The 72,089-nt window shown below is 41.5% G+C and overlaps 1 pseudogene; it reads right to left on the bottom strand.

The window, feature by feature from the left end:
- Window positions 1-61,299: 61,299 nt before the first annotated feature.
- Window positions 61,300-62,204, bottom strand: LOC114500727 (annotated as a pseudogene).
- Window positions 62,205-72,089: the final 9,885 nt, after the last annotated feature.

Below are 72,089 nucleotides of genomic sequence, written 5' to 3'. Positions count from 1 at the left end.
GTGGCTGAGCTTCTCCTCAGAAGGAATGACCCATCAGTACCTTGTGTCCATATTTCTTGAAATTTTGTAAAGTTTTTCTCTCTGCACTTTACCTTCCCACTATTGACATCCCCCAGTACAGCTGAGTGTCTTCAATTTAGAGATAAGGTCACTGAAGCCCAGCGAGAGTGAGTGAGCTGCCTGGTCACACAGCCAGGTGTGAGAAACTGGGGAGTCAGTTTCAGGTCACCTGCCCCAAACCTCGCTCACACAGTGGTTCTCAGTCCCGCACGTTAAAATCATCTGGGGACGGAGCTGTTAAAAATTATTGATACTCAGGCTCTATACCCAGAGATTTGATTTATTCTCTCTGAGATAGGACACAGGCATTGGTATTTTTTAAAGATATCTTGGGAGGTTTAGTTTTTAGAATTACTTTTTTTTCTTAATTTTTTTAACTTTTCATTTTGAAATGATTTCAGACTTACAAAAAAGCTGCAAAATAGTACAAAATAATACTGTATGTCCTTCCCCAGCTTTCCCAAATGTTAACATCTTATATAATCACCATGTAATTGTCAAAGCCAGGGTATACACACACACACATCTTTTAAAGATATTTATTGATTTTAGAGAGAGAGAAACAAAGATGTGAGAGAGAAACATCGATTGGTTACCTCCCATATGTGCCCTGACCAGAGATCGAACCTGCAACCTAGGTATGTGTCCTTACCGGGAATCAAATCTCCAACTTTCGGTGTACGGGACAATGCTCTGACCAACTGAACCACCCAGTCGGCCAGGGAAAAACCAGGATATTAATATTGATACAATACTATTCACTAATCCACAAACATTATTCAAATTTCATCCATTATAAGTTGGGGTAATTTTAGTTGCCCCATCTCCTTGGTGCCCTTTAATGTTTTCCCAGTGATTTCGAGGTGCATTGGGGTAGGAGGTGCTGGGTGCACGCTAGATGCAGATTTAAGTGGCTATGCAGTGCATCTCCCCCGTTCTTTGACATAAAAGTTGCTCTCAAAAGCCAGTGTGTTTCTAAGCTATTGTTATGCTGCAGCTGGAATGAATCAGTTGAAGATTTCTGACTATTTTTTATGAAGTGTCAGTTGTTATATCTGCCAGGAGGAGAAATGAGGCTAGTTATATTCATAGCAAAGTTACTGGCACCCGGGTGAGAATGGAAAATGGTACATTAGGGAAGGAAGAGTTAAGGGGCTTTCAGATATCAACTTACAATTCAGTCGTCTCAGCCTTTGTTGAACAGAATGGCATTCTTTGGATGTGAATGTCTTGAATGCAATTTAGATTTTAATCAGAGACGTGCTGGACCTTAATGTGGAAGTATTTATATGGAGAGGCCAAAGATACTAAACTGAAACCCTTGCATTTTCACAGATGGTGTATTAAATTAAAAAGTGTCTCATTCTCTAGGTGTGACCCTGCCACTGCAAAGATGAGTCATTGTTTCAGTCTGCCCGTCAGTGTCAGTCCCTGTGAGTGATGGGCTCAGGGCTCCAGCTCCGCGTGTCGCCCTGCAACCCGTTGAGCCCGGGGAATTCACAAGGGCTTTTTAAAAATTTTTCTCCTTCAGCCAAACTGCCTTTATCCATTGGAATTTTCATCCTCATCTATTTATTATCTAATGCTCTGAATAAAAGCAAACTTGTGTGTCTCTGCTGTGTGTAAATTAGCCTGGCTCTGATGGCCCCAGTTCATAACAGAAACCCATCCACCAATAAGTAAAAATGTTATTATGTCTGAAAGCTCATCCCCATCACTAGCACTGGATTCCTTTAAGCCACAGATGTTCACTGTCTGCAGGGCACCAGCTTAGAAGCTTTGACTCTAATAGCATTACATGTGTGTTTGTATCAGAAAGCATATGCACAGATACATCAGTGGCTTCCAGCTTCACGGAGCAACGAGCTGGCTTCGATGGTGTTAGGCAGCTGCCAGGGCTCGTGGCCATGTAGATCCCCTGCACAGCAGACTCTTGTTGCCCTGGGGTTTAAATATGGTGCTCCCTCTGCCTAGAATGTCCTTTTCCCCCACCAGTCCTCACCCCTTCTTTTCCTGGCTCACTGCTGCCACCTCCTCTCTGAAGCTTTCCTTGATTTCCTCCCCCAACCTGAGTTAGAAGTCCTCTTTGTGTATTTGCAGAGCACCAAGTGCTTACATGTGCTGCAGTATAAGTAATTGTTTGTGATTATTTATATCCTAGCACCTAGACCAGTGCTACATAGTAAGTGCCTAAGACAGGGTCACATGTTGGAATGGATGAATGATAAATAAGTGCTACTTACTCAGCCTGTGTGCTGTGCACTCTGCCAAGCCACTTGCATACATTATCTCCTTTAATCCAGGCAGCAATTCTGAGAGGAGTAGACTGTTTTTCCCATTCTACAGATAAGGAAATTGGCCAAGAGGTTAAGTGACTGCCTTCCACATCACACAGAGCCAAAATTTGAACAGGCCTATCAAGTTCCAAAGCCGGGCGTCTTCACAACCGTGCTGCCGTGCCTCAGCCGAATGTTGGCATGACCGGCTGAGCAGCCGATTGCCTTCCTGCACTGGGAGCGGGAGGGCCCACACAGGGCATTGAGCTGTGGGACTCCCAGGGCTAGGTCTGGGTCTTGGTTTACCTCGCAAGGATTAATGCTGGATGGGCAGTGCTGCTGGCCCTGTGCGCACAGTGCTCTCCTTGCCAATGACAGAGACCATAACTCATTTTGCGCTACTTGGTAGGAGGATGGACTGGGGTGTCCACAGTACCAGACAGCCACCTGGCCCTGGGCCTTCCACCTGAGAGCTGTTTGCCGCAGCTTGGCCTCATTAACGATGTGCCGAGGCCTGGAGCTGACAATCTGACTTCTCAGGCAGGACTTTGAGGCACAATTTCTGACTGATTCCTTAAGCTTTGCAGCCAGTTCATTCTTTCAGAAGTCCTGGTAAGTAAGGTAAGTGCAAGTGCAGGCTGCCTCAGTCCGGCCGTGGGGAGGGAGGGCGGCTGACCCTCTGGCAGAGAATGTACCAAAGGGAAGAGGGAGAGGAGGACTGGGTTTCAGGCTGCCTCCCCAAGAGCAGGCACTCCTGTGAGGTGTCCTGGGGGGGTGAAAGCCCTGACGTCAGCTGCCCACGCACCTCACCAACCAGCTCTCCAGGTGAGTCATGTCTGATCACCCTCCTCCCAGGCACACACCTCCAGATGTTCTGGAAGGCAGCACAGGAGACAGGTGAGAGGAGGGACCCCTTTGTGTCTGGAGATTCCCAGTAGGGAGCCTGCTCTTGCTGTCTGGCTTTTCATATGAATAGGTAATTCACTGTGGAAATAGTCTGAACCTTGAAGTTTTCAAAGACTCGAGATTGGAGTTTCTTACTGGGGGAGGCTCTTGTTTCCTTAAAACCCTTTTCCTTCTCCACCTTCTCTTTTTCTGCCTCCTACACCTGACAACCAGAACCTGTGTGGGATGGTTCAGGCTTCAGCATGGCTGTCTGGGTTATTCAAATTTCCTTTCCTCTCTTCCCTTTTAGAAGATTAATCCATACGTGGAGGGCTTCCTGGCACCACAAGCACCATCCTCACAGAGCCCTCTAATGAGAGACACGTCCACTTCCATGTATGTGGAAGGTTTGGCCATGCAGGGACGTCCGCTCCCTCCTACTTACTGACCCCAGCTGACCAGACCAAGGGCGAGGTCTGGCCTCAGGCCAGCAAAACCCTGACGTGGCTGATGTGAGAGAGAAAATCAGTGAGCTGGGTCACCACAGTGTCTTTCAGGGGAATTTAAATTAGGAGCCACAGACTGTGGCAGTGGAACTGGGAGTGGTGGCCGAAGCCAGAAGTCTGTGATGTGGAGTGGGGCAGCCACAGCAGGCCACGTCGGGCTGGGGCTGTGAGGAGCCACCCAAACACTCAGCCCAGGAGGAGACACATGACAACTGGGTGCCTTTCTCCTACAAGATCGAATCTTGTCTGAAGTCCCACACTGTAAGAATCAAATTTTCCCTTTCAGTTTTTTCTTCTAATCTAAAAATATTTAAGTTGCTCTCCCCCAGGATAACGTCTGTGTGCCTCCGAGGCCTGTGGCAATGTCTGGGTCTTACCAACAAGCTCATCTCTTCTCATGTATTCCCCCAGCTGAATGAAGTGAATGCTTTTCAACATTATGGAGGCAGCTCCGAAGATCTGCTGGAAATGACTCTCTCATTCGAGATTTGCTGTAGTGCTTATATTTGTGGTATACCCGTGGGTACACAAGACAGAGGCTCAGGGGGCCTAGGAAATGAGCCAGTGCGGGAGCATATTCCATGCTGTTGGCATATTGTGGCCCTTCTGAGTAGCCCCCAAACAACGGCCACCACAGACCTGAAGAACGGCTTCCGTAGAGGAAGTAAGAAGAATCTATGGGCCTACCATTAAAAGAGGGTTAGGAAAAGAAGGATGAGCCAGTTCCAAGAGTAAAATTTTTTTTGAAACAATTTTTTAAAAATCTTTTTTCTTGAAACATTTAATTAAAAAAATCTCCAACAGTAAACTTAATATTCAAAACTGTGATCTCTGGGCTTCAGAATGATTGCAAAGATCAAATGCAAACAAAAAATCTTCACTATTGTGTCTTAAGTGAGGAGACCCATTAACATTCATTATAGAATGCTAGATAGTGTTTTTTATTCAACTTTGTAACTACGTGAGCAACTTTGTGGGGCGGGGGGGGGGAAGCCAAGGAACACTATCACAGGGGGCCTCCTCTGTGCATTTGGAGAGGCAATTGTTTCATTGCTTCGTGGGAGGAAAATGCGTGTGTGGTGGGTGGTTAAGCTGTTGAAGTAGTTTCAGATCTTGCTTCTGCTGTGCAGTTATTTCTCTGCAGAGATCTGAAGAGACCCCCTCAGGAATTTGTATTTTGGTTTGATTTTTGTTCTCTACGTTGGAGAGGGTTACTGAGTTCTCAGAAAATGGAAATTAGTCCTGTTTAGAGATTCTTGAGAAGCTGCCTTTAAGATGTAACAGGACTTAGGGTTTTTTTCCTGCTTTCCCAATTTTTATACCAGGATGACCAGCTGCATTAGTGGGATTGCTGCCTGGGCACCTGGAATGGGATGCTCAGCACCTGCCCAAGGATGTGTTATAGCTTAAACTGTGGTGAGGGATGTGTGGGGCTGGGGATTATTTTATGTACACAGTACCATATAGTATAGCAGTAATTGGAAAACCAACCTCCCTTAAATTCATTTGCTATTTCTAGAGGACAAGTTGGCAATATATAGCAAAATCTCTGAAGTGTGTGTTTCTTTTACCCAACAGTTGCTCTTTCAGCCATTTACGCCAAGGAAATAATGAAGCACATGGAAGGATCTTCATTTCAGCTTTGTTCCTGCCACCCCCAATCCATTACCCACTCCACAGCCAGAGTCCTTCTAAAACACCGCTTTCCAGTATTCTTAACATAAGGCTAAAACTTTTGTCTTAATTCACAATGTGGCCTTTGCTCCTTACTGTTCTCCAGCCACACTGCTTGTATCAACTTCTGAGTATAAAGAACCTTTCTCCCCCACCCCAGGGCCTTTGCACCTGCTGTTCTCTCTGCTTAGAGCACTCTTCTTCTCACTCTTCTTGACAGCTCCTTCTCATCCTTCAAGTACTTTGGGTGAATCTCACTTTCTCACAGGGACTTTCCTGTCTCCCCAGATCAGTTAACACACTCATAATCATTCTCGTACCCCTATGCACACTCAACCCTCCTATAAAACATGTAACTACTTATGTAATAATAGTTTCCTTACCCAACAAAGTGAACCTCAAGGACAAGGTTCAGACCAGTCTGTCTTGTTAGACTTCATGTTAAATGGGGTGAATCAATAAAGCATTTGGATCCTTTGGTCATGGTGTAGTCGTTTCTAATGAAGCAATTCAGAACCCGGGTGAGTTGCCTTGGGGAAAGGCCATCAGCCTAAGGAGAAAGGTATCCATTCCATGAAGAATGTTAAAGGGTGAGCAAAGCATTCACTGACCTTGAGGGAGAAACCTGAGTTCAGATATTAAAGAAGATGAAATAAGTATGAATCAGATATTTTAGAAGATGCAAAAAATAAATGTGTCTGACCTTGTCTTCAGGACATTCCTGGCCTCTGGGATGTGTTTGTATGCAGCTGTCCTTTCCTATTTATAAATCAGCAGGACAGGTTGTGGGCAGGCAGGTGGACTGAAGGACAATGGTGAGTCTATGTGGGGTTGAGAGAGAAAAAAGAATGAAAAAAAAACTGTTTACCATTCAGTATTTTGTACATCCACTTAACAAATAGTTTTTGGCGACTTGCCAATGTGCCAGGTACAGTGCTGGAAACTTTCAGAGATGGGAGGAGCAGGTCCTAGGGAGACAGGGGATTGAAAGCTCAAGGTCTATAGGAACACAGAGGAGAAGACAATAATTTGTCAAAGCCAGGTGACAAGGTGTCACCACCAAGAGGGTGAATTTGAGCTGGGCTTTGAAGAAAAATTGGAATTTTCCTGTCAAAAAAGAGGAAAGAGGATAGGCAAATGGGAATAACATGAGCTTGAAAAATCCCAGAGTGTTTGGGCAATAGTGAGAAAATAGAGTGCAGTACGCATTAGCAACCCGGGCTGGAAAGCAGTGATAATAATGATATTAACAGTCTACATTTAGCAGACCCCTCTTTTGTGCCAGACACTGACTGCTTAAGTGGGTTACCCACATCACCTCAGCTTGTCAGTGGCAGAGCCAAGGTTTTGAGACAAGACTATCTGACCTCCAGAGCCCATGCTTGTAAGCACAGGGCTGTTCCACATTGTCAAGGAGACTGAATGCCATGCTACTCCGGAGATGGGATGAAGGCTGTTTGGGAAAGACTATCAGTTGGAAATGACCCATTCAGACTGCTTCAGGAAGTCTGTTCTCATGTGCAAGCTGTTGTGAGAGGCAGAAAACGAGATACTGCCCCGTCATCAGGGCATGTGGAGTCTCCTTAACAAGCAAAATTCATGAGTCGATCAATGAAATGTTAGAGCTATTGCTGGGATGGAAACACCAGTGAGTTCAGTTCTAGAAGAGTTTAGTGACCGTAGAGCTAACCTGGTTGAACAAATGCATCTGTTTTAACCTGATAGGTTTAGCTAATGTGTCCAAATCTAGATTTTCCTGGCCTTTTTGCAATGATATAATCCTGTTTTTGTCCCCAGATATACTGCTTTGTGTTCCCATAAATATGCTAACCACAGAGTGTGACCTTATTTGGGAATGAAGTCTTACAGATGTACTTAGTTAAGATGAGACCATTCTGCAGTCCAGTGGGCCATAAATGCAATATGACTGGAATCCTTATAATAAGAGGAAAATTAACACAAGACACATGAACAGAGGACACAGAAACATGGGAAGAAGACCCTATGAAGGTAGTGGCAAAGATTGGAGTGAGGCATCTATAAGCCAAAGAATGCAGAGGATTGCTGATAACCACCAGAAACAGAAAGAGGCAAGGAAAGCTTCTTTCCTATGAGCTTCAGAGGGAAGTTCCTGCCTGCCAATACCTTGATTTAGGACTTTCAGCCTCCAGATCTGTTAGAGAATACATTTCTATCATCTTAAGCCACCCAATTTGTGGTAATTTTTATGGCAGCCCTGAGAAACCCATATACCAAGGAAGCTAAGAAACCAGAAGCCAAGGTCCTCTCCACTTACCTGATTTTATGGCCAGAGTCCTCAGCCATGTGTTGAGGTTAACCAGGCTGAAGAGAGGTCCCAGACTCTGGATTTTAAGTCCCCTCTCCACTTCTTACTCACTGGGCAACCTTAGGCAAGTCACTCAATTGCCATGTGCCTTAGATTACTCACCTGTGAGATGTGGTTAATACTAGTCCCTATTGTATAGGGTTGTTTGAATGATAAATTGAGTTACTGCACATTAGCATTTAGAGCAGTGGTTGCCATTACCGTTGTTGTCACTGAAGGCATCATTCCCTTGGGTTTGAGATGGGGAACCAGATGCCCTAGCCCTCCACTGCTTATACCCCTGCTCTAACTGCGCATGCCACACTTCTGTGCCCTGCATACTCAGTGCTCTACTTCTATGCTGCCATGCACATGACCTTGGTGATGAGGGCTATTTGGGGGAGGGGGCTTCAAGCACAGATAAACCAAGCCTCAGGCTGATTAAATACTTGTGTGCACCTCAGATTCAGGTTTGCATTCACCACTGCAGGGCTCAGCTGTCTGAGAGCCATCTGTGATTTAGATGGTGTGGTGTCCCAAGGGCCTGCACGCCAGGCCTATTGCCAGGTTGTTTGCTTCAGAAAAGGTGGTGCAAGTTGCCAAGCAATGCAGCAGGGGCTGCAGCTGCTGTATCCCAGGGTTTACACCTCCTTGATCCCACAAGGCCCGTTTCAAACGTAAGAGTCTGGGAAGAGCTCCAAAAGCATCATCTGGAGCCTCTCTTTCCCAGGTCTGGCTTATCTCACAGGTCGCAGGAAGGCAACTGCTGAGCATACCAATGCTGAGTTTCAAGTGGGCAGCAGAAAAGAGTTGAGAAGACGTAAAAGTGTTCTCTGGGCTCCTCACCCTCTTAACCTGCCCTGGTTGCCTAGGACTCTTGGCTTCTAATTCCAGGTTCCTCTAGGTCTAGGGAGGCAATCATCCATTTGACTCTTCAGGGTTCTGGCTCATAGAATATAAACACAAAGAATCAAGCCAAGTGGGATCCACATGTTGCCTTTATTTCTCAAAGTAAGAGCTCCCCAGTAGACTGTGTAGGCTTGAGGTCAAAAACAGGAATTTTTGCCTTTCCCCCCACCTTAAATTTGATCTCCCCATTGTGGTAGATAAAGACAGCTGCAAATCCTTTGACCCTCCTCTCATTGCAAGTAGGATCTATTGCCCCTATTCTTAAATTTGGTTAGAATCTTTGATCAATAGAATATGGGCAGAAGTGACACTCTGCCAGTTTCTGAGGCACTCTTGTCTGGGTCTTGTGGACCACTCACTCTTAGAGCCCTGAGTGGCATGTGAGATGACCAACTGCTCTTTCGGAGAGAGTAGCAAGGCCCTAAGACTCCATGGAAAAGAAGTATTAGTTGAGCCCAGCCTTCCAGCCTCCCTGCTTTGGTGCCAGGCATATGAGTGAAGCTGTCTGGGAACCCCCAAGACAGCCAATGCACCAACCAAATGCAATGAAGTAACTCCCGCCTGGGCCAGGTAGAGCAGAATTGCCCAAATTCCTGGTCAGCAAAATTGTGATATACAACAGCTGTTGTTTTAAGCCAATACACTTTGGAATAGTTTGTTACTCAGCAATAGCTCATTAGAATATTCACCCATTCCCAGATGGAGATGCTGAGACACTGAGAGCAGACATCGGGCTTGGCGGGACAGGCAGGCACTTTCCGATTGCACTGACAAAGAAAGCTGGGAGCCCAAGGAGAGCCCAGGGTGCATGATCCAGGGGCCAGCTGAGCAATGAGCCCATGACCCTCTATAGCACACAGACCTGCCCCTGGGACACAGGCCCAGCAGTGGCAGCTTCCTCACTACATTCAATAATCAGATAAACCTCTCTCTGCATGACTTCTTGAGATGGAGGAAGTGTGTGCAGAAGTTTCTTCTTTTGTAAAAACATGGGGGTAGAAGAGTAAATATCATCCCAACTGAGAAAACCAGAAATGGATTCTCTGATTTGACTTTGCAAGGCAAAGACATACTTGAACTGGTAAGCTAGAAACTGGCAAAAGATTAGATTTTCCTTTCTCAACTTGTCTGTAATCCACAGCAGACCAGGTCCCATTATATACTCTATCGGCATTTTTTAAAAATTTCTCCCATAGAGCCCTTTCCACAATTATACCTACTTGTTCATACCTAACACCTGTGCATTCCTGCCATGAAAACTCCACGATGACAGGGAGTCTTTCTTCACTGAGTCCTCAGAGCCAGCTGAGCCCTGCTCTTCACAGATGCCCAGTGGGTGCTTACTGAGTGGATACATAGACAGACAAGACGTCCCTAACATTGGATTTGTGGAGCCTGATCTCACCTACAGCTCAGGTCTCATCCTATGAGGCAGCACCTCAGCCCTGCCAGTCATCACCTCCACGTGGGGGCCTTTCAGCTGGGGCCCCACTCTTGGCCTTGCTGTGGGGCATCAGCTTCTCTTCAGTTTGCACTCGGTTGAGCTGTGTCAGCATGAGGAGAGAACTTGAAGCACTAGGAAGCAGACTTTCCCATCCCACCTTCTCCTGCCAAGCTGGGTGTGTGACCCTAAGCAAGCCCCCTAACAGATTGGACCCAGTTTTCTGTAAATAAGCATAATCTTCTTTGCTGTGCCAACCTCATGTGGTAGTTGGGGGAATTCAGTCACAAAATGAGGCCAAGACATTTTGTAAAGCTCCTCTCCAGACCATTAGTGGTGTTGTGAGTACATTCATAGAACAAAAATTATACACAACTTGGTCATGGCTCAGAATTAAAAAAAAAAAAAAGCTTTATTGACATATAGTACAGGTACCATACAATTCATCATTTTAAAGTTATAATTCAGTGATTTTTAGTATGTTTACAGAGTTGTGTAACCATTATCACAATCTGTTTTTGAATTGTTTCATTTCCCCAAAAAGAAACCGCATACCCTAACTTTCCCAGCCCTAGGGAACCACTAATCAATCTACTTTCTGTCTCTATAACTTTGCCTGTTCTGCACACTTTATATAAATGGAATTGTACAATATGTGACCTTTTGTGTGTGACTTCTTTTACTTAGCACAGTGTCTTCAAGGTTGATCTGCATTGTGGCATGTGTCTGTACTCCATTTGGTTTCATTACCCAACAAGATTCCGCGGTACAAATATGTGACATTTGGTTTATCCACTAGTCATTTGTTGGAAATTTGAGTTGTGGCCACCTTTCGGCTGTTATGAATAATGTTGCTATGAACATTCATTAATCTACAAGTGTTGGTGTGGACATATGTTTTTATTTCTTTTGAGGACGGACCTAGGAGTGAAAATGCTGGGTCATGTTTAACATCATGGTTGGGGAATTTGCTGCTTTAAGAATAGAAAAGTGAAGCTGTTCCAAGTGGCAGATATGTATGTACACATTTGTGTGTGTGTGTGTGTGTGTGTTACACACAGATGTGTACAGGAGCAGTGCTACTGAGGGAGGAGCCACTTTGGAATACCAGTTTGCATTCAAAATGATACTGGGCCAATCGATCCCTGAGGTTTCTTCCTGTCTGCTCCTTTGTCCGAATACCCTCCCTGTGGGGCCATGATCCTCAAATAGTAACTCCATCAGTTAGAGGACTTTGGCAAAAATCCACAGGAAGCACTTAGTTATATGACATTTACAGTAAAGGGCATTGTAAATGTTATTATTAGTTGTCACTACTATGTTATTATTATTATTAATTTTTATTTTTTTATTATTGTTCAAGTACAGTTGTCTCCATTTTCCTGCCACCATTCTTCCACCACCCAGCCACCCCCAACTCCCACCCTCAATCCTACCCCTCTTTGGCTTTGTTCATGTGTCCTTTATACATGTTCCTTGACAACTCTTCTCCCTGTTCTCCCTTTTATCCCTTTGGTTACTGTCAGTTTGTTCTTAATTTCATTGTCTCTGGTTATATTTTGCTTGCTTGTGTGTTTTGTTGATTAGGTTCCACTTATAGGTGAGATCATATGTTATTAGTTGTCACTTGTATGTTATTATTAGTTGTCATTTGTATGTTATGTACCTTTTAGATCCACAAGATTTATAATCAGTGTGTGGACATATACATGTGCACACACTTTTGTTACCAAAGAGCTATTGTTAATTGAACATGCACCAGTGTACACAGCCAGTAAGTATCTGAGGCGAGGCTTTGGCAGAGGGTGGGGACAGAGAGGGGAGGTGTGTTTTTAAACTTTCAGGAGAAGGTCAGGTAATTACCTGCCAGTTACAGACTGTAATCCTTTCAGACCTGTGTGTGCCCTGCCCCTCTGTAGCAATCCCTGACACCCCGTTTTAGGGCTTGCTGATTTTGCACTTGAATTTGCCCCAATAACTCTGTATCCTGTTCCCTCTTAAGAGAGCTCCAGTTAAGTCACCTCCTGCTTATACTCTGGCCTGAGTGCAGGAGAGGGAAGGCCTGATTTCCTGTCCTGGAACCCCGAGGCCTCGTCCTGCAAGGTGTCCATGACAAACACATGTCAGGATGGACCCAGGGTGCTTCTCTGTTGGTAAACTTGGCCCTTTGGGGAAAAGTGATCTCTGGACAGACATCTGAAGGAGACTAGAGTTCCCACACTGCATGGCACAGGGTTTCCTTGAGTTGCCTTTTATAACGGGAGCAGAAGCCAAAAGTCTGCTGGCATCCCTGGAATCAGCTGTTGTTAGGTCTGGAGTAGGTGCCTCCTGACTTGAGGAATGTTAGTTCCCAATTGATAACAGTCTCTGAAAATCCTCTTAGCATTTTCTTCCCAAGCCATTTTCCTAGTCTGATTCAGCACTACGTGACCTGGTGGGGTTTTTTGTTTTTTGTTTGTTAGGTTGGTTGGTTGGTTGGTGTGTTTTTTGTTTTTTTGTAAGGAAGGGCTGAGACCTCCATTCACCTATTTATTTTTCATTTAAACAAGTGTGCTCATGGAGGGGCTCTGGTGCAATGGTATTTCTGCCTGGCCTAGCCGGGCCTCTGGCTCCCTGGTAGGTATGCTCTTCTCTGTCCTTGCCTGCCACCTACCTCCAAGACATACCTGTCAGCCAGCCACCTACCCAACCCAGAGGGAGTTATGGCCTTTGGTCTGAAAGACCACAGGGGACCAGAGTGTTGAGCAAGGTGTGGGTAGGGGAGAGAAGCCACGTGTTTTCTCTCTGATCCCAGTGTGTTAGGCCAGAGTTGCTCAAGAAACCAGATGGACACAGTGAGCTAAGGAGAAGGGTTTATTATCAGGGAATAAGAGGGAAAGTGCAGCCAACCAAGGGAGGCTGGGACTTGGAAAGTGGAGAAAGTGGAGCCAATCAAGGGAGGTTAAAACTCACTTGGTTGCTCTTAGGGCAGGGTTTTTAAGCTCAAAAACCTGTGAAGGGTAACTGGTTTGGGTGTCAGTGTGACTGGCTAGAGCTGGTTGCTAGGTGCCATTCTGCTGACCATTGTTTTTGATACATCTCATCAAGCTCAAGTTAAAGCTGCATCCTGTTATGCTGGATAGGCTGACCCCAGACCCCAATCTTAGCCTGGCATCTGTTTGTCCTGGGTAGGGTCGGCAGGCAGTTTCCCAGGCAGGCATTTTCCCAGGCTACAGTTTCCCACAGTACAGTTTTCCCACCTGGTGATTTTCCATTCCTCCTAGGCCTACCTAGGTCTGTCACCCAGGCTTGATAGTGAATGCTCATTCTGCCTCCAGCTTCCCAGAGCTTTCACAGCACTGTGTGGGATCACTGGATTCCTGGAAGAATAAAGGCCTCTTGAGATGGGGATTGCTTTCTAGTCTATGTCCTCTATGGCACCACAGGTGGGTCTGGTGTCGAAATGTCTAATCCATGGAGACTGAAGTCTCACAGGGGCAGTTTTGAGAGTGAGAACCCTACTACTAAAGGTATAAAGATTTCTGCAGAACCAGTAAGTTTCACCTAATGATTAGTGCCATTTTTGAAAATTGGCATATTGATTCCTTTGTCAGGGAAGTAAATGGGTCAGGTGCTCACATCATGCCATTGGATCAGTTTTGCTGCACCCGAGGGCATTCATCGGACAGTGTGTTAAAACCCTAATTCATATATTTTTAATTGCTTTGGGGATAACAATTTATTTTTTATTGTCAAAAGGATATATGGTATTTCCCAAAAGTGATGAGAATTGAGACACATGTGAGGTCAACTGGGAAATACCTTCAAAAGAAACAACCCCTGATCAGTGTTGTTCCTGTGCAGCTCACATGGGAGTAAGCATCTCACAGGCACATGGGGAAGGCCCAGCAAATATGAGGTACTCATAGGTTATAACTATGATTGGTTTATTACTGTTGAGTTACAATGACTTAGACTCTGGTCCAGTTTCCTATGTACAGTTACCAAACACTGAATCACCCCTTTCTCTGGCTAATTTGCTTACCCAGTGTCACTGGGGAAACTTGGAGCTTTCTAGGATGCTGGAAACTAGGGCAGACCCATTTCCCCTGGAGGCTCATCTCCAAACAGTACAAGCAGTACTCACCCTGCCCCAGAAGTGAAATGTAAGGCTGGCTTGACTTAACCTCTCTCCCAGCCCTTCGTGCTGATGCCACTCAAACCTTGACTAAATATTTGCAGGCACATTCCAATCCTGAATAAATCATTGCCCACAGAGTTAAATTGTTTGTAGAGTTTAATATTCTGTGCTGCTAGCTTCTCTTACAGATTTTACGATTTTTTAGCACAGCCAGCTGCAAGCACATTTAGGAGGGTGCCCACAGCAGAGAAGCAGCATGAGTGTGAGTAGAACTTTTGGTCTGTTCCAGCCCCACCCTCCTCCTCTCCACCCCAGCACCTGAGGTGATTATTCCATGCTAAAAATAGGATTGTTACCAGAGCCCTTCTGCAGATGGAAGCTTTGTAGAAAGAGATTGCCTTTGTTTTTTCCGCCTCCCTTCCAGATGGGTAACGGGTGCAGGGTGAGCTGGGGAGGTGTGAGCAGCACCCCGCTTGCACCTGCAGTCGGAGGCCAGGCCAGGTGGAAGGGCTTCCGTACCTGTCCCACTCCCATGATCTTCTCAAACGGCAGGATTAAAATCAGCACTTGTGTGTAAAAAAATGATCTTAGAAAACTGCTGAATTTTGGTTCTTTGATTGCCATACTTAAGATTATACTTAGGAAAAAAAGAGGATTAGGAAATATTAGACATGAATGTGAGAAGAATAAATTCTTAAATATTTATTCAATCCCTACTCAGTACAAAGCAAGAAAGGTTTCCCCAGCTATGACTACTGGAGCCACCTCATAATGAGGCATTTTTGGTGACATCAAGGAGTTTACAGTTGAGTCCAGGAGTCAAAGTATAAATATAAAGGGTACAGTAACATAAGTAGCATGCAATAACAACTATTTAGCATATATAAGATTTTCTTTTATTTTTTTCTGGAATAACTCTCTTAGTTATGCTGGCACATACTGGAATAACTCAGGGAAGTAGCTGGCAGTTATGCAAATATACCCAACTCACCCAATAGCCCCTGTTCTGGGAAGAATGGATGATGAGAGAGAGGGGGTGGGGGAGTTGGGTAAGGAAGGGAGATACAGGGCAGTTGGATTTTCCAGGAAGCAAAAAAGTAAGCTTTAACAACTCTACCCCTGTACTCCACCCAGGTGCTGCAGTGAAGAATGCACTGGGAACACCTGGAAGCAAGCACTGTAGAGAGCTACTGGGGGGATTTAGCCCCAGCATACTGTCATTTGTCCTCACTACACAGCCACAGGCTTGATGACATACCTGTGCTGGAGGGGATACGTCTGTGCCTAAAACAATGTCAGGCCCTAGGCTTAAGGTAGGCTAAATTGCTGTAACTAACAAATAAATGCCCCACATCAACTCACATAACAGTCCAAAGTCCCTCCCTTCCACGTAGTCATTCAGGAGCCTAGACTGGTGGCTGACTCCACAAGGGTGGGAGTCTTAGCTTGGGTTTTTCTGTTGGAAAGCAGAGGCCGAGACAAGGGCTTGGTGTGGGGGCTTTATTTGGGGACATAATTTTGGGATCCAAGGGACTATGAGAACGTTGCAGAAAAAACTGAAATAGGGATTGGGGTGAGTGTGATGCCAGAGAAGTCTATTGAGCTTGTCCCACTGGGGGAAATGAGGTGCCATCTCAGTGGGACATTTGGAGGTAAATGCACGTTTCCTAGAGCGGGTACACGAAACACCGTAAATGGGTGGCTTAAATAACAAATGTATTGTCTCACATTTCTGAAGGCTGCAGTCTGAGATCAAGGTGTCAACAGGGTTGGTTTTTTCTGACAGCTGTGAGCAAGAATTGATTCTAGGCCTCTCTCCCAGCTTTCAGTGCGTTACTGGCCATCTTTAATGTCTCTCCGCTTGTAAAAGCATCACCCAGTCCCTGATTTTATGTTCACGTCGTGTTGTCTGTGTGTGTGTGTGTGTGTGTCTGCCTCTGGGGCCAAATCTTCTCATTTTATGAGGACATCAGTCATATTGTATTGGATTAGGGCTCACTCCAATGATTTGATCTTAACACAATCATCTGCAAAGGCTGTTTTGAAATGAAGTCACATTCACAGGTACTAGAAGTTAGGACTTTACCACCTTTTTGGAGGACACAATTTAACCCATATTATGTCTTAGTAAGACTTATTTATAACAAGACTTAATTGTCTGCCCAATGGGCCAAAGAGGGAAGCATTGACTCCTAACTGCCATCATCAAAGCTCCATGGAGTTTTCAACCGATGGTCATTCGTGCTAATTCCATGCCAATAGAAATCCCCAATTTGGGGTATGTTGAAGAAGGAAATTTTACTCAGTGAGGAATAGTTCAACTGTGATACAGCATGGCTGTGAAAACAGTTCTGGCACCAGGCCCCTCTCTGGCTAGACAGCTCTGTTCCTGCTGGTCTGCTTTGCACTGTGCTCAGTCTGCTCCACTCTGCTCTGGCAAGACATCAGTTTTTACTAAAAAGGGAAACTGCACTCTCTGAGCCAGAGAGGAGCTGTCTTATATGGATAGAAGTCCCAGCTGCTGGTTCCTGATTGGCCCATCCTCATGCAAATGAGGACTCCAAGTCCTTGGAGTTTGATTGGTCCAAAAGGCACTGTCCTGATTGGCCAGGATACTGCTGCTCTGATTGGGTGGAGCTGTGCAGCTCTGATTAGATGGGGAAAGCCTCAGTCCTAATGGTAGAAATAAAATTCCAAAAACTTCTTTATAAGGGCTGGCTCAGATGGCAGAAACACAGTGCAGGCAGGCAGGTCAGTGCAGAAGCAGGCAGTGCAGCACCACCTTCTCTGTGAAGTGCAGTTTGTGTGAGAAGCCCCTGTACAGACATGGCTGCTAGGCTCTATTTTTTAAAGTTTTAGCCCAGTTAGCCACCAGGAACCTTTTTTAGTAGGTGTCTATTTTTCCTCAGTGTTCACGGGGGTGTAAACTCTTCTGTTCTTCCAGATTATACCTGTGCTAGTGTCCCATGGACCCTGTTGACATCACACACAGCAGCCGCAGACCATCTCCAGGACAGAAAGTGAGAGACACGTCAAGCAGCTGTCATGGTACAGCTGTGGGAAACTGCCAGGGAAAAAGCTGGGCTTAGAGGACATGAGATGAGGCCAAGCGGTATCTGACATGGTGAGTGAGATGTTCCTGCTTGTCTGCCTCCCTCCCTAGTCTGGGACTTGTGAGGACAAGTCCATGTTGGTCTTTTCCGCTGTTGTATTGCTCTTGCACAGCAGAGTGCCTGGTACATTAAAGCAATTAATTTATACCTAAAGAATAAAGGAATGTGGAGATTTGTGTCTAGTCTAACATCTCTGTCACTGCTGGATGTTTTAGAGACTTGGGGTAGCTACAGTAGGCTGCTTAAGTGAGTTGGAGAAATAGGATTCTCTCTCTTGTCCCTCTTCTACATACAGTTAAACCATGGGGATGTTCACAAAGCATCATCTGCTTCCTCCTCTCCCTGTCCTGCTGCCCCACCCCCAACTTCTGAGGAATGGAGGTAGAGCAAGGCATTTAATTTTTTTTAAAAAAATTGTTGTATCTCAATTGTCTTTTGGTGAAACCACCTTATAATGCATCTTTTAGTTATTTATTGACCAAATCCTTTTGGACAGGACCTAGGATGGAGCCTCAGTTGAACAAATAGTGCTATAACAAGGTTGATGCATATTACTATTATCATCATCTTCTTTATTTCAACATGGACTTGCAGAGAGAGCAGAGAGGTCATGTGTAAAATCCTAATTTAAAAGTAATTTCTAAGCATCTGTCTGCACTGAACACCACATTAGGTACTAAGTGTATAGAGTGTATTCATTTGGGATCCTAATAAGGTCATGCCGAAGCACTTACCCAACTGGCTTAGACTCTGTGGGTAGGGACACTGTGACCTGCCACTGGGAGTCAAATAAAACAGAAAAAAAATTGTTTTGTTTTGACCTCAAAGCACTTGGCAGGCTTCTGCACCTGCAACCTGGGCCAGATGCATGCTCATGGGGGCTTGTGTCCCTAACCCCCTTCTCCACAGGCACATCACTGGTGCCTGTTTACCCTCTGGTTGTCTCAGCAATAATCTATATAGCCTGGGGCTGAATGGCCTGCTGCAGGACTTGTGAAGACCTGGCTGGCCATGTGCCACTTCTCCTCATGACTTAGAAATCAGGGGATGTTTATGTAAAGCATCACATGGAGTTAGCAAGGTCCATCCCATGGACAAGTAAGGTTCCATGCCTCTTCCCCTCTCCTCTCTCAAGCAGCTGATTTGTAGGGCATCTATGGATGGGGGTGGGATGGGGCGGGATAGCTGGGTATTGTTGAAACAGTCACTAGGTCTTACTCTGCTCCTTAGATGTTTGGAAATCAGGGAGCAAGGATCACCAAAATGTGAGAAGGAAGGCTCATTTGTGAATCAGCAAGGAGAAGGTTGCAAGGGTGCGGTGGACGAGTGATTGTGGTGGCAAGTGCTGCATCACTGGACAGTGCCCGTCTCCGACACCTGCACTCACCATGATGACCTCCTGAGGAAAAGTGGAGTGAAGGCTTTTGACTTAAAGAGAGTAGCCCCCTTAGGACCAGTTCTTCCTGCTACTCAATGCAGGAAAAGAACCAGAAACCTCATCAGAGGTTTGCAGAAGGCATATTGTAGTGGCTCTGCTCTTGGGTTTGGGGACAGATAGACCTGACTGAATTCTAGCTCTGTCCCTATTATCTGGGATGCCTGTTCAAATGACTGAACCACACCAAGACTCTGTTCCTTTCTGTGTAAAATTGGAATAATAGTAGAACCTACCTCAGAAAGTTATCATGAGAATTACATTAAAGCTGCTTATCACCAGATCTGAGAACAAAACCAAATTTTAATAATCAGTTATTATTAATACTACCTATTACATGAGGAATTCTACTCTACAACTTCTGTCTCCCTTGGCCTTCCTTATCACCTCGCCATAGTTATTAGCTGAGGAGAAGAGACTGCTGTTTCAGCACAGACCTGAGAAGCAGGAGACCTGGCCAGCCACGCTGAGGAGATGTTGCATTGAGCAGAGGGCCTCTGGTGTTCTCTAGTGAGGAGCTGTAGAGGCCTCTCAGTAGCTGTCCCTGAGGGGCTTTGGACAGAATTCTGCTCCTTTTCTTCTCAGACTCCTACTAGACTCAAACCCAACCTGGTAACCATGCTGTCCTGGAAATCTGTTTTGGTTGCTAATTCAGACGATGTCCTGACCTGATTGTCCTTGCAGCTAGGGTGACTTCTGACAGGAAGGGTGGACCCAGAGCAGTTTCTGAAAGGCCAGAACCTACTTGCATCAATACTAAGACTCGATTAGCCAGTGCTCCTGAAATCAGTAATGAGAAGATCTTAAAAAACAAATAGGTTTGCAAGTTTTTGGGAAAAATGCACAGTGAATAAATTCTCTCTCTGTGATAGTGACTTCAGGAAAATCCCAGAGGCTAATAAGGCTCACCCATATTTGAGTTCATTTCTTGCCCAGTCAGTGGCTGGACTGTAGTTCCCAGCCTCCATTGCTATTAGGTAGGTAGGTGGGTTGGTGGGGGTAGGGCACATAACTGAGTTCAAGCCAATGGAATGTGGGTGATATGGTCCCTAACACTTACTATTTATAATCCCTTCTCTCCCTGTTCACCAGTGGACTGGAGAAGAATTTGAGGAGTTCAAGGAGGACATAATCACAAGAGGGAAGGAGTTTGGGTTCCTGCGTGACTGCACAGCCCCTGTCTCATGAAATTATGATGTAAGGAAGAAATAAATCAGCGCTGCATTGTGCCTTTGAGACTTGTGGATTATTGTTATAGATGCTAGCTTTCTTTACCAAAGTTTATTTAAGATCATACTTTTCTCACATGCTGTAAGATTGATGTCCTAATTCTAGGTAGAGCATGTAGGTGAGCATGATGGCATCTTGTGTTTGAATGTGTACTCTTGTTTCCTTTGGCCATGGCCACTGATGGTGGTTTGTTTGGCTGTAATAAGGCTTTAAACATCATTTATTTTAAAAATGTGTTTCCCCACCCATCTGCTCTATTTTTCACTCCTCCTCCCATGCCCTACTACCATCAAAATGGCATTGTGTTTGTGTGTCAAAGAAAAACCTACAGAATCTGAGACTTGTAAGCTATGGGAATTTTTTTTAAATTTGATAATTAAAACTGAAGATTAGTAACCCTAAAACATAGTTCTCTCTTGAATTTATATTTTCAGTTTCTTTTTAATAACTGACAAACATACTCTATATATCCAGTTATTCATGAATGCTCACTAGAATTTGAGAGATTTTTACATGAGAGTCACTTTTAAATATTTCTAATTCTTGGAGGGGCCCTATGGAATGGGAATTTGTCTTCCCACTTTTAAATGGAGTAACTGAGGTTCAAAGAGATTAAATTATTTATCTAAGATGATACAGTACTGATGGGGTTTAAACCCATACCTGCTCTGACCCTGATCTTGTCTGTTATAGTACAGTAACCTGTAGTACATTTTCTCTATTCTGGGGGTAACAATTTTGCGGGCCTCCAGCTAGAGCCCTTGACCCTAGGGATGGTGTCCCTCTCTTCTAAAGACTTGCCTAACAAAAAGGTACAAGGCCCTCCAGACCAGCATGGTCTTTTTTAAAAAGTATATTTTATTGGGTGTGCTATTACAGTTGTCCCCTTTTTCCCTCCCCTTTATTCCCCTCCACCCTGAACTCCCCCTCCCACCATCATTCCCTCATCTTAGTTCATGTCCATGGGTTGTACATATAAGTTCTTTGGCTTTTCCATTCAGCATGCTCTTTATAGATCTCTATGAGAGACCTCAAACCAGTCCCAAAGGCCTTTGTACCCATTGATCTCATCTATGCCTTATCTACCCTCAGGACCCGTAAGCTCCCGTGTCTTTCCTTTCAGAACCCTGGCCCTGAGAGGAGCTCTGTCTGACAAGGGCAGTGGACTACTTGGGATAGGAAAATGAAGGGGTCTCTTAGGCCAGCAGTAATTATGTGGAGGGAGATAATAGAAAGATGGCTAAAGGGTGGAATAAACAAGGTATGTTTGTCACTCTTTGGGTGAGATAGGTGAGGGGAAAGGAGATGTCAAGGGTGTTCTCAGGTTTTTGCCTTGAGCTAGTTAGTGAGTGGGTAGGCAGCATGTGCAGGGAAGGACCAGTCATAAAGGACAGTAATGAAGGAAGCTTGAAGGAAGCATATACACCACCCTCTCTTGAGGTGTTATACAATTTCATGGAAGCTTTTCTGACCCACATCATTGGGAGACAGTTTATAATAGCCCTCAGGAGAGTTGACTGAATTTTAACTAATTATAATGTAAAAACTAAAGGATGGTTTGGTTCATTGCTCCATCACACGATGTATCTGTTTTATGAAGCTCATTTTTGGCAATGTGTAACTTTGCTAAATTCCATGGGTGTTTTCCTTATGTGAATATTGTTTCCTTACATATTTATATTTATTTTATCACATTTATACAAGACATTCTCTAAAATAGATCTTAAAAAGGGAACTTAGAGACACAATTTGAAATGAATTTGAGATGAATTTATTTTAGCTTTTGTTTTTGAGATTTTGTTTTTGTATTTGAGCATCTCAGGACTAACTAATTTTTCTTGTGCTCTGATTGTTTAAGCAAGTAGTTTCCATATACAACTGCTCACTGAGATTACTTGAGATGCTCTCAGTAGCTACAGCTTCTTGCCATAGCCCTGTCCCCCAGGAGGCTCAGACTCATGGGGGGAGGCAGCTGCATTTTAAGTTCATCAGAGAATTCTGATGAACATTGAGGTGTGGTAGTCAACCACCTGACTCACATTTTCCAGATTTATAACCCAGCTTTGGTTACATCGGCATTATATTTTCTTTGAAGAAAAGATAGGCACTTCAGGATAGAAGTAAGCAATGTTTTATTAACAAAAACTAACATTTAAGTTACTGACTACTTGCTATTGCCAGACACTGGGATAGGGACTTATTAAGAATTATTGTATTTAACTTAGCGTAGTCCTCACTGTATGAGTCATAGAGCATCCTCATATTCTAAGGTCAAGGAAAATGAAGTGAAAGAGGTTGAAGAAATTATTTGAGCAACTAGTTCAAGTGAGGAATACAGTTAGGACCCAAGTGGAAGGAAGCCTATCTCTATACCACTACCCCCACTTGCCAGCTTATGAGATTAGTGTTGCTTCCTGAATTTCTCAGCTACTTTTTGCCTTTTGGAGATAAGACTTCTTCTATTGTTATTCATGGGAGGGCAATAAGTCAAAGCTGACACATCCCATAAATGCTGAGCACTCTTAGTGAAGACAAATCTTGTTATTTATCTGCCAAAAGAACTAGAGAGAAGGCCCCTTTTGGGAAAACAAACAAACAAAAACAGAGAAGACTACCAACACAAAAAAAACAGTGTTTTCTTAAATATTTGAACTATTTAAGATCTTTTATTCTTGTCTTTTTTGAAGAGTTGGAATTGATTTACATTTATTACTTAGAAATAGTATCTTCTATTGCAGTTAATGTAGCCAGTAAACTCCACCCATACAGTGCTGCTTCTGTTTGTGCTGTCATAAGTCACTGAGAGACTGTTAATAGTAATGCTGGCTTAATCACTCTGATGCCTCTTGTTGCTAATGGGGATTATAAAAATAGATGGCAGTGTGAAGAAATGTGTTTTCTGAAACTTTCCAGGCTTGAAGGGAGCAGAAGCAGGGGCCTAAAAAGGGAAGCCATAAAAGCCTTTGGGATTATGATGGTAACCATAACCTTGCTTTCACCTGGCCTGCCTTTCCTTATTAGAGAGCCCTGGGAGGTAGACAGTTTGGCCTCTACCTTCAGGTGAGGACACCTGGGCAGCTTCCTAGTCTACAACTTTCTCTGCCCATCACAGCCTCCCTCCAAATCCAGATGGGCATGGGCCTGGCATTGGCCCGTTCACACTTGTTTCTTGCAGCCCGACCACTGATAATGCTTCCCAAGACCTTTGGAGCCTGTGATTTTCTCATGTGCTGGATTTGAAGTGAAGTAGGCTGAGATTCAGGACCATCTTCAGGCTGCACAAATATACTTCAATTGTGGGTAAAAAGGGAGCAGAGATGTTGAATGGTCATTAGGCTCCTCAGAGGGGAGTTTTGCCACAAATTCTCAGCCTTTCCAATATCACCGAGCCATTGATATTTTTCTTCATTTACTAACTTAGTGCTTGCACAATGATTATTGCTTTGTAATATTTAGTTTTCTTGACAATACAGCCGAATTAAATGAAGACCAGAGGGAGCTGGAAGGGAGGGAAGGGGAGGCATCTCCCCTCCTTCGGATGTACCTCTTGGCCCAGTTTCCTGTACTTAATGAGCACAGTGGCGAACAGAAGAATTGACCCACATGCTGTGGGCCTCCACAGAATCAGGGCAGGCCTTGCAGAAATGAAGGAAAATATCCTCTAAAGTACCTCTGAAATTAGATTGCTCTTTTTATTTATTTATTTTTTCCAGAAGGCCTGTGTAGCAGGCACTCATGTGATTTGGACCTAGGCTGAAGGGAGAAGGAGAGACATATGATGAATTTTTTTTTAGGATTTTGTGTTTTATTAACCCATGAGTAGGTTAATTTCATTGCACTCCCTGTTTCAATTCATCTGCTTCCCTGGGTCTAAATGTCCACTGGAGTCAAAAGTGCCAGATTCAGGTGGGGCTATAGTCTGTGTAGAAGGGGAGAACTCTGGCAGGAAGTTAACGTCAGAACTATACACAGGTTTGGCAAGAGTTCTGGGGCAACCATCGGCGTTCAGTGGAGGTGGGAAAGTGTTTGGTTCTGCAAAGGGCCTGGCCCGCTGAAACCTCTGTACCACAAAGATGAAGGATGATACCATCCTGTGGGTACTTCTCATTCCCCTTGGTGCTTAAGAGACCAGTAAGGAGCCAAAGGGGTGGGCCTTTCTCTTCTGCTGCTGATGGGGTAGGTGTTGGGCACTTTGCTCCTACAGCCTCAGTGGGACAAGGCTGTACTGTCAGCCTTGGAGAAAGAGACCATTTCCTGTCTACCACCAACCAGGCCTGACCCCTCTGAACCAATAGAAATAGAGAGCATGCAGGTGGGAGATCCCTGCAGCTATGTTACCAAGCACAAGGGAGGCAAGGGGGGCCAAGGGCAATATACTATTACCCGAAAGGAACCCCCCAGGTTTGTTATGTCTGCCACCAGAGGAAAGACGTCTCTCAATGCCTGAGATTCGTGAAAAGGAAAGAAAATGTTTATTTAATGCTATACAAACTTAAAGTAGTGATCTAATGTCTTCACCAAAATCTCAAAGTCCCTTAAAACACCCACAAACATGCACAGTCCTTCCTTCCCCCCTTTGCCCAGTCTGGGGTACTGTATCTCAGGAAAAGAAATAGAAGTCCATGGCTCAGGCAGCCCCCGGTTCTTCCCAGTAATCTGTGTCGGCTGGTAGGCCTCCCTTGGTTCCCGGCACCATTAACTGTGTTGCCAGGATCTCTGCTAAAGCTGAGTGGTGGTTCCCTCTTCTAAGGCTGTGGGAGTCCCCACTCTCACAAAGCCAAGTGGCTCCCCTTCATTGCCCCAGCCGTGTGGTCCTCTTGGCACAATGGCCATGGGAGTCCCTGCTCTAGTAAAGACCGAGTGGTTCTCCCTCCAATGGCTGCGAGGAGGGGGGTCGCCACTCTGCCAAAGCTGCATGGTGGTTCTCTCTCCCAGGACCTCAGGAGTCCCCACTCTGCCAAAACTGCGTGCTTCTCCCTCCAATGGCTGCTGAGTCTGGTTTTAAATCCCCATGCCAATTTTTCTCTGCAGCCCCATTTCTGACTCCTCCCACCATTGACCACACTTGCCAGCACTCCCATATCCTTCCTGCTTCACTGGGCTGCCATAGTGAGTCTGGGCAGGCATGGCCCCATGTCACGGAGCCAGTCTTCTCCAAGCTCCCATGCAGGTGCTGTAACTCGGGGAACCTGCCCCCCAGTTATATCTCGTGGGACAAGTTACTTCCATTCCCCTGGCTCAGAGCATGGCCACAGCTATTTAACATATCTATGTAACCAGTTAAAGGTTATAGATATGTTAAATGACCACACCAGAGGTTAGCTGCAAAGCTGTTGCTATGCAAAACAGCTCTCAATGGCCCTGCTCCATTTGTCCCTTCCCCCAACCACACCTGTGGAGGGCGGGGGGTGAGGACATCCTAATATTTCCTGGACACCCTGAGTTCTGGATCCCATTCCAAATCACTGTTTGGGGCCTCCCTCTTAGCTGTACCCTGTTATAGCTAGAGAGAGAGATGAGTCAGAATCAGAAGAACACAATCTTAGCAAAACAGAGCTGCTGGAGGAAATAGGCAGAAATGTAACAAGAAAACCTAAGGAGATATAAGTGCAATACAAAAAGAACTTCTAAAGGGAAAAAGTCATCATTAATCAATTCAGTAGATGTAATTGAAAGTGTTAACAGTCACTACTGAGGCCCACATCAGTGGCTTGGACGACCAAAGCACAAAGAGCAAAATCACAAGAAGATGAAGGTCATAGGTGGGGGCAGGATGGGGAGGTGGTGAAGAGTGAGAGGATAAAACCAGGAGATCTAACCTGTAAGAAATGGAATTTACAGAAGGGAAAAAGGAACAGCTGAAGATGAAGTAATAATTAAACATGTAGAAGAAAATTTTCTGGAAAGACCTCACTCTATTGAAGGGATGAGCTGAGTTCTCAGTTAGATTAATGAGAAAAGTGAGACCCCACATATTCTGGTAAAAATTCCTAAATGCTAAGAATAAAATCTTGTAAGTTTTAGACAAGACAATCAAGTTACTTACAAGGCAATACCACCAGTAAGATTGGCATCAGACTTCTCATCTGGAAGCTACAGCAGGTTGGAATAAAATGTACAGCACAAGAACCCTAGTCCCAGCCAAGATATCATTTACCTGTCAAGGCAAGGGAAAAAAGGTGATTTGAAGCTCTGTAATACTCTGGAGTATTTCACTCACATTGCCTGATCTCAGCAAAAAACTCAAAAGGAACTCAAAACAAAGAGAGAATGAACTAAGCCAGAAGAAGACAAAGTGGAAACAGTATTGAGCACAAAGAACCCTGTTCTCTCTTTTTGTAGGTCTTGAGAGGTGAAGTGTTCTCCAGCCCTGGGGCCAGCAGTGTAAAGAACAGAGAAGAAAGCAAGACTTGGTGAGAGAATTCCTGTGAAACCAGGCTCCATGACTAAATGGGCTCATGATTCAGGTTAACCCAATATTTAAAGAAAGATCCTTGCAGTGTTATTTAAAGTCATATTGGCCATAGAAAAATACAAAAAAGAGTTGAACTCACTTAATGGGGCCAACCTAATTTTAATGCTCTAATAAAGGAGGTATAATTGGAAAACTATAATTATAAACCAATCTAAGTTATGAATATTGATGCAAAAAATAAAATAAAATAAGTAGCAATTAGAATCTAATGAAGTTTTAATATACTACACTGTTACCTAGTAAGATTCATTTTAGGGATGGCAAGAATAGCTAGAAACAAGAATATCTATTAATATAACTCATTACATCAGCAAGTTAAAACAGAAAATCATGTTGTTAGGTAGTAGATTTTAAAAATGCATTGTGTAAAATTTTTACAAGTGACAGCTAAGTAATAGAAATAGAAGTAAACAATTTAAATATAGTAAAGACCACTCACCACAACCTACCAGCAAATATAACCCCATGTGGTAAAACACTAAATCAGGAACTAAAAGGAATACCTCCACTTTCATTATACAACATTATATTGTTTTTAGTGAATAAAATATGTTACAAAAACAAAAAACTAATACTAAAATGATTTCTTTTTACTAATGATATATGCTTTTTAACCTTTCAAATCTCAATCTCTACTCTTAGGTGTTAAAAAAATACTCAAGTTAAAAAGATAATTTTATAAGCAGTCAGAAATGGAAATTAAAAATTCATTTCATAGCTTTAAATGCTATGATATATTTATAATTATCAATATATTAAGAAAATGTAGAACCTATATGAATAAAACTATAAAACTTTATTGAGGGATACACAATAATCTCTGTACATTTGGAAAGACTAAGAATATTTTAATACAAAAAGGTAATTTATTTAAAATTAATATAAAATTTTAGAAAGTTCTGTCAGTATTCTAACAAGGAGTGTTTGTCTTGGAAATTAAAGAAAATGGTCTTACAGTATGCAGTGTCTCTGTATCATATGTGTTTATACATAATTAGAAGAGCATAGGGAAGAGTAAAGAAGGACACATATTAGGCTGTTACCAGGAGATTCCTGTTTGGGGAAAGAGGTTGTGACAGGGGTGGAGCCATGAGGGAGAAAGGAAGCAAGGTTGCAAAACAAAACAAAATAACCAACATGGTTGATATGATATACTTATGCATTTAATTATAAATGTTTCTTATAGTATAAGCTAAAAAGTAAATATGAAAAAAGGAAGAAAAATCCTGGCAGATGGGGCAGCTAGAGGCTTTGCAGATCTAGCATAATTGACATCACAGAGTTGATGCTGGTCAGCATTGCATCTCTATGGCACCCACTTGACCAGCTCCATCAGAACCAATGAACAGTGGTTCTGTTCATTATATAAGAGAATCCATTTGACAATTTGAGCTTCACCAAAATCATACACTATTTTGGGGTCAAATTTTTTTAATCCAGTTATGTGCCCCAACTGGGAATTGAACCCAAAACCTTTCAGTGTGGGGTGTGATGCTTCAACCAACTGAGCCACACTGGCCAGGGCTGGGGTCAGCTTTGAAGCTAAATACAGGTTGGATATTCCAGATGTCAATAGGCCAGATTGTCACACTAGAGGACTCTGTATTAAATTTTAAAGCAATCGAGGTACTGATAGAGTAGGTCTGAAAATCTTTGTGAATGTTTATGAAAACTAAAAAGGCCTAGAAGTTCCTCTTCTTCCACACCTCAGACTACAATACTCATTCCTGAATTGTTCCAGTGTTAACATTAACTTACATTTAGAGAGCACTCAGTTATGACGGGCACGTGCAGAGAGTGTAACTTACATTTAAAAGTGCCTTGAAGATGTCTTCTGTTTAAGCACCATACAATTCTTACACAATGCCAACCTTTTCTTGGTGAATAAAAAGGAATGTGGCGTGTTTGGAATCCCAGAACAGATTTATTTTTCTTTCTTTTTTTTCCTCTCTCTGTGTCTTTTTTAAAATTATTGTTATTCTATTACAGTTTTTCCAATTTTTCCCCCTTTGCTTTCCTCAACCGAGGCTACCCCCCTCCTATAGTCAATCCCCACATCGATGTCCATGTTCATGGGTCATTCATACATGTTCTTTGACTGATCCCTTTCCCTTCTTTCCACCGTTATCTCCCTCCCCACCTCCAATTCTATGTTTATTTATAGAAAGAAAATATATCTCTTTGTCTCTGTTATGCCTATTGCACATTGCTGCACTCAGTGTGAATTGTTGCCTTGGTTAGTCAGAAGAGGGTGTACATTGGCCCTTCCAACAACTACCTGCTGCCCATCCTGAGCACTTGCAGGGTGGGCTGGTCTAGTGGAGGTTGCTGGGAAAAAGAGAAGTCTGAAGCAGAGCTCAAGTGGCTTCTGCTACATTGTTAGTAAATGGCTCCAGCCTTCTATAGCACAAAAGGCTGTCTGTACAGTATGGGGTCAGCATGTTGCAATGGCTGAATTGTCTCTTTGGCCTCTGATGAGGAGGTAGTGGCAGGAAGATGTCTGAATGGGCATCACTCACACCCCGTCTGCCTCAAGAGAACACTGTGTTTCCTCAAGGTAAATTTCCTGCTTGGCTTTTGCCAAGTACATTAGTGTAAACTGTGGTTGATTTTCTCCCTCATGGAGATCTTGTTCCTATCATGAAACATAAAAGGGTTTCTTAAATCTCTTCTGTCCTATATGTACAAAAAAAAAGTGAAACTAAACCACCTTCTTACACCACATACAAGAATAAACTTAACATGCATTAAAGACTTTAATGTAAGAAACCATAAAAAATCCTAGATGAAAATATAGGTAGTAAAATCTCAGACATCTTGTATTGCAATATGTTTTGATATATCTCCTTGGGCAAAGGAAGCAAAAAAAAAAATAAACAAATGAAACTACCTCAAAATAAAAAGTTTTGCACAAAATGGAGTTCTGGCCAAAATGGAGGCATAGGTAGAAACCCTTTGCTTCCTCTCACAACCAAAAGGAGGATAACAACCAATATAAAATCAATAAACAACCAAAAGTGCCAGAAAATCAAACTACATGGAACTCCAACAACCCAGGCATTAAATAAACAGTCAACCAGACTAGTAAGCTGGCAGACAGAGAACCCGTGGTGAGGTGGTGGACCAGCCGGCGGGGCTGGGTGGGGCTGACTGGGGTGAGGCTGTGGACTGAGTGGGCGGGGCTGACTGAATGGGAAACTGAGACTCAGAGCTGGCTGTGGACTATGGCAGATGGTTACCATGGTGGGAGAAACTCCCAGTCTCACTTGAGAATTTGTTGGAAAGTGGGCTAGAGATGGGCAGGCAAGCTGCACTGTTCTCTCTCTGGCTCCTCCTCCACAGGCAACACCACAGGCAGTAAAGAGGGTTGCCCTGCCCTGGTGAATACCTAAGGCCCTGCCCCCTTACAACTTAATAGGTGTCCCAAGACAAAGAAATAGGGCCCAAATGAAAGAACAGAGCAAAACTTCAGAAAGAGAGCTAAGCAATGAGGAGACAGCCTACCTATCTCATGGAGATTTAAAGCCCTGGTAATCAAAATGCTCAAGAACTGATTGAGCTTGGTCAAAAAATGAAAGAAATGAAAGATATCCAAAGTGAAACAAAGCAAAATATTCAGGGAACCAACAGTGACAGGAAGGAAACCAGGAGTCAAAGCAATGATTTTGGAACAAAAGGAAGAAATAAATATCCAACTGGATCAGAATGAAGAAATGAGAACCCCCAAAAATGAAGAGAGACTTAGGAACCTCTGGGACAACTTGAAACGTTCCAATATCTGAATCATAGGGGTGCCAGAAGGAGAAGAACAACAGCAAGAAATTGAAAACTTATTTCAACAAATAATGAAGGAAATCTTCCCCAATCTGGCGAAGGAAATAGACTTTCAGGAAGTTCAGGAAGCTCAGAGAGTCCCAAAGAAGTTGGAGCCAAAGAGGAACACACCAAGACACATCATCATTAAGTTACCCAAGATTAAAGATAAAGAGAGAATCTTAAAAGCAGAAACAGGAAAGGAGAGAGTTACTCACAAAGGGGTGCCCATAAAACTATCAGCTGATTTCTCAAAAGAAATCTTGCAGGCAAGCAGGGGCTGGAAAGAAGTATTGGAAGCCATGGAAGGCAAGGATCTATATCCAAGATTACTCTATCCAGCAAAGCTATCATTTAGAATGGAAGGGCAGATAAAGTGCTTCCCAGATAAGGTCAAATTAAAAAAGTTCATCATCACCAAGCCCTTATTATATGAAATGTTAAAGAGACTTATCTAAGAAAAAGAAGATAAAAACTATGAAGAGTAAAATGACAATGACAACAAACTCACAACTATCAACAAATGAACCTTAAAAAAAAGAAATAAAAAACAGTGAAAACAAATCTAAGCAAACAACTAAAACAGGAACAGAATCAGAGAAATGTACATCACATGGAAGGATTTCAGTGAGGAGGGAGAAGGGAGGAAAGGGGGAAGGTACAGTGAAGAAGTGTAATCGGTAGGCATAAAATAGACAGGGAGAAGTAAAAAATGGTATAGGAAACACAGAACTCAAAAAACTTATATGTACAACTCATGGATATGAACTAAGGGGTGGGGAATACTGGAGGGTTGGGGGTGCAGGGTGGAGGGGAGATAAAGGGGAAAAATTGGGGAAATTGTAATAGCATAATCAATAAAATATACTTAAAAAAGTTTTTGCACAAAATGAAAAGACAACTCACTGAATGGGAGAACATATTCACCAATGATACATATGATAAAGGGTTGATATCCAAAATTTATGAAAACTTGTACAACTCAACACTAAAAACAAACAAATAATCCAATTAAAAATGGGCAAAGGATATGAAGACAGTTCTCCAAAGAGGACATAAAATAGTCATATGAAAACATGCTCAAAGTCACTAATCATCAGAGAAATGAAAATTAAAACCATAATAAGATATCACTTCAACATGTCAGAATGGTTATCATCAATAAATCAACAAACAATAAGTGCTGGAGAGGATGTGGAGAATGAAGAATCCTCTTGCACTCTTTTTGGGAATGCAGGTTGGTGTAGCCACTGTGGAAAACAGTATGGAGTTACCTCAAGAAATTAAAAATGGAACTGCCTTATGACCTAGCAAATCCACTTCTGGGAATTTCTCCAAAGAAACATTGAAAATGAATTTATGTTCATTGCAGCATTATTTATAATTGCCAAGATTTAAAAGCAGCCTGTGCCCATTAGTAGATGAGTGGATAAAACAACTATGGTACATTTACACAGTGGAATACTACACGGCTGTAAATAGAAAAATTTACCCTTTGCAACAGTATGGATGGACCTAAAGAACATTATGCTAAGCGAAAAAAGCCAGTTAGGGAAAGATAAGTACTATATGATTTTACTTATATGTGGAATCTAATGAACAAAACAAAATAGAAACAGACTCATTGATACAGAGAATAGATTAACAGCTGTCAGAGGGGAGGGTGATTGGAGGGCTGGGTAAAAAAGTCAGTGTCCCAGGTTTGATTCCCAGCCAGGGTACATTCCTGGGTTGCAGGCCATAACCCCCAGAAACCGCACATTGATGTTTCTCTTCCTCTCTCCCTCTCTCCGCCCCCCCTCTCCCTCCCCTCCCTAAAAATAAATTAATAAAATATTTTTTAAAAAGTGAATGGATTAAGAAAAAAAATAAAAACCTCATAGACACAGACAACAGTATAGTGACTACCAGAAGGAAGGGGTGTAGGGGCAAGTGGAAGAGGGTAAAGGGAGTCTAAATGGTGTCAAAACTTGACTTTGGGTGAACACACAGTACAATATTTAGATAATGTATTATAGAATTGTATAGTTGAAGCCTATACATTTTTGTTAACCGATGTCACCCAATAAATTCAATAACAAAAATCTCTTCTAAGATAAACTTCATCACTAGTTTCTTTTTCCCTTTTTCATCCTGCATCTTCATGTTCCAGTCTTCTCCTTCTCTCCCCACACTGCAATCTTTGTTTTTTATTTTCATAATTTTTTATACTTTTATTCTTCTACAGTTGTCCCAATTTTTCCCTTTGTCCTACTCTACCCAGCCCAGCCCCTTCTCCCATAGTCAATCATCACACCATTGCCCATGTCCACGGGTCATTCATGCATGTTCTTTGACTAGACCCTTCCCCTTCTTTCTATTATTATCCTCCTGTCCTTTCCCTCTGGTTGCTGTCAGGCTATTCCTTCCATGATTCTGGTTCTATTTTGCTTGTTAGTTTATTTTGCTCATTAGATTCCTCTTGTAAGTGAGATCGTATGGTATTTGTCTTTAATCACCTGGCTTATTGCACTCCAGTTCCATCCATGCTGTCATGAAAGATAGGAGTTTCTTCTTGCTTTCTGCTGTGTAGTATTCCATTGTGTAAATGTACTACAGTTTGTTGATCCACTCATCTACTGATGGGCACTTAGGTTATTTCCAACACTTGGCTATTGTAAATAGTACTGCTAGGAATATAGGGGTGCATAAGTTCTTTTGAATTGGTGTTTCAGGGTTCTTAGGGTATTTTTCCAGGAGTAGAATCACTGGTCAAAAGGCAGTTCCATTTTTAATTTTTTGAAGAAATTCCATACTGTTTTCCACAGTGGCTGCACCAGTTTCCATTCCCACCAACAGTGAAATAGGGTTTCCCTTTCTCCATATACTTGCATGCACTTGTTTGCTGATTTATTAATGATAGTTGTTCTGACTGCTATGAGGTGATATCTCATTGTAACATTAATTTTCATCTCTCTGATGGCTAGTGATGTTGAGCATTTGTTCAAATGTCTATGGGCTCTCTGTATGTCCTCCTTGGAGAAGTGTCTATTCAGGTCCTTCTCCCATTTTTTATTGGATTGTTTGTCATCTTTACAGTGAATCATATGAGTTCTTTATATATTTTGAAGATCAAACCCTTGTCCAGTGTATCATTGGCAAATATGTTCTCCCATACAGTGAGTTGCCTTTTCATTCTGATGCTGGTTTCTTTAGCCATGTAGAAGTGTTTTAATTTGTAGTTCCATTTGTTTGTTTTTTTCCTTTACTTCCCTTGCCCTAGGAGGTCTGTCAACAAAAATATTGTCACATGGATATCTGAAATTTTACTGCCTATGTTTTTCTAGGACTTTTATGGTATCATGACATATTTAAGTCTTTTATAGATTTTGACTTTATTCTGGTGTATAGTGTAAGTTGGTAGTCTAGTTTCCTCCCATCTCTCTCTCTTTCTCCTTCTTCTTCTTCTTCTTCTTTTTCTTCTTCTCTCCCTTTCTTCTTTCTCTCTCTCTCCTTCTCCTCCTTCTTCTCCCCCTCCTTCTCCTTCTTCTCTTTCTTTCTTCTTCTTCTTCCCTCTCTTTCTTCTTCTTCTTTCTCTCTCTCTCTTCTCTCCCTCCATCCCTCCCCCCTCCCTCTTTTGGCATGTACCAGTCCAGTTCTCCCAACACCATTTATTGAAGATGCTATTTTTACTATGTTGTATGCTCATGCCCCTTTTGTCAAATATTAATTGACCATAGAGACATGGGTTTATTTCTGGGCTCTCAACTCTGTTCCAATGGTCTATGTGTTCGTTCTTATGCCAGTAGCAGACTGTTTTGATTACGGTGGCCTTGTAGTATAGTTTGATATCAGATGTTGTGATCCTTCCAACTTTGTACATCTTTCTCAAGATTGCTGAGGCTGTTTGGGGTCTTTCTTGGTTCCATATACATTTTTGAAATATTTGTTCTAGGTCTGTGAAATATGCCATTGGTTTTTTAATAGAAATTGTGTTGAATCTATAGATTTCTTTGGGTAGTATGGACATTTTAATGACACCAATTTTTCCAATTCTTGAACATGGTATATACTCCCATTTATTTGTGCCTTCATCAATTTCTTTCTTCAGTGTTCTATATTTTTCTGATACAGGTCTTTTACTTCCTATGTTAGGTTTATTCCTAAGTACTTTAGTTTTCTTGTTGCAGTAATAAATGGGATTTTTTCCTATTTTGTCTTTTTAATAGTTCATTGTTGGTGTACAAAAATGCCATAGATTTCTGAATATTAACTTTGTATCCCACTATTTTGTCAAATTGACTTTATAGATTGAGTAGTTTTTTGGTGGAACAAATAAGGTTTTCTATGTATACTATTATGTCTGCAAATAATAACAGTTTTACTTCCTCCTTTCTAATTTGGGTGCCTTTTTATTCTTTTTCTTGTCTGATCATTGTGGCTAGAACTTCCAGTACAATGTTGAATAAGATTGGTGAAAGCAGACACCCTTGTGTTGTCCCTGATCTTAAGGTGAAAGCTTTTAGTTTTAGCCCATTGAGTATGATGTTGGTAGTAGGTTTTTAATATATGGCCTATATTATGTTAAGTATGCTCCCTCTCTTTCCACTTTGCAGAGTGTTTTTTATAAAAAATGAATGCTGGATTTTATCAAATACTTTGTTAGCATATATTAATATGATTGTGTGATCTTTGTCCTTTATTTTGCTTATGTGGTGTATTACATTTAAAGATTTTTGAGTATTGCACCATCCTTGCATCCCTTGGATGAATGCCACTTGATCATGGTATATGATCTTTTTAAAGTATTGCTGGACACAGATTGCCAATATTTTTTTGAGGGATTTGAAATCTATGTTCATTAGAGATACTCACTTGTAGTTTTCTTTCTTTGTTGTATCTTTACCTGGTTTTGGAATTAGGATAATATTGGCCTCCTAAAAAGAGTTTGGGAGTCTTCTCTCTTCTTGAGGTTTTTGGAATAGTCTGAGAAGGGTAAGAGTTAGTTCTTTCAATGTTTGGTAAGCCATACCATCCAGGCCTATTGTATGCCAGGAATTTTTGATTATTGCTTCAATTTCACAAGTTGTTGTGCTATTCTGACTTTCTGCTTCTTCTTGACTCAATTTTGAAAGATTGCATGATTCTAGAAATTTGTACATTTCACCCAGATTGTCTAATTTCTTGGCATATAGTTTTTCATAGTAATTCTTGCAATCTTTTGTATTTCTGTGATATCAGTTGAAACTTCTCTTTCTTTTCTGATTTTATTTATTTGGGGCTTCTCTCTCTTTTTCTTGATGAGTTTGGCTAAAAGTTTGTCAATTTTGGTTATATTTTCAGAGAACCACTCCTGGATTCATTGATCATTTGAATGTATTTTTTTAAAAAAACAATTCTATATCATTTAATTTGATCTGATATTGATTATTTCCTTCCTTCTAGTCACTCTTGGCTTTGTTGGTTGTTTTTTCTCTAGTTCTTGTAGATCTAGGGTTAAGTTGTTTATTTGAGATTTTTCTATCTTTTTTAGGTAAGCCTGTATAACTATGAACTTCCCTCTCATTACTGCCTTTGCTGTGTCCCATAGGTTAGGAGCTGTTGTGTGCTCATTTTCATTTGTTTTCAGATACTTTTTGATTTCTTCCTTGATCTCATTGTTAACCTACTCATTTTTTAATAACATGTTATTCAACCTCCATGTATTTGAATGGTTTTGAGTTTTTTTTCTTGAGGTTGGTTTCTAGTTTCAAGTCATTGTGATTTGAGGAGATGCTTGATGTGATTTCAGTTTTCTTGAATTAATTGAGGCTTGTTTTGTGTCCTACCATGTTGTCTGTCTTTGAAAATTATCCATGTGCACTTGAAAAGAAGGTATATTTTGCTTCTTTGGGGTGAAATGCTCTTTAAATATCATTAAGTCCATTTGACCTAGAGTGTCATTCAATACCACAATATCCTTGTTGATTTTTTGTTTGGAAGTCCTATCCATTGCTGACAGTAGGGTGTTAAAATCCCCTACGATGAATGTGTTGCTTTTGATATCTTTCTTGAAGTCCTCCACATTTTTCCTTATATACTTAGGTACTCCTATATTAGGTGGGTATATGTTCACTAGTGTTATATCCTCTTGTTGGACTATTCCTTTCAGTATTATGTAGTAGCCTTCTTTGTCTCTTGTTATGGCCTTTGTTTTGAAGTCTATTTTGTCTGATATAAATTTTGCTACCCCAGCCTTTTTTTTCATGTCCATTTGCTTGCAATATTTTTTTCTCATCCTTTTACTTTCATCTTGTGTAGATCTTTTGTTCTGAGGTGTGTCTCTTGTAGACAGCATATATGCAGGTCATGTTTTCTTACCCATTCAGCTACCCTATGTCTTTTGATTGGAGCATTTAATCCATTTAAATTTAAGGTTATTATTGATAGGCATTTATTCAAGGTCATTTTTTCCTTTTGTACTTGTGTCCCTCTCTCTCCTTAAAGCAGTCCCTTTAGCATCTCTTGTAATACTGGATTGATAGAGATATACTCTTTTACCTTTTTTTGTTTTTTTTTTGGTCTGGGAAGCTCCTTATGTCACTTTCCATTTTAAGTGAGAGCCTTGCTGGGTAATCTTGGTTGCATTCTTTGATTTTCATTACTTGGAATATTTCATTCCATTCCATTCTGGTTTGTAGTTTTCCTGTTGAGAAGTCATCTGGTAGCTTTATCGGAGCTCCCTTGTATATTACTACCTCTTTCTCCATGCTGCCTTTAAGATTTTCTCTTTTTTTTTTTTGTCCTTTTACTTATGATGTGTCTGGAGTGGGCCTCTTTGGGTTCATCTTGATAGGAACCCTCTGTGTTTCCAGGACTTGAGTGGCTTTTTCCCTCACTAAGTTAGGGAAGTATTCTGTCATTACTTTTCCACACAGGGTTTCTACCCCTCTCTCCTTTTCTTCTCTTTCTGGTATCCCTTTGATGTGAATATTGTTGCATGTCATGTTGTCTTGCAGCTCCCTTAAACTATTTTTATTATTCTTGAGGGTTTTTTCCTTTGTTGCTCTAAATAGCTGTTTTTTTTCTTCCTTGTCTTCCAGTTTTCTGATACTATCCTCTGCTTCATCTAGCCTGCTTTTAATTCCTTCTAGTGTATTCTTCATTTCAGATATTTTATTCTTCATTTTCTCCTGGTTCTTATTCATACTTACTATGTCCCTTTTCATGCTGATGTAGTTCCCACTAAGTTTCTTGTAGCTCACATAAAATTCTTTGTAGTTATCACTGAATTCCTTGAGTATCCTTCTAACCACTGAACTCAATGTCTGATAGACTGCTTGCCTCACTTTTATTTAGCATTCTTTCTCTGGATTCCTCTTTTCCTTTCAGTTGGGGTTGATTCTTTTTATCCACATTTTAGGTGACTCTTTTTGTTTGTTTCTGCATATCAGATTGTTCTGCTTTGACTCCCATATTCATGGGGTGGCCTTCCATGGTAGGATACCAGTGGAACTCAGTTGTGCAGTCTCCTTGATCTCCTAAGCTGGATGCTCTTGGGATGCCCTTTATGCTGTTTATGTGGGCTCTCTGGTTGTAATTGGACTTTGGTTTTAGTTGGATTGTTTTTTGTTGGGTCCTTCCCTTTGGCTGGCTGAGTTACACCATTCACCACATCTTGTATGCTGTTGTATAGGTGCGGATGGTGCAAAGCATCCTCTGTCCTCTTTGGCTTCAAAAATTCACATCAGCTCAAATTCTGTTGAATGTTCAGGTCACTTGTCAGAAGATCAGCTGAAAATCTGTGCTAGGGACACAAGCAGGTGGGCTCAGTTTCCACCTATTTGGCTGCCTTCTTCTCTCCCCACATTGCAATGTTTGGCATTGGTAGATAGGACATCTATTTAACTTTTTAGGAGGCATTTATTCTCTATCACAAATAGACACCTTAGACTGACTCCCGGGGACAAAATAAATTCTCACAGTTTTTAAGTGTTATTGATTAGTATTTGAAGGAATTTTTGATCTAAAAGAAAATTGGGGTGTTGGGCATCACACATTTTATTTGAAGAAATGCAAGCCATTTTAGTAGTCTGTGTAAAAGAAGACAGCCAGACAGGGCTCATGAAAACATAGAGGACAAATTATGGTAGGTCCAGTCCTTAGAATATACAATTCTTTAGGCTACAAATTGGAATACATAGTCTGGCAAATATATTTGTAACAGTGGAGGCAATAAGGCAGATGGTTTTATGTTTGTCCCAGAATCTAGAAGATGATAGGAACTCATCTCAGTGTATAAAACAAGGGAAGCAGAGAAAACTATGACATTTAGATCTCAAGGGAAACAAATTTTTAGTTTAATTTTGCCTCTGAAATCCCATTGGTCCTAGAGGATTTCAGAGGTCAGAGCTTCACTCTGTTGAATAATTAATATTTAATAATTCACTTTTCAAGTAAATGATTAAATAATGATATAGAACAATTTCTGGCCAGTTTTATGGATGAAGCCTCCAGACTGCTAATGTTTGAAGGATCCTGAGAAAGAAGTAATTAAGGACATTTACTATAGGTTTCTGTGTTGAATCTTGCTTCTGGGCACATTCTTCACTTGAAAGTGAAATTGGAATTTAAAAAAACAATCAACAGCTCTATTTTTTTTATAGCTTCTTTTTAACCCCTGGGTTTCTGTCTTTGGTAGTTTTGAAAATGAAAATGGACCTTTTTGTTAATTATGGCTCCAAGTGGTTGCTCATGTTGCCACTGATAGAATGATAATTGCTCTAACAGAACAGAATATGTCACCAGGATTTTTCAAGAAAAGTGGTAAATTATTATTAATGTAAGATCTCAAAATCACTCATAATGGACTGAAACAATCTATTTTGAATTTGGAATCTGGGAAGCAATTGTTTTAATAGATTGAATTTCAATGTCTTCTGGCAATATTTTTGTTGAGTTTGGTTCTTTCAAAAATTTGGAGTAAATCACTTTTAGGTGTATATGCAGGGTAAGTCATTCATATAGTTGTGAGTATGCAAAACACAGAGTTCATTCTTATGTTATTATTTATTAATTATTTTATTTTTCATATGAACAACTGTAAACCTATTTTTTCTCCCCCCTACATCTCATGGTTAAAAAAATAGGCACTAACTTCTCATCTCTAATGAGAGGGCATTTCATTAACAACATGAAGTCCTAGAGCTGGAGGGAACCCAGTAACAATGTTACTCATCTCCTTTATTTTATTTTTAGTATTAAAAATTTATTTTATTATTTTAGAATTAAACATTTTTTTAAAAAATTATTTATTTATTTTTAGAGAGGGAAGGGAGGGAGAAAGAGAGAGAGAGCGAAACATGAATGTATGGTAGCTGGGGGCTGTGGACTGCAACCCTGGCATGTGCCCTGGCTGGGAATCAAACCTGTGATACTTTGGTTCGCAGCCCGCTCTCAATCCACTGAGCTGTGCCAGCCAGGGCTAGAATTAAACATTTTTTTAATTTAAATAATTGTTTTAGTTCTCAGTTACAGTTAATAGATAATATTATATTAGTTTCATATATACACCCCAGTGACTCAACATTATATAACTTAAGTGATTATCCCAATAAATCTCACACCCATTTGACACCATACATAGTTATTAGAATATCATTTACTATATTCCCTATAATGTGCTTTACTTCCCCCTGACCATTCTGTAACTACCAATTTGTACTTTTAATCTCTTCATCTTTTTCACCCAGCCCCTAACCCCCTTCCCATCTGGCAAATGTCAAAATGTTCTCTGTATCTATGAGTCTGTTTCTGTTCTGCTTGTTTATTTTATTTTATATTTTTATATTTTAAAATATATTTTATTAATTATGCTATTACAGTTGTCCCATTTTTTTCTCCCCTTTATTCCCCGCCATCCTGTAACCCTCCTTCCACCAGAATACCCCCACCCTTAGTTCAGGTCCATGGGTCATACATGTAAGTTCTTTGGCTTCTCCAATTCCTATACTATTATTCATCTCCCCCTATCTATTTTCTACCAACCGTTTATGCTACTTATTCCCTGGACCTTTTCTCCTATTCTTCCCCCTCCCCCTCCTTGCTGATAACCCTCCATGTGATCTCCATTTCTGTGATTCTGTTCCCATTCTAGTTGTCTGCTTAGTTTTTGTTTTTAGATTCAGTTGTTGATAGTTGTGACTTTGTTGTCATTTTACTCTTCATAATTTTGATCTTCTTTTTCTTAGATAAGTTCCTTTAACATTTCATATAATAAGGGTTTGGTGATGATGAACTCCTTTAGCTTTACCTTATCTGGGAAGCACTTTATCTGCTCTTCCATTCTTAAGTGCTAGCTTTGCTGGATAAAGTAATCTAGGTTGTAGGTCTTTGCCTTTCATGACTTTGAATACTTCCTCCCAGCCCCTTCTTGTCTGCAAGGTTTCTTTGGAGAAATCAACTGAGAGACTTATGGGAACTCCTTTGTAGTAACTCTCCCCTTTTCTCTTGCTGCTTTTAAGATTCTCTCCTTATCTTTCATCTTGGATAATGTAATTTTGATGTGCCTTGGTGTGTGCTTCCTTGGGTCCAACTTCTTTGGTACTCTCTGAGCTTCCTGGACTTCCTGAAAATCTATTTCCTTTGCCAGATTAGGGAAATTCTCCTTCATTGTGTGTTCAAATAAGTTTTCAGATTCTTGCTCTTCCTATTCTCTTTCTGGTATCCCTGTGATTCAGATGTTGGAATGTTTCAAGTTGTCCCAGAGGTTCCTAAGCCTCTCTTCATTTATTTGAATTCTCATTTATTTATTCTGTTCTGGTTCAATGTTTATTTCTTCCTTTTGTTTGAAATAGTTGATGTGAGTCCCAGTTTCCTTTCCTTCACTGTTGGTTCCCCTGTATATTTTTCTTTATTTCACTTTTCATAGCCTTCATTTCTTCCTCTATTTTGCAACCATACTCAATCATTTTTGTGACCATCCTGATTACCAGTGTTTTGAACTCTGCATCTGAGAGGTTGGCTATCTCTTCATTGCTTAGTTCCATTTTTGGAGCTTTGATCTGTTCTTTCATTTGGGCCATACAGTCATCCCTCGCTATGTTGCAGTTCACTTACTGTGGCTTCACTGTATTGTGGGTTTTTAAAAATATATATATCTAATTCTGTATTGCAGAGTTCTCACTATATCATGTGATTTTGCAGTATATAGGTATTTATATAATATTTATGATTTTAATTATTTTTGCCTAAAATTTAAAACAACATAAAAATGTTAATTCAAACATATTAAAAGAATATTAAATCTCAATAAAATACAGTATGTATCTCATCAGTGGATGAATACCATACTGTACACAATGGAAATGCAGTACGCCACTACTGCTTGCACAAGTTTGCCAAGTTTGCCAACGTGAGATTGTACATGGCACACTATTGACTGATGGAATGGGAGGCGACCATCCACAACACTGTGTTCTGTATCCTAGGTGCTGATTGGCTCAGTGACTATAGCATTGATCTGTTTGTTCTCTGGCACTGTGTCTTTACATTCAGCATCTCTCCTTGTCTACTTCACATTGACATCTGATCATTGTGTGTAGTGTTGCTCTGCAGTGTTGTGTTTTTGTGAAATTTTCATAAAAGTTTAAATTTATTTCAAGCCCTATGATGCCACCCAAATGTTCTGTGCCTTCTAAGGCTTCTGGCAGTGAACCTAAGAGCCAGAGGAAAATGCTTACCATCAAAGAAATGGTGGAACTTATCGACATGTTAAAGGAAGGCAAAAGCTATGCGGCTGTAGGCCACCATTACAGGATCAACAAATCTACTGTTTGCTACATAAAGAAAGACAAGAAGAATATTAGGCCTACAGCAACAATAACTTTTAACAAGACTGCAAAAAAGGTGGTCACTTCCTGCAATAAGGCGATTGTGAGGATGGAGTCTGCATTGGCCCAGTGGATAAACAACTGCAGGAAGAAGAATATCTCACTGGATACTAAGACCACCCAGACGAAGGCCAAGAAACTTTATGATAGTTTTGTGGAAAGCACAGACATTCATGATGGTGATGAGGATGAATATGAGGATGACAACACAGAAGCAGGACTGTCGAGTGCTTCTCCCACCAGACCAACCCCATTCAGTGCCAGCAAGGGCTGGTTTGACAAGTTTCAGAGACGCTTTGGACTCAAGAGCATTTCTCTGCATGGAGAAGCTGCCTCTGTGGTAGCTAAGGCCATGAAGCTGGCAAAACTACTGGAAGGAGATGGCTTCAATGATATGACTCCTGATGATGTAAATGACCTGATCAATGTCCATTCACAACCGCTGATGGATGAAGACCTGACAGACATTATGAAGTCAGCAAGTAAAGAAGAGGATGAGGAACAAGATGAACTACGTGTTGGAGAAGTGGAGGAGGTTGGCCTAACACTTGGTTGTCTTGCAACCATGGTCAGAACAGACAAAGAACTTCAACAAGTAGCTGAAGAATGGGACCCCCAGATGCTTCGTTCATTGCACTTTGTAAATACAATTGAGAGTGGCATGTCAGTTTATGAAAACTTTCTCACTCAGAAGAAAAAGCAGCACCAGCAACTCCCCATAACTATGTTCATCACTTGGATGAAGAGATAAGTTATGCCTAGGCCTTTAGTGGAAATAGAAATTATGGCCCAGGGTGAAGATACTGCACTACCTGATGAAGCACCTGATGAAGTGATGCCTTCAGAAGAGCTGTACTGCTTTTCTCGGCTGTGCAGTACATTCATCTCATCATCATCACCTTCATCGCCATCAGTACTGCACAGCTACATAATTCATGATCTTCATCATTCAAGTTGTAGTATACTTCACTGGTGAGTACCCATATAGAATTTTATATGTTGTTAAAATTACATAGGTTTAAGAGTGTAGAAAGTGTTTAAGAGAATATGAAGTGTTTACAAGAGTGTGGGAAAAGATTAATAAGAGAGTGGGAAAGGTTTATAGGAGTGTGGGAAGGGTTTATAAAGCCTTAAATATATATATAAATAATAAAATAAATATAACGCCACTGCTTTGCAGATTTTCACCTATTGTGGGGGTCTCTGGAATGTAACTCATGTGATAGGTGAGGGATCACCTGTTTCTTTGTGTTTCTTTGTCTGGGAGGGCCTATTATGTTGTAAGGGGAGGAGCCTTAAGTATCCATCAGGGTGAGGTAATCCTGCATTGTAGTGCTGTATGTAGGGGAGGGGTCAGAGAGAGAACAATGCTGCTTGCTGGGCTCGGCTTTCAGTCATTTCCCCTGCTACCCACAAGCAAATTGTGCCCTTCTGGTGCTGATTCCTAGATGGGTGGTTTTGTTTACATTCTAGGATGCTGTGGGTCTCTTCAACTAACTCTCCTGTGAGGCTGGGAGTTTCTTCCACTGCCACGCCCCCCCACAGGTTTTTACAGTCAGAGGTTTTGAGGCTTTATTTCCCTTCACTGGATTGTGTGGTCTGTCTTGCTCCCCAGCTGTTCCTTCCTGTTTATCAGCATGCAAATGTGGGGCCGCCTGGTCCAGCTGCCACCTTGCCATGTGGTCTCTCTGCTCTGGTCTCCCCTCTCCACCCCCCTACCAGTCTGAATGAATGTTTCTTCTGTAACTCCTTGGTTGTCAGACTTCCATACAGTTCGATTTTTCTGGAAGTTCTGGTTATTTTTTTGTTTTTAAATTTGTTGTTGTCCCTTTTTTGGTTGTGCAGGAGGCAAAGTGTATCTACTTAAACCTCCATCTTGGCCAGAAGTCCATTTTGTTTTTTAGATCCAATTTTTGATAGATATGTTTTTATTGCCATTTTATTGTTCCTATTTTTGTTGTTGCTGATGTTGTTGCTCTTCTTCCTGTTCTCCTTCTTCTCCTCCATCTCCTCCTCCTTCTTCTTCAAGAACCTTCTTCTTCTTCAACCTTTAACATTTCATGTAATACTGGTTTGGTGGTGATGAAGTCCTTTAGCTTTTTCTGGTCTGTGAAGCTCTTCCTTTCTAAATGATAGCTTTGCTGGTTAGAGTAATCTTGGTTGTGGATCTTTGCTTTTCCTCACTTTGAATATTTCTTGCAAATCTCTTCTGACCCACCAAGTTTCTGTTAAGAAATTAGTTGACAGTCATATGGGGGTTCCCCTCTAGGTAATTAACTAATTTTCTCTTGCTGCTTTTAAGATTCTCTTTTCGTCTTTAACCTTTGGCATTTTAGTTATGGGTTTTGGTGTGGGTCTCTTTGGGTCTACCTTGTTTGGGATTTTCTTTGCTTCCTGGGCTTGTATGTCTAATTCCTTCACCAAGTTAGGGAATTTTCTGTCATTATTTTTTTCAAATAAGTTTTTAATTTCTTGCTTTCTCTCTTCTTCTTCTGGCACCTCCATGATGCAAATGTTGGTATGCTTAAAGTTGTCCCAGAGGCTCCTTACATTACCCTCATTGTTTTGGATTCATTTTGCTTTTTTGATTGTGTATTTTTGCTTTCTTATAATCTGAATCACTGATTTGATTCTTGGCTTCATCTACTCTACTGTTGTTTCCTTTAAAATTATTCTTTATTTCAGTTAGTGTATTGTTCCTTTCTGACTGGTTCTTTTTTATGGTTTTCACAGCCTTTTTTATGCTGTTGAAGTTCTCACCAAGTTTGTCGAGCATCCTTATAACCAGCATTTGGAACTCTGCATTTCATAGATTGCTTGTATCTATTTTGTTAATTTTTTTTCTTTTGTTCTCTTTCATTTGGGACATGTTTCTTTGTCCCCTCATTTTGGCAGCCTCCCTGTATTTGTTTCTGTGTATTAGGTAGAGCTGCTACATCTCCTGGACTTGGTAGTGTGGTCTAATGTAGTCAATGTTCTGTGGGGTCCATTGACACAGACTCCCTGATCACCCGAGCTGGTCACTTCAGGTGCATTCCGCCTCCCTGCCTCCCCTCTCATGTGGACTGTGTACACCTTCCTGTTATAGTTGAGTCTGTTGGTATCAGTGGGAGGGATTTACTCCCAGGCTAATTGGATTCAAGGACTGGCTTCAACCACTCACACTGTGGAGGATCTGCTGTGCATGGGTCCATCCCACAGAGCAGGACTTATACTTCAGCTGCAGTGCCCACTGAGTCCACCCCTTGAATTTGTTGCATGCAGAGGTGGTTGGGTGTGGCCTTGACGTGGTTTGAAGCTGTCCACTGGGTGCGTTGGTTCTGGGCCCTCCTGGGAGGTACAGCCCAAGGTGAGTTGCCACCTGTGTTCTGCTCAAGGCCATTTGGCATGAGCTACAAAGTGATCTGCCAACGGCTTCCACTCGTGCTGGGCTTAGAGGTGCCCAGGCGAGGCCAGGCTGTGACCTAATGCTGACTGCTGCTAGTGCCAGGCCTGGGGCCACTTAATAAACGGTAGAGGGCACACTGAGTCCAGATGCTGCTAGTTTGAAAGACTTTAGGAAAGTCTGGGGCATGATGCAAGGCAGGCTGTTTATATGGAAAAGTTACTGAAAACAGCTTGGGTGGGTTTACATGTTCAGTGGGGTGGGTTCTCAGAGAATTACCAGGGCAGGTGAATAGTGTGAGCCAGATTGGTGGAGACTCAGATATGGCACTTATCTGCCTGCTTTGTTGAGGGAGGATCTCAGAAAAGGAACAATGGTCTCTGCCAGCACATTTGTCTGGCAGAAAGCTACCCCTCCAGCATTCACCATGATGCTAGACAACTCAGTCCCTCCCTACATGTCCCTGGTGTCTTTGAAGCTGCTGCCCCAGCACAGGAGTTCAGAGGGAGTGGGTCCAATTATGTCTGTGCATGGGCCCTTTAAGAGGAAAAGCCCATTTAAGAGGGACTCTAGAAGCTTTTCATCTCACTCAGCCACAATCCCCACTAGTTTTTACAGCTTGACTTTATGAGGACTTCTCTACCTGGCACTGGAATTCTGGGATGGGGAGACTGGTGTGGGGCTGGGACTCCTTGTTCCTCAGGGGGACACCTCCACAGCCAAGATATCCTTTCTTATTATTATCTGCCACACATGGATGTGGGACCAGCCCTATTCCATGTCTCTGCCCCCCCCCCCACCTGTTTCAGTGTGGCTCCTTTATATGCTTAGTTGTAGGACTTCCATTTAGCTAGATTTTAGGTGGTTCTGAATGCTGGTTATTCTGTAGTATAATTGTAATTTTGATGTGGTTGTGGGAAAATGTGAGAACTGCATTTCATTAACACCTTTATTTTATAGATGACTGCATATTAAATGTTCAGAGAGATTGTGCTGGGCCCAGGTCTCACAGCTAGTTAAAGGGTATTCGAGACTAGCACATCAGTTTCCTCATTGTCTGGTACTCTTTACACTTTGCCGTAGCTACACTTAAGAGCACATTGACCAATCCTATTCCTTACCTTGAAGACTATGTTTTTCAGTGTAGTCAGGAGCTACTGTGGCCATGCTTCACTGGTGCAATCTTCCAAGGACTTTACATACATCACTCTGTTTATGTTTCTTTGTCTATAAAAATGTCATTGCTTCTATATGTAAATTCCAATTGAATCAGTCACAGATTGAACTAGAATTGTTGTTGGTAGTACCTTAGGTATCATCCAGGTAAACTTCTCAATGTAGTCTCACTGCAAGTAGAATAATTCTTCTCTTTCCCTCTGGGGTCAGTCTTGCCTGAAATAAGCATGATCAGGTACTTTCCTACTGACAAAATAATCAATGAGCCCAAGCCACATGAATATTTCTGTTGGAGGAAAGGACCAAAAATGCACCAAATGGGAACACAGGTATTTGTTTCCATGCTTTCTTAATGGCTCTAGGAAACACTGAGCAGAGATCTTGAGGTGGGGGTATCTTGTAGATAGCTTTCTTTTAGCAGCTGGGTTAGGCTTCTTGCTGCTCATCAATTAGGTTTTTTGCTGGTCATCAAGATGACCTGGATTAAAAAAAATCCTTCACCTGAGGATGTTTATTGATTTTAGAGAGAGAGAGAGAGAGAGAGGTGGGGAAGGGAGAAAGAAAGGGAGAAAGAAAGAGACATTGATGTGACAGAGAACCATCGATTAGTTCCTTTCCCTAAGTGCCCAGACTGTGGACTGAACTCACAATCTAGGTATGCACCCTGACTGGGGATTAAACCTGCAGTCTTTGGTATACAGAATGATGCTTCAACAAACGAAGCCGCCCAGCCAGGACTGACCTGGATTTTCTCTTTCTTCTATGATGATATAGAGTTAGGTAGTTGCTCTGTGGATTTGGAATAGGAATTAGTCAATGGACCCTCTCATTCACTTTTCTTTCCTTTGGGATTTCTCCTAGGGAATCTATACACACAAAAGACAAGGGCCAACCACATGGGAAACACATTACCAGCATAAGTAGTAGTAATATAGCTTGTTAAAGATACAATTACCAGCCACTGTTCCCCACCTGAACCCTGGGCGGGATTTCTCTAGTAGAACTGGGTTGGGAAGGCCATGTGCCTTAAACTTAAGCTGAAATGCCACCTTCTGGTTCCTTTCCTCTGAATATCTGCTTATTTTCATCCCACCCCCACCCCACCCAACCAAAAGGGGATCTTTGAATTGTGAATCAAGGATAAACTAATCCAAAGCACACCAGTTTATGGCAAAAGAAAAGGAGTTAAGCATTAACAAAGGACATATTTGTTGCCATTTTGTGGCCCAAAGTGGGTTTGGCTCAGGGCCAGGTCAGAAACCCAAGTCAAACTGCTCAGTGGGGAAGGAGAGGGGACAGATGGGCATTTTCACAGGTAGCAAACTGATGAGCAGTAGGGAGTTCAAAAGACAGTAAGCTGAGAGCCTACTGCTCATGGTGCAGGAGGTAAAAATATAAACAAGTAGTATTGTTCCTGTTCATGGCAGAGTAACACACCGTCTGGCAAAATGTGGTATAATGAACATTAGGTTCTGACCAATTAGAGAGACAATTCCTTCTCTTGAGAAGAGGGCTAAAATGTAAGTGGAGAGAAGGCCAGAGTATGAACAAAAAAATCTTTTTTTTCTTTTGTACTATGGGCCAAGGCCAAAATGTGGGGAAATAAACTGAGAATTCCTTTCTTAACATTCATACAATAAAGGCTTTTGGGTTCACAGGTTAATTATGGAGAAAATTTATATAAGTTAATGTGAAGCCTAAAGTAGAAAAATAAATTAATGTCATTTTATTATTTTCAAATACAACAAGAAGTAGTAGGCTACTAGCTATCATTTTGTTTAGTGAATTTCTGCATTTCTTCACTATACTATCAAGAAGAGATATGTGACCTTAGGCAATTATAGTACTTCATCTCCCTAGAACTAATTTTCCTCAGCTACAAAATGAAAGTTTTGAATTGGATGCTATTCTTTATGAAGATAAGATTTTATGACTCGGACTTGGAATTATTTACAGTTGGAAAAAAATCAGGGTGAGTTAAGAGGATTCACTCCATTTTTCACTCTAGTTCTCTGGAGAAGTACACACATGGACTGCTTTTATGTGAAAAGGAGACAGGGAGACTTAGGAGACCCTTTAGGAGAGGAGTGGGATAAGGTGGCATTGGGAAGAGATGAGAGGCATTTCTACTTCAGGTTCAAACAGATTTAGAAGAACATTTCAGCAACTATCTAGAGATCAATGGATCAAGCATTAGATAGAAGTAGATTTCAAGCCAACCAATGCATCAAAAATTCCAAGCTAGGGACAAAGGAGGGCTTTCACATTTATCCCCTTTCCAAAAGGAGATACTAAAGGACACTAGAAATATTGAGATTTGGCAACATTCTGTCTTCATATGTAAAAAAGCAGACTATATACTATTATGTACATAAAGATACTACTATATTTTTTTTTCAATTAACCCATTTTCTGTACCCTTTTAATAAGAGTATTTTCAAGTAAGGGAAGGAGGAAAAATATTACCTTTTAATGGGGTGTGTTTTTTCAGATGTATGGAAATAGATCTAACCTTATTTTCAGTTTCTAAAAAGGGTAAGCAAGGCTCTTGCAAACTTGTGACCAGGTATAATCTACAGTAGCATGTAAAACATTTTTAAGTTCTGGCTTTTAAAACCTTCAAGACTTAAAAATAGCATTAGGAAGCTTTTTCTTGGCACAATTGAATTTATAACAACAATTTGCTAGGAAACTATGTTTTTATGGACAAAGAGTAAAAATAAACATGGCAAAGTTTACATTAATGAAGTCTGAATACATGAGCTTTCTTTCTGGTCAATATCACCCATTATTTTCCACTTCATTTCAGGCCAGGTTGTAAGTGATGTTTAAACTCTTCTAACCAAACTTGGATTCTAGCACTGAAATTGTCACATGAGAAACACATTCTTGTAGGGAGCTTTAATTTGTCTACATATAATTTCCAATTTGTGTTGTGCTATTTCAGTGTGAGAATAATGACATGAAGTAGAAATTGTCCCTTAATAGACAGATGAAGGTAATTACAGTGATTTTAACAGATGCTGGCAGATACTGTAATACATTGACTAATTTAGTTCATATTATAGAAACTACCAAAACTGAAGCATTAAACTCTAAGTGTGTAATATTTTTTAAAAGCACATAGCACAAATACCTTTGACTTGGCAATTTTATAGAAAATATCGCTATCTTTATCGACCAAAATTCATGACGCTTGTTCACAAAATCAATACCATCTAAAACTTAGAGCCCAACAACATGTTCTTCTTTGCAGTTTTTTTCTGTTCTCTCCTCTGCTGTCTCCTGTCCTTTTATTCTTCCTTCCCTTTTTTCCTTATTTTTTCTCCCTTTACCCTTTCTTCTTTCCTGAGACCTTCAAGAGTTTGTCTCTCTCTCCCTGGAGATTTACAGCTGAGAAGTTGTATGCTGAAACCCTTTGCCTTGACAGGGGTAGAGGCATGAAGAAATGGCCGCATAATTAGAGGCCAGAGAATAAGAAGGAAGAAAATTTCATTTTCAAAACATCTTGGTCTATAAATCTTCTGATGTTGTTCTACTTCTGGGGATGAAAGGCATTGGATAATACTGTGGATAAAAGAGACAACATTATCAGAGTTGGGGTTATCCTGTCCACTTTGATAGCTACTTTTTAACTCACAGGATTTCCTTCTGGCTGTGTCTATTTGGAAAGATTTCATTTTCAAGGTTGACTGGACACTGCTTTAATCTGGAGAGCTTGGCCTGTTCAGCCTTTACTCTCACTTCCTAGTTCCTTCTCAGAATTGATGCTACTTTTCAGCAACCCTTGCAAATGCTTTTTCTAAAAATGTTCTCAGCAAAATCGGAATCCTAATTATCTCTTCTGAAGCAGATGGCCTAGTGCCACCTGCTCCCCCTCTCCTCTTCTCTTCCAAAATAAATTTTCCTCTTGACCAGACTCCCTTGATTTTGCATTGGCATTTTATAGCATTGTACAAATTATGCAGCACTTAAATCACACCTAATTACCATCCCTGCTAGCAGGGCTTGCTACCCAGAATGAAATGGGAGAGCCCAAAGAAACCAGAAAAGAATCAGCCATTTGAAAGGAGAATCAAGTATGTGCAGTTTGCTGTCTTCTGCTAGAAAGACTGGGAATTCGAGACTATCAGATCTTGACACTTGCCCCTATCTGCCCCAGCCAAGTGAATAATTTAAAAAGCCTTATTCTGACTGGGTTGTTGAAGTAGTACCATGTGATTATACATGAAGATCTGACAGAAAGAGCTCTCCCGTTCTTTGAAAAGATTCTTGGAAAAGAAGAATGAGTGTATCTATGGAAGAAGCTTTGGGCAAGAAAGGCTACAGCCGAGGTCTTGCAGAGCCACCTCTTTTCACAGAGGAAGCTGATAATTTAATTCCAGAGAATGTCTGATGACCTGGATTTTTCTTATCCCTTTATTTAAAAATTCCCAACCCTGGGTTAGTTTGCTTTTATTCTTTAGTGGTTCTGAGCCAGTTTTTTTTCCCTCAGTTTGCAGAATGCTCAGATGTACAATGATTTTTAACATTAATCAAAATAAAATATAATTATGTATTGTCTTGCAGAGTAAATTTTAAATAATTTTTAATATAACCTGTGCATCTGCAGTTCTAGCTGCTGAAGTCCCACCATTAAGGGTGGGTGGATACACTGATGAAATTCTCAAAATTCCCAGCATGCTGAAGGCACTTCTCTCATTCCCATGCTATACAATTTTCTCATTTTAATGGGATTTAAAGGCAGTTTAGCAATTAACTACATCTATTTAATATGCCATTTAGTACTACCACAATGATATGTACATCTTTGTACATGCTGTCTCTTTTCCCCGAAATGTCTTTTTTTCCCACCTGTAGAAGTTTTTTCTAGTTCACCATTCACCTCCCTCCCTACCTGTGTTGCTTTGATATTGTGCACTTCTGTTTACTTGTCAACATGAAAAGGTGAGTTCCTGGAGATCAGCAGCTGTGTCTTTTTTTTATCTTAGTTTTCACTGTATCCTCAGTGCCTACCACAATGCTGGCACCAAATAGTAGATGCCAAATAGATGTCCTAAATTGGGGAGAATAGCAAGCATATTCTTTAGTTTGCCTGTTTACCTTTCATGGCTTCGTTGGAAGAAAGCATCACCCTGCAACAGTGTTGAGCTATTAGGAGCTGTGCTTTTACGCATAGATGTTGCACTGGCTGTCTTCAGGGTCATCCTGGCCATTTGGACTGGAAAACAATCTTTTAAAGGTATCTTGAGGGTCTGATGTAGAGAGTGACATCCATTTTCTCATAAGTGGGAAAAGGTTTGAGCATGTTACCATTGCACTTCAAGCTAACACCCTTTGTTCCGTATCTGAAAGAAAAAAAATGGTTGTTGAAATATTTAGGAAAGGCAGCAAAAGAAGTAAAATTTTGTAAAAAGTAAAAAATAAAATAGTTGAAATTAACTTGTCACTGAAGACCAATAAAACTGAAAAAAGTAATTATTCTATATTCTACAATATTTAATACATAAAATATATAACACATGTTATAAAACATTAACAAAGTAAACACTGTGAAGTCACAACCCAAATATTAAAATATTAAAGATTAAAATATTAAAAATATGCAGTTGATTCTTGAACAAGAACAGTTATTAGTGGTACCCACCAAGATGAAAATCTGTGTTTAAGTTCAGCCTTTCGAATCTGCAGATATAACCAATCACAGGTTGAAAACACTGTTTTGGGCTGGGAAACTGTGGTTGGGAACTCAAAAATGCTATTTTTGATTTGCAGCATGTTGAACCTATTGAACCTGTGGATGCAAGACCCATGAAAGGAAGGGCCCACTGGATTTATTGAAAAAAATCTGCTTATACTTATATACATGGCTTCCAGCAGCTCTAAACCCCTGCTGTTCATGGGTCAACTGTAGTTTCATTAATGTGCCCTTTCTCCATCCCAAGCCCATTCTCTGCCTCTGAGGTAAGTGGTCTTTTGAGTTTTGGAATTGTTGTTGCTATTTCAGATAATAGGGAGGCAGAAATGCCATAATAAGGATTGACATTATTTCTGCAAATCTCCAGTTGAACTTGCCTCATAAGCAGTTGTTTCTATAGCTCATTAATCCATCCACTCATTCATTTCATAAATACTTGCTTGATTTCCATGGGCTAGACGTATACTCAGTTTGGGGCAGAACTGGGAACAAGCTATAGTTCCAGCCCTCACAGAGCTCATAATCTAGTGGAAGATGCAGCACACAGAACGATGAATGGTACAGAATGGCACCTTGAGGAAGCTCCTGGGGGAGTGCTGCCAGTCAGCCTGGAGGTCAGACAAGGTGAAAAACAGGGCATTATTTAAGCTGGTTCAGGGGAAATCAGTGTGGCAAAGACCTGGGAGCACATAAAATCTGGAGCATTTGGGGGAACTGTGAGTAGTGCAGTAGAAGTAAACTGTAAAGAGCAAGTCTGGGAGTGGGAGTGATGAGTCTGAAAAGGAAAACAGGACTAAGTCATAGAGACTCTATACTCATAGGACTGAGTATAGAGAACCTTGTATGACATTATTAACCAGAATATGTTTTTTGAGCATATCTTATGTGCAAAGCACTGGACTTGGCAATAGGGACACAAAAAGTTAAAAGAAATTGTTGTCCTTAAGGAATTTAAAATCTTGTGAGATAGAACATATATATGGGTTTGTACACATACCCAAAGGGCACAAAAATGCATCAACAACACAGAGATGGCTAGGTTCTAAATAATTGTCTGTTTACCAAGTGCTATGCAAAACCTTGAAGAAATATTTGAGACTGAAGATGTCAATAACATGGTCTAAATCAGGTCCTCAGAATGGTCAAGTGTTTTGTTGGCAAAGGCAAAAATAATGAATTGCATTAAATAATGAAGGCATTAAATAAATTATCAGATGCTTCTGATTTCTAACTCCCCTTTGCTTTGTTTCAAACCTGCCCCCAACCCACCAGCTATCCTGAATAATATACTATTCTCTAAGATGGAACTGTCTAATAGAAATTTCTGTAGTGATGGAAATATTCTAGGAAGACTTTCAATAGCCAGTGTGCAGGCAAAGCCTGCAATGGAAATGAGGATGGGAGCTGGTGTTAACTGAGAAAGGTAGATGAGTGTGGTCTCCATGTGCATATGCAGTAAGACCCCTCTCCATAAGTGAAGCAATTCCACTTAGGTGGTTTTTATGGGTTCCAGTCTCTTCCCTCACCACTCTCTGCACTGTCCCTAATGATATTATTTTATTACCTCAAGCATTTTAATGCCCCTATCCCTTTTGCTTACCCGATTTACTCTGCTATGAAGGTCTTCATCTGCATTTTGCTACCTGTCTACTCATTCTTCAAATCCCACCTCAGTGGAGCCTTTCTCCACCAGCAGTCACAAATATAGCCTCCTCTGTGGTCTCAAGAAGTGTGGTTACAATTCTTCCATCATTTATCACATCTACACTCAGCTCCCTTAAAGGGCTTGCTTGTTCATTGTACATTTTCTTCATTTTCTCCTCTGAGCAGAGATATGCGATAGTAGTTTAAGGAAAATGGTTGTTGATTCTAAGAGGGCACTCTGCTTCTGTGATGGTGCAGTTCCTGTAAAGCTGGAAACCCAGCACCCTCAACTGATGAACACCCAGTGTGTCAGAGCAAAATGTGGCTTGTCTTTATATATTCCTCCTTGTCATGAATTCTCAGCAGAACTAGGGTCTGCTTTGATGAGCAAACTGATTAATAATAGGCAAAACTAAATGGGCTTGGAGAAGAGTCACTTGAACACTTTTATCTCCCAAGGATTAGCTTAAGCCTTTCTTTATAATCTTCAGTGAGAACAAGAAAAACAAAGGGAAAAATTCATTGCCTTCTAATTCAACCTGTACAAAGGGACATAGAAGTAGATGCAAACTCACTTAATACATGCAAACAGATGCCTGAAATACTCAAGGGCCTAAGTAAAAGAGGAAACTGGCCGAGGCTTCTATAGGTGAATGGATATTTGTTCCCTAATTTGTGGCTGATGGGCTGTGGTCAGACTCACTACAGGTTGAAGAGTACCCTCAATTAGTGTCCCTTGGAGGCACCTTCAATGTTGTTTTGGGTAGATCCAACGGATCCCCACCCAGGCTGGGTCAGTAATCAGCTAGGGTTCCTAGTGGTTCAATTAATAATAATAATCACTAATATTTACTAAAAATTTTCTTTGTGCCAGATGCTGTTCTAAACTTTGTACCTGTGTGAATCCATTTGTCATGGCAACCCTATGTCATAGGACTATTATAATCATCTTTATTTTGCATCCAAGGAATTGTGGCTCAGAGAGGACAAGTAACTAAATAAGGTCTCATAACTTGTGCCTGGGTATGCAATGGTGGGATCCAGGCTTTCTGTTTAGAGTTTGCACATGTAAGAAGAGCGCTGGTCTGACCCTCCAACAGGGTCAGAGAGGTTTGGCAGAAATATGCACACTCCCAGCTTGTTCTGTGGATGGTGTTACGGGCTGAATTGTGCCCCCTTAAATCCATGGGTTGAAACCCTAAACCTTGGTTCCTCAGAATGTGACTGCATTTGGAGTTAGGGCCTTTGAAGAGCCTATTAAATGAAAATGAGGTCGTTAGGGTAGGTCGTAATCCAATGTGACAGTGTCCTTATCAGAAGAGCAAATATGGACCCACACATACTGAGGGAATACCGTGTGAGGGAAAGGACAGCCATCTATAAGACAACAAGAGAGACCTCAGAGGGAACCAACCCTGCCAGCACTTTGGTCTTGGACTTCTAGCCTCCAGTGTTGTGCAAAAATAAAATTTTGTTTTTTAAGCCACACAGGCTGTGGTACTCTTTATGGCAGCCCTAACAAACTAATACAGATGGTCAGAGTGTTGTGCCCACCTTTGTTTTCCAAGACAGTACTGCTGAGGAGCTGGGTGTCCCTGGACATCGGGTCTGGGCAGACGGTCAGGGATTCCTGTGGGGATGTGCTGGGTGGCTGGTGGTGAGCAAAGCTCTCTGCTCTTCCAGTGTGCAGCCACTGACCTCTGGCTGCTTGCTATTGGATTTGTAGATCCTTGTCAAATCATCCTCAAGTGCAACATAATAAACTGCAGGGAGTGCTCTGAAGGAGTTGTTTTGCTGAAGGCCTTGGGGCTTTTCTTTCATAATATATGGTTCCTTGGAAACCGAAACAAAAGTCTTGGACAGGTACCTACTGATGGCTGGGAAATTCCCTTAGGTGATCCAAATTCACACTAAATCACTCCTGACCTTAACTCTCCAATGCAGAACAACCCAAAGAGAAGACAGTTCTGGGATCATCTTGATAGAGCCTGTATCTTAAACACTGATGATTTCCCTCCAAGCTCATTAAAATATTGGGAAGATTAGAAAATCCAATTAAAAACAAGATCCCAAATGGTGTTCTTTTACTATGTCTGAGCTTGGTATCAGGTAGGTCTGAAGAGATGGAATCTAAATTTTATTCTGTTTGCATTCTTATGCAAACATCATTGCTTTATTTCACAGACCAATATATCTTTCTGATAGGCTTTCAGCATGGAAAACTGTGAGCTGTTACAGTGGAGGTGATTTCTAGTCTTTCATCTCTTCCCTTTGGCCAGTGAGGGGAAAATTCCCACGTGCTTGGGTATATGCATGTACATAAATGCACAGAGTATTTTGAGTTCCACTTATATATCTTTTTAAACCACACAAGAGTTTAAAACCCACTCTGACTTGTGATTCTGATTCTGGAGCAGACCTGTTTTTTTGGCTTTGTCACTTGAAAGCTAGTTTACGTCATGTAATTAGCTTGTGTTAAAGGCTGACTTTTCTCTCAGGCAATCAGATAATAGGTATTCAAAACCTCTGGTATACTCTGCTGAAGAAGATATAAAAAAAGAGAGAAGGAAGGCTAGTCCCCGTCTTCATCCTGACTTGGCAGACAAGACTCAATGACTTGAAATAAAAGCTACTGGGCGCTCACACGTGGGATCCTAACTGCAGACAAGCGGCCATGTGGCCAAGGGAGCAGCAGAGGGGACTGGCAGAGGACACCTCTTGGAAGGGTGTGCTTTGCTCTTGGCAGCACCCCAGTTCTGTGAACCATACCTCCATCCAAGGGGGCACAAGGTGATCCCACAAGTGTACCCTGGAACCCACATGCCAGCCCTCACTATAACAACAAGAGTGGATGCCTGAGCCTAATTAAGCCAACTGGTTTTTCTTCAACTAGCCTGTGGGATTGGCCCTAAGGCTGTGAGTTTGGGGCTGCCTTCTGCTGTGGGGTAGAGAAATAGAGAGCCAATCTGTGGGGACACAGGAATGAAGCAAGTGCCTGAGTAAAAGCTGCCTGTGGCCTTTCTCAGTCTTGTACTTGTGAGAGACACCTTTTCTCTTTTCAATAAACTCACTTTTTACATATACTTCTCCATCTGGTTTCTGTAATGAGCAAATAGTGTTCTAACCAAGGCACCTGGTTCATCAGACAAGACGGTACCTTAGGACTGGAGTGGGTGTGCAGGGTGGTCCATGGAGAACAACATCAAATGAAAACTCAATTCTTGAGGGCAAGAGAAAATTGTCTACATTTCCCCAATGTGAAGGGATCCAGAGTCTAGAAAATTTTCATACTTGATTTGTGAGGAAGGACTCATTTTTTGTGAATGGCCAGTGGGAAATAGTAGTTATTATCCTTACTGTAATCCCTGCCTTTTCTGTGAACTTTAGGTAAAAATATTACTTTTATAAGAGCCTGAGACACATTCTTTAGTTTATTCTGTAGATCCACAAACAAAATTTGGCATTTTCCCCTATTGCAAGTGGAAAAACAGAAAATTGGAAATATACAGAAAAGCATAAGAAGAAAAAGATCACCTGAAATTCTACCATATGAAGGCAGCCATTTTAAACATTTCCTTAATTTAAAAAATCTAGCCATAGCTATCTGTCTAGAAATTCTATGTATCTAAGTATCTAGCTATATTTAGCAAATTATCCAGCTGACTACCTCTATCTGGCTGTGTAACTAGTTGACTGTATTTATATTATGTTTTCTTAAAAATAAGATCACATGGTACTTTTTTTGTGATCTACCTTTTCTCTTTATGCAACATATCATTAATATTTTTAATATATTTTATTGATTATGCTATTACAGTTGTCCCATTTCCCTCCTTCATTCCCCTCCACCCTGCACACACTCTCCAACCCACATTCCCCCCCTTTAGTTCATGTCCATATGTCATAAGTTCTTTAGCTTCTACATTTCCCATACTATTCTTACCCTCCCCCTGTCTATTTTCTACCTACCATCTATACTACTTATTCTCTGTACCTTTTCCCCCTCTCTCCTCCTCCCACTCCCCTGTTGCTAACCCTCCATGTGATCTCCCTTTCTGTGGTTCTGTTCCTGTTCTAGTTGTTTGCTAAGTTTCTTTTTGTTTTTGTTTTAGGTGTGGTTGTTAATGATTGTGAGTTTGCTGTCATTTTACTATCCATGTTTCTTTATCTTCTTTTTCTTAGATAAATTCCTTTAACATTTCATAAAATAAGGGCTTGGTGATGATGAACTCCTTTAACTTGACCTTATCTGAGAAGCACTTTAACTGCCCTTCCATGCTAACTGAAAGCTTTGCTGGATAGAGCAATCTTGGATGTAGGTCCTTGTCTTTCATGACTCGGAATACTTCTTTCCAGCCCCTTCTTGCCTGCAAGATTTCTTTTGAGAAATCAACTGACAGTCTTATGGGAACTCCTTTGTAGGTTACTGTCTCCTCATCTCTTGCTGCTTCTAGGATTCTCTCCTTCATTTTCACCTTGGCTAATGCAATTATGATGTGCCTTGGTGTGTTTCTTCTTGGGTCCAACTTCTTTGGGACTTTCTGAGCTTCCTGAACTTCCTGGAAGTCTATTTCCTTTGCCAGAATGGGGAAGTTCTTTATTATTTGTTCAAATAAGTTTTTTACTGGTTGCTCTTCCTCTTCTTCTGGTGCCCCTATAATTCGGATGTTGGAACGTTTAAAGATGTCCTGGGGGTTCCTAAGCCTCTTCTCGTTTTTTTGAATTCTTACTTCTTCATTCTTTTATGTTTGTTTTTTTTCTGCCTTCTGGTCCACTCCATTGATGTGAGACCCAGCTTTCATTCAATCACTATTGGTTCCCTGTGCATTTTTCTTCATTTCACTTATTGTAGCCTTCATTTTTTCATCTAATTTGCAACCAGCATCAACCAATTCTGTGAGCATCCTGATTACCAGTGCTTTGAACTGTGCATCTGATAGGTTGCCTATCTCTCAGTCGCTTAAAGAAACTGATTCTGGGGCTTTCAATGCTGTTTGAAGCATCATTTTTTTTGTTGTTGTTGTTTTGTTTTTTTCCTTTGGTCTGGTTGTGCCTGTTATGTATGAGGGGCAGAGCCTTAGGTGTTCACCAGGGTGGGGCACCCCAGTCACTGGGTTGTGACATTGTATGTGGGGGCGGGGTCTGAGAGGGAACAATGGTGCTTGCTCTGCTGTCTGTGGGACCTCAGTCTCTTCCGCTGCTTCCCCTAAGCAAACTGGGCCTCTCTGATGCCAATTCCAGTGTGGGTGGGCTTGTGCATGCTGTGGGACCCTCCAAGGACTTCTCCTGAGAGGCTGGGAGTCCCTCCCTGTTCCTCAATCCCCACAGGTGCCCTCAATCAGTGCCCCAAGGCTCTATTTCCCAGCACTGTGATCCTGGGTTGCACACAGTGCCTTGCTTCACAATGGCCACCTGCCTGGGTTTGCCGGTTGCCACCCCTTGGCTGGGGTCTGCCAGCTGCCGCTTGCGTGTTCAGAGTCCACCCACTGTGGTTTTGCGTGCCTCACTCGCCCAGTCCCAATGTTCTCTGCTCTCTGCACCGCTACCCATGGGTGGTTGCCCCACTCTGCCCCTCCTATTAGTCTGGATGAACCAGTGTATTTTCTTGGTTGTCCGACTTCCATTCAGATCAATTTTCTGTCAGTTTTGGTTGTTATTCTATTTCTAAATTGTTGTTTTCTCTATCTTAGTTGTGCAAGGAGGCACAGTGTATCTGCCTATGCCTCCATCTTGGCCGGAAGTCCTCATTAACATTTTTTATGTCATAAAAATGTTTTACTATAACATCATTTTTAATGACTGCATTGTGTTTCTTTTTGAAGATAAACCATTAGCTATTGCTCCAGTGCAAATAATAAATAGTGGTCATTAAACATCTTTGTAGAAGAATCTTTGTTCATACTGATTTCACAGGAAATAATATGTTTGAAAAACTACATCAGCCGGTGGTAAACCACAAAAGCCAATGACATTGCTAAATTGCATTCCACAATGGTAATTGCATTTAACTTTCCACCAGTGTATGGGAGTGCCTGTTTTCCCAAACTCTTGCCAATACTGGGTATAGGCTTTTGTGCAAAGAGACCTATTTCTATAATTTACTAGTTGTTAAGTTAGCTAAGTTTCTTAGTTCCTTTTAGTTTCAGTTTGGTGGGACTAGTTTTTTTAGACTGTAAAGTGGAAAAAAGAAAAATGAATCTTTTCTAGGGCTATTATAAGGGCCAGATAAGATGATCAATGGACACACTTAGCTCTGTACTTGAAAAATAGAAAACATTTAATAAATGTTTAGTCTTCTGCAGAAGACATGAAGATGAAATAGTCAAGAGCACAGTTTTGTGAACCAAGTGTCTGAATTAAAAATCTGTCTTTAGCATTATCTAATTGTATGACCCTGGGTAAGTTAACCTCTCTATGCCTTACTCCCTTGTCTGTAAAATGTAGGGTATAAGAACAGTAACTTCCTCCAGGCCTGCTGTGAAAATTAAATGAATGAATTCATGTAAAGTACTTAGAAGAGACTCAGAATCATAGCAAATAATAAATATTAGCTATTGTTAATTTGTTTAATCTTTGCTCAGTTCATATATTTAAAAAGTTGTTTAATTTAATTTTCATTTATTTGATTAATAGTTTTATGTATATTAGTCACTTTTATTTCTTTTGCGAAATGTGCATTCATGTTCAATAACCATATTTCTATTGGGGTGTTTTATTTATTTTGTGTTTTTTAAAAGGCATATACCCTCTTATTTTATGGTAGCCTAAAAGCTCATGAAGTTATTGTAGGAACACAGAAGAGTTTGTGGCACAGATTTTGGTAAAGAGCAAAATGGTCACTGGAAAAAAAATCAGTTATTAACTAAATAACCTGGGAGATTTGATCCCACATAGCAAAATTTTAATTTTGCAAATACTTGCAGTCATTAATTATGTATACTTGTTTTATTTATAATTTGTCATGTTTTAAGATACTAAAAGCAATTCTAATGATTGTTATTTAACAAAAAAATTTTAAACTCACCTTAAATCCACTGACCCATTTCATTCAATGGCAATATTCAATGTTAAAGGGAACATAAAAACAAACGTGCACACAATTGCACAGTTTTCATGAAAGTCTATTTCATTTTTGGTTGGTAGCACATTTAACAGAGAAATGCATTTAAATAATGTGTAGGGACCACAGGCTGGCAGCACTGGTGACTGGACAGATAACAAAGTCAACCGAAACCAGCTAACAAGTAACTGTCTAAAAAGTTAAATCACAGCTCTCGTTTAGCTCATCCTTTGTTTGGATCATCGTTTTGGAGGGAAAAAAGCCTGTTGGTCACAGTGGAAATATAGTAAGGCCAAATCTTCTGATATCCATCCCCAGAGGTTTCTTTCATCTGGCTTAAGCCTCCAACTCCAGGACAAGTTGTGGCCTCCAGCACTAATGCTCTTCCCATCTCCCAGAGCAGACAACGTAAGCTTCACACCAGGCCTGAGTCTGAGTGTAGCCCACTCCAATTAAACCAGAGTTGTTGACTTTTGCAGAATGGAAGCAGTCAGATCCAACTGATATTTAGCTGCAGTGCCAAAGTGAGTGCAGTTGGTACCTGGTGTCCAAGCAAAGTTCACCGAAGTGTCAAGATCTCACATACTTTTTGATGAATTGAGACTCCAAGTTCTGTCCCATCATTGACATTAGTGTGTAGCTGGAAGTCCCCAGTCCTGTAGCCCCCAGCAAAGTCATTCCTTGTCAGCTTTGATTTGGCCCAGTCAGAGGTCATCTGGTATCCAGCAAGCCAGCCCTTGTGACCAAAGGCAGCTGAACGATGGATGGCAGGTCCAGCAAATAAAAGTCAACATTGCAACCAAGGTTTATACATTCTCTCTTGTAAGAAAACATGATTTTACCACTTTTCTTTCCTGTGTTTGATGAAAAGGTGGTATCAAATGTCCTTTTCAAATCTTGACAAATCTGTGCTTCAATTGCGACTTCAGTTCCCAGAGTGTTGTCCATATTCCATTTCTCTGTGACCTTTTATACCTAGTCTCCAAGGTCTCAGTAACTTTGCCAGTCTCTGCATTACAGGAACCAGATGTTGAGAATTCCATGCCACTTCATGACTTTATTTTCACGTCCAGTTTCACGAACCCAAAACCAAATATTTTGTTGAAAATACCTCTGGCAACTTTGCCAGGGTCAGCATGTGATTGAGAGATATGTATTGGCAGTACATAACTGCCCATAGATCACCATGGCAAGGCCACAGGTAGAGGTGATTTGCTCCAGAAAGGCCACGGGGAACAACAGCATGCCCTCCTCCTGGGTGGGCTGCCTCGGTCCTTATTTTGGATTTATGAGAACTCTATAGAAAATGTACATAAGAACTACTTGTCATATATTCTACAAATATTTTTCTTTATCCTTACCCAAGGATATTTTTTCTTTGCTTTTCGAGAGAGAGGAAGAGAGAGAGAGCAACATCTATGTGAGAGGAATATCATTTGGTTGCCTACCATACGTGCTTGCAAGCACTGGACCTGCAGCCTGGCCATGTGTCCTGACTGGGAATCCAAAGCAACCCTTCAGCTACAGAACCTTTGTCCAACCAGCTGAGCCACACTGGCCAGATATCAAGCGATATCTTGATTTATCACTTGCCTTTTTTTTTTCAAAGTTTATTTTATTCTTATTCAAAAGAGAGGGGAAGGGAGAGAGAAAGAGAGAGATAGAGAGAAACATTGATGCAAGAAACACCAATTGGCTGCCTTCTGCATGTGCCATAACCAGGTATCAAGCCTGCAACCCTGGGCACGTGGCCTGACTGGAAATTGAAGCAGTGGCCATTCAATTATGGGATGACACTCCAACAAACTGTACCACATAGGCCAGGGCTATCTCTTGCCTTTTATTTTTCTATCCTGCTAAGGAACTGAGACATGGCATGACTCAATAGAAGAAGATAAAGAATTCCATCTGCAACATTTCCATCAAAGAAATGACAGTTTAATAGAGAAAATCAGTTATATACAAATGCAAATACAGTAAGTAATGAGAGGCAACAGAATAAATACAAAGTGGTATCAACAATAATGGTGAGAATTGTCTACTTTGCAAGTAGCTTTTTCCATTGTTGTGTAGATCAGATGAGCTATTTTTGCATATTGAGTTGGTGAGCAGTATTTACTGTGAAGTGTCTGTTATGAAGTGATCTTTACAGTGAAGGTGGTATGAGGGTTGGATTAGAAGATGATTTGAAACCATAAGACCATTCAGGAGAATGTTTGCTATATCTGGGAATGAACTTCCCAGATATAGCAACTGGAACTGTAATTGCAATGTTAGTCTGGAAAATGTGGTTCCAAGTCTTGTAACCCTGTGAGGCAAGTGCAAGTGAGAGGGAGGAATTGCTTACAAACAGTCTAATACACCTGCTCTTTAGGATAGGGTGGTGAAAACAGTCCTTTGGGAGGAATTGGGTTCTGTAATACCCCCAGATTCTGTTCACATCTTTCCATCCCCTTAGCATATGAGTATTGTTATTCTTTATCATCATTTTGAAACAGCCAATTTGAAGGTTTCTTTCTCCAGTCTTGCACTCCTAAAATTCATTCTCCACTCTGCATAAAGAGTGATCTTTCTAAAATATAAATCTAATTATTACTATTACAGGGGTCTTCAAGACCAAGCCCTAAGCCATTGCATGGTGTTGAGGTATTGCATGTCCCAGATCTGCCTCCCTTTCCCGCCACACCTCCCATAGCCCCTTCTGATTCCTCTAGCTCCACTTGACAATTCCCAAACAACCATGCACTCCTGTATGTTGTACCTCATATAAGTGACTCCTTCTGCATTTATTGTTCTCCCTTCTCTACTTCCTGACTCTTTGCCAAACTCTTGTCTTTCTGTCCTACTAAACCACTCAACTTCCTCATCTTCCTTGCAGCTAGTGGTGGCCATGGCATACTCTTCTGAACAAAATGTTTTTGGCAGAAGTCACTGCAGAGGGCACCCATTCCCAAATAAACAGGCCGAGTTTGTCCAGGGAATCTTTTGTTTCTTCACTCTTGTCTGTTTCTGCTTTCTGGGAAATGTAAAGGAGACCTGGAAACACTGTAGCCACCTTGAAACACTGAGGTAAGACTATGGAAGTGAAAGATAACATGTGAAGATGTGAGGCAGAAAGGTGGAAAGAGCCTGGGTCTTTGATGACATGGGGGAGTTTCCATGCCAACCCTCACTTACCTCTCCTGGGTTTCTGATTGAACTTGAGAGGTAAGTTGTATCTGGTGAAATTATTGATCAGTTTTCTTTGATTTGTATAGAACACATTTCTTTTTTTAAAATTTAATCTTTATTTTATTTTCCCATTATCATTTAGTCCCGTTATACTCCCCTTCCCCAGCAATCACCACACTGTTGTCTATGTCCTCGAGTCATTTTTCCTTTTAGCGCAACCTCCCCCACCCCACTAGCTGTCATCTGCTCTCACTCATGAGTCTGTCTCTGTTTTGTAGAACATATTAACTGAAACAGACCAAGTTCAGGTGTCACCCCTTCTAGGAATATCCCTGTCTTTTATCAGTTATCCTGCATAAACCTGTATTTATTCCTGTAGTTACTGCCTAGAATTTATCTTCATCTGTCTGTTTTTCATCCTGGAAATCTGAACTCCTTAAGAGTGGAAGTTACCATTTCTCTTTGTCTCTCCAGCATCAAACATAGTACCTGTTTCATAGTGGTACTTAATAACTACTGAGTACACATCAGTCCTTCCAGAAGTGCTGATTTAGCATAGGGAGACTATAATGTGTGTGGATGTAGTGCAAGGAGCTATGCAGTGGAGGAGGGATGGAGGGGGAGATTGGACTAGAGACAAAATAAGGTGCTGGAGGAGATAAGAGTGAATGGGATCAAGAGTAGGAGGAAGTGTTAGTCTTGGCAAAGAAGCAGGGCACGTCTCAAATAAGAAAGTAAAGGAAGTTCAGAAGATATTTTAAGGAGAGAATGGGATAACTGAGGGAATTAAGTCACATTAAGTTGTTATACTCTTCCCAGTAGAAGTAAAATTGTCTATAGAAACTGAGGTGGTACATTTAGAAATGAGGCTAAAGGAGAAGGGGGAGTGGCTGTTATGAAAAGTAAGGAAGAGAGCTGAGAACTGAGTGAAAAGTATTCTCAGCAGAAATAAGGACCCTGCTGGAATTGGTAACATATGTTTGATTTTACCTGGAAAAGGGTTGAGGGTCATTATATTAATCTATCCCTACTTTCAGCCTGCTAGTATATTCTGGAGAAAGTCTTGGGAAAGAGGGGGTTGCCTAGCTGTGGAAGGGCTGCAGGTAGATGGCAAATGGGATCCTAGAATGGAAGTGAGTACATGGTTGAAGTGACTACCTATGGGGTATGGGTGGGTGAGCCCTGGAAGGGTCTGATGGACTGGGAAGCTAATATAAGTAAGGAAATGGAGATTACAAGAGGCTAGAGAGTGAAAGTTAAGGATCAGAAAAGGAGGCGGTAGGTTTATAGACAAGATGTGATGCTTTGCAGCTGTTAGGAGGGATATAATATGTCTGTCTATGGAATTCTTACGTCCCTGGAGGTTCCTGTGGTTGAGCAGAGGTGGAGGTCACTAGCTTTCTAAAGACACTTAGAGGCTAAGGAATTAAGAAGATTTTCAACAGGGGTGTTGGAAACCTTGAGGATGAGAACAGAAGACACCACAGAGGATGGTAGGCTATGAGGAAGTCCAGAGGAAATATGCAGGCTGACAGCCTTGACATCATCTGTTGAGGGAGAGAAGTCAAAGTTGAGCCAACATGGAGAAAGAATGGGATACAGGGGTGCCCATCATCTATGTCTGGGCATGAGGAGAAGTCTGTTGAGGGGGCTCTGCCCGCAGGGCCCCCCTGGCTGCCATGGATGAGAATAAGTCTACCAAGACATGATCTGCCTGGGGAGGAAAGGTGGCCCATCTCTCAAAGGAGAAGGGCCAAGAGCCTTTTCTTCAATGGGGTTTTATTGGGTTCATTTGCACAAGAATACAGGTAAAGCTCATTAATCATTGTTAGGCAGTAAGGATCAAACAATAGATAACATACAAAGAACTCTGAGGGCCTTTTTTAGTCAGGGTCAGATAGCTAAAGGACCATAAAACTTTGGGGAACAAGCTCACTTCCTGCTTGGACCCTTATCATTTAATCGAGAGCATTCTAAACAAAGCAGGTTTCACAGGATTTTACATATTCTTTCTTAGGCTTGATTGCCCACCCTTTCTAGCACAGGGCTGCACACACCAATGGCATTGTTTTAGGCTTAAGTCAGGCAGGGGAAGTAAGGCAGACAAGAGATTAGGAGACTTCTCTCAGACAGAATGAGGACTCAGGCTTTGTCAAAGCCGAGGGATGAGGGTCTATCACCCCCTTTCTCCATAGTCCCCAAGTCCTTCCCTGAGGGTCCCCTCATGACCATGCCTGCCTTAGGTCATCCCTCCCTTGAGGAATCTTACCCATCATTGGCTAACCAGTCAGGCTCAGGGCCAAGCAGGGTAAAGTAAAGGGGGCAGAGGCAGCACCCTTGCCAGGGAGATAAGCTTTGTCTCCTTAGTGGCATCTGGTCTGAAGGTCACCCACTCAGCCTTAGCCATGGAGGGTTACAGCTTCTGAAACAAGGTAGGATGGTTTCCAACATCTGAGGGTCCAGGGTTCAAGTCCTTGTTCAGGCGCCAGATCATGCCTTGGTAGACTTATCCTCATCTGTGGTGGCCAAGGGGCGGGGGCCCTGCAGGCAGAGCTCCCCCACAGAAGTCCTTTCACCAAACAGGAATGGGAGGGAAGTAGAGTCAGAAGAAGAGCATTTCAATGATGAGAACTTTGAGAGTAGAGTGGAACATGGACTGAAGTCAGACTGATCTGTTTTGAATTCTGACTTCTGTAAATAATACTACTTGGGAATTCAGCCTCCTAGGCCTTAATTTTCTAATTTGAAAAATGGGAATACTGGGTTTTGACTTATAACTTAAGTCAAAAGTCTATAGTGAGAATTCTATGAGAAAATATATGAAAATGCCTGGTGTATAGGTTCAATAGTGATATGACATGTGCTATTGTTTTTCCCCAAGGGAATTTTATAACAAAATGATGGTGCTGAAGAGTGAGGGCAGAAACCATGGGCTGTCATTGGAAACTGGCCCATCTGGACACATATGTGAGCACAGGCAGAGTGATCAGGGAAGAGATGTATGGTCCCTGTGGTGGTTGTCAGTGGCAAGGGTTGGGAGGAAGGATAGGGAGACATTGCCAAAAGAAGGACCAGCATCTTCTGGCAGCTCTTAGAGACACTGGGAAGGGAGACACAGGGTGGGCACTAGGCTGGTGTGCATAGAAGCCATCTCTGAGACATCTGCAAATACAACACTGTGGAAGGAGAAGGGGCCTGGGGCTGACTTGGGTTGCTCCTTCCACTTGGACCAACCACAAAACTGTGTGACCTTGAGGAAGCCATAAGAAGAGGCATGCAAAAATGGGAGCAATAAGGGACAGCTGTGGGTCTGTGTCAGACATAGAGCATCTCATGCTAACATGCTAATGAGTTTGGTGACTCTAACTTTGGTTTCTTCTTCTTTTTTATTTTAAGAATAGACTTACTTGTAAATAAACTTTATTTTTAGAGTAATTTTAGGTTCACAACAAAATTGAGAGGAAAACACAGAGATTTCCCATAAACTTGCTGCCCTCACTCATGTACAACCTCCCTCATTATCCATGTCCCTCACCAGAGTGGTACATTTGTTACAATCAGCAAACCTCCGCTGGCCCATCTTTTCTACTCCAAGTCCATATTTTATGTGAGAACTCAGTCTTGGTGTTGTACATTCCATGGGTTTGCACACATGTATAATGACATGTATCTATTACTACAATATCATGCAGCATAGTTTCACTGCTTTAACAATCCCCTGTGTTCACCACTCCCTTCCCCCAACTCCTGGCAGCCACTGATCTTTTTACTATCTATAATTTTGCATTTTTCAGAATATTATATAGCTGGAATGATACAGTAGATAGTGGCCTTGGTTTTCAGAACTTGCAGAGGACCATCATAATTACAGCTACCCTGTGAAGCAGGTATTATTATTCTCATTTTATAGCCAAGACACTGAGGCTCAGAGAGTGTCAGGTGGTTTCAGGAGGCCACACAGAAGGTGAGGGTGTTCCCAGGTCTTTGATGCTCTTCCCACAATGGTGCCTCTGTGGTGAAGGAGGGACAGTGTTCTGATAATGATTACTCATTGTTGACCTGTTTTACTAGGCTTTTCTCTATCCTTTCTTTTCAAGGATTCTCTCTTCTTTTAGGGGAAAACATTTCATATATGCAGTTTCTCTGCATCTGTTCCAGCCAGAGAGCTGATTTTTTATTTGCTCTGTAGCTCCCATTGAAATATCACTGTCTTCTTTTCTGGTAAATCATCCCTGAAAGACACACTCCTGCCTCATTGATCTCCTCACATCTCCCTTGGGCCAGTCATTCTCTGCTTGTCCCCATCTCATCTCTGTCAGTGATGGATTCTCCTTTCAGCCACAGCACACAGCCTTTCTCAGGAAAGTAACATCCCTTGCCCTTCCATTGCTTACATTTCTGTCTGAATACCCAGCTATCACCCCCACCCATTAGATGTGTCATTTGTGATTCATTACGTTTAGCCAGGCTGTTTCATAAATGAATTCTCTAATGGGACAGATGAGTTTTATAACCCCCACCCCCACCATTCCATTCTGTAACCATGTGTTGTTGATGGAGGTGCAGGGATGTGTGGTGGTCTGAGCTGGAGATCTGGGAGGAGAGCATCCATATTGTAAGCCAGCCTGGATACAAAAGAGCAGCAGGTACGTACTTGGGAGCTGGGTTTCTTTTCAGACTCGGTGACCCACTAGGTGAGGAGTCATCAGGGCCTGCCTTCAGCAAATAGAGGGTGGATATTTGCTGTGGCAAGCACTAGGTGTATGCACCAATGACCAGAGTCCAGGAGGAGCCTCCTTATGTATCAGTTTTGCAGAAGACCCTGGGATGTTTGCACCACCCGCCAAACAAACCCCTCAACTGAGATCAATTTTTTGTCACCATTTAAAAAAAACATTTTATTTATTCATTTTTTAGAGAGAGGGGAAGGGAGGGAGAAAAAGAAGGAGAGAAATGTCAGTGTGTGGTTGCCTTTTATGTGGCCCCCTCTTGGGACCTGGCCTGCAACCCAGGCATGTGCCATGAGTGGGAATTGAACTGGTGACCTCTTGGTTTGCAGCCAGGGCTCAATCCACTGAGTTACACCAGCCAGGGCTCTGTTACTATTTTGAAGGGAGCCTCAGGATTGGATTTAAATTGACTTAAAAACTCCATGCAGAAATGAGATATTCTTGCATATCTGAGGTTGTAGATTAACACACCTTCCCTTGCCCCAGGACCTGGGCCAATCTCATCCCTCGACACTCTCTCTTCCAGCCCTACTTGCCAATGCAGGCAAACAGTCTTCAGTTCTAAGTAGAACCACTTTTCTACCTCAGTGTCTTTGCTTGAGCACTGAGCAGAAGCTTCTGAACAAAGCCATTTATGTGTAGGTTTATATGTAGTGTGCTTTATCTATGTGACCCCACCACTCTGCATGCAGGTAACTTAACCAGGAACAGGCGTCTGGCACACAGACAGCACTGACAAGCAGCCTGAAGGTGACCTAGCACAACATTCTGCTCAGGAGGGCTGATTGTTACTGTATATTGATAGGTGGCCATTGGAGACCCCCTCTTGGTAAGTTTGAATGCAAAGAACAGAAAATCAGCAGACTCATGGGAAGAAGTCAAGGGGAAGGTGGTAGACAAGCTCAGTGGCAGGAGAGAGAGAGAGAGAGAGAGACAGGGAGAGAGAGAGAGAGAGACAGGGAGAGGCAGAGACACTTAATCACCAGAGTAAGAGGCAATGGATATGCTTCTAAGAGAACACAGGACAACTAAATGAGCACTAAGATTTGTGTTGATTCTTGAATGTTCCCAGTGAGATCTGACTCTTATTATAGATATGGTTTCATGTCTCTTACTTCTCTGTGTACTCTTTATATTAAATTCCCACTAACTGAAGCAACATTTTAGTCTTTCAATCTGGAAAATTTAACACAGTTCTGAGGTCCCCCTTGCCTTGATTGTTTTTCCCCCATCTTCTCCCCTGGCTGACTTCTATTCTTACTTTAAAATTCTGTCAGGTGCCCCTCCCCTGTTTGTCTTCACCTTCTCTCCCCTCAGGCCCCATCCTTCCTGCCCCTAAGGCTGTGAATGCCTCCATCACTGGGTTTGCTCCCTGTGTGATAATCATCTATTCATTGTCCCTATTAGATGTCAGTCTCTTGATGGCAGGGATTATATTTTACTCATTTTTTAATCCAACTAGTAACTGCCAGAACTTGAACTTGAACTCAGACTCATGCTTTACCACTGAACTCTGCTGCTGCTTCATCCTGTCTCCCAGTAGAATTTTTTCCAGCAAGAGGTTTATCCTAATGTTTAAATTCAAAGAAGTATAGGCCTATTTATTTGCTGAAACCTGTAGACACCTCAGAGTAAAACAGTTATTCATTACTCTCAGGTTTGCTTGCTAATTTCTTAGTTGAAAGCTTAATATACAGTGATTTATTTCTTACTAAAGAGTAGTAAGGTTGCTAATTTTATTGTTAAACAAACCTTTAAGATCTATTCTCAGGTCCTAACTTTGCCAAAATATACCAACCACAATAGTGGGAAAAAGGGCTCAGAGATTTATAGAGAGGGCTATGAATAAATTGAAGGAACAGATTCTGGAAGCTTGGTGATAGAAAACAAAACATAGTCAGGAGGAGAACAAGGGACTACCAACAGGGAGAGGAACCAAACAACAGATGAGGCAAGTGAGGTGCTTTGGGTTGGAAATTAAAGGAGGCATCACTCTTGAGGTGATCCATGAGAACCTGAGAGTGATACCTCCTCTGATTTTATACCCTCAGTTCCTCACCTTTCTCACCCTAGTCTTGGCTTTGGCCAGGGATTTGTTGTTTCAGAATCTTATGTTTTTATGTCTTCGTGACCAGGAGGTTTTGAGAGATGGGCTGCTTGTCTTGTTTCCTGCTATATTGTCAACACCCGGTGCAGTTCTGGCACACTGTCAGCACCTAATGAGTGTTAGTTGAATGAATTGCTTAGCAGGATCTGGGAAAACCAAAGCAGAGTGAGCAATAAGCAGTGCCTGCCACGCCTTTCAGAGCAGACAAGAAGAAAGAATTGACAAGCATCTTAGAATTGATAACTTATGTTAGATGAGAGACAAGTTGTTGTATCTCCAGAGAAGGGATAATTTCCATCTCTTTTCTTCTCTAATGGATTTATTTTTTACAAAGAAAACAGTGACATTTACATGAACTAGTTTGGGCTACTGATGAGATAGACTTTGCAAGAACCTCCAGATTCTTATTGTTATTATTCATGAAGCCAGTAATCATTTATTCTTCCAGTAGTTATTTATGGATATCTATTTCACATCATAATTGATGTAGCCTAACTGCTGTGGCCTAATTGAAGGTTTATATGTAATTAGAAAAGCCCTCTTGACCTAGCTATAGGAATTTGGTGGAGCTGGTGGTCTTATCTGAGGGGGAGGTCAGCTGCTGCTGGGTAGGATCCAGCACCACACTATAGGTACAAACCTTACAGGTACAGATCCTACACGTTCAGGAGCAGCAGTTGACTGGTTGACTGAAAAAGTGATTAAATTGAGGAGGTATACAATATAATTCATAAGTTCCCTAGAAATGTATAAATGTGAATTTGCTGATATTTTGGCACAAAACCACAGCCTTTGAGTATGAGTTCTTCATTCTGGAGTTAAACTCTGTCTTTCTTGCTTAACCACAGCCCCAGTGCATCCTCTATGACTTTGAATTTCAATTTCTGTTTTTTTAAAACATTTTTAAAACATTTTACTGTTTATTCTATTACAGTTGTCCCATTTTTTTCCTCTTTGCCCCCTCCAATCAGCCTACCCCTCCCTCCCTCAGTCAATCCCCAACCCA

The sequence above is a fragment of the Phyllostomus discolor genome, chromosome 6 (assembly GCF_004126475.2).
Source record: "Phyllostomus discolor isolate MPI-MPIP mPhyDis1 chromosome 6, mPhyDis1.pri.v3, whole genome shotgun sequence".
Classification (NCBI taxonomy): domain Eukaryota; kingdom Metazoa; phylum Chordata; class Mammalia; order Chiroptera; family Phyllostomidae; genus Phyllostomus; species Phyllostomus discolor.
This window is presented reverse-complemented; position numbering and strand designations above follow the sequence as displayed.